The sequence below is a fragment of the Choloepus didactylus genome, chromosome 23 (assembly GCF_015220235.1).
Source record: "Choloepus didactylus isolate mChoDid1 chromosome 23, mChoDid1.pri, whole genome shotgun sequence".
Classification (NCBI taxonomy): domain Eukaryota; kingdom Metazoa; phylum Chordata; class Mammalia; order Pilosa; family Megalonychidae; genus Choloepus; species Choloepus didactylus.
In genome coordinates this window covers 19414946-19486692 of record NC_051329.1, presented here as the reverse complement: position 1 = coordinate 19486692, position 71747 = coordinate 19414946, and the positions used below count along the sequence as shown (strand labels likewise).

The 71747-nt window shown below is 45.6% G+C and overlaps 2 protein-coding genes across 5 annotated transcripts in view; both read right to left on the bottom strand.

Annotated features, from left to right (window-relative positions):
- Positions 1-12667: 12667 nt before the first annotated feature.
- On the bottom strand, positions 12668-51752 carry UNC119B (unc-119 lipid binding chaperone B). 4 transcript variants are annotated; one of them, XM_037816793.1, is made up of 13 exons: positions 51476-51752; positions 48855-48968; positions 46505-46616; positions 46201-46373; positions 33020-33183; positions 15854-16003; positions 15480-15591; positions 14898-15049; positions 14398-14568; positions 14189-14326; positions 13951-14046; positions 13675-13731; positions 12668-13536 (listed from the first exon to the last, which is right to left on the bottom strand). In XM_037816793.1, exons 1-13 carry the CDS (start codon positions 51717-51719, stop codon positions 13384-13386), a joined length of 1836 nt encoding a protein of 611 aa, XP_037672721.1. In that variant the 5' UTR covers positions 51720-51752; the 3' UTR covers positions 12668-13383. The 4 variants fall into 4 exon arrangements, with proteins under 4 accessions (XP_037672721.1, XP_037672723.1, XP_037672722.1 ...); XM_037816794.1 differs by having other exon boundaries at positions 13456-13572; XM_037816795.1 differs by lacking the exons at positions 46201-46373; positions 46505-46616; positions 48855-48968; positions 51476-51752 and adding an exon at positions 34215-34373.
- A 5596-nt stretch (positions 51753-57348) lies between these two features.
- Positions 57349-71747, bottom strand: part of MLEC (malectin) — a 14594-nt gene continuing 195 nt past the window's right edge. The window contains exons 1-5 of the mRNA XM_037817080.1: positions 71551-71747; positions 64918-65096; positions 64153-64329; positions 63989-64046; positions 57349-62892 (exon numbers count right to left, since the gene is read on the bottom strand). The exon at positions 71551-71747 is cut by the window's right edge and continues 195 nt beyond it. Coding sequence (XP_037673008.1) covers positions 62663-62892; positions 63989-64046; positions 64153-64329; positions 64918-65096; positions 71551-71747 — 841 coding nt within the window. The 3' untranslated portion in view covers positions 57349-62662. The remainder of the gene's footprint in view (positions 62893-63988; positions 64047-64152; positions 64330-64917; positions 65097-71550) is intronic.

Below are 71747 nucleotides of genomic sequence, written 5' to 3'. Positions count from 1 at the left end.
CCAGATCTATAGTTGACTGATTTTTGATAAGACCCCCAAATCCACTGAACTGGGACAGAACAGTCTCTTTAACAAGTGGGGTTGGGATAACTGGATATCCATATCCAAAAGAATGAAAGAGGACCCCTACTCACACCCTATACAAAAAATAACTCAAAGTGGATCAAACACCTCAATATAAGAGAGAGTATCATAAAACTACTAGAAGATAATGTAGGGAAACATCTTCAAGACCTAGTATTAGGTATTCTTACACCTTACACCCAAAGCACAAGCAATGAAAGAAAAAAATAGATAAATGGGAACTCCTCAAAATCAAAAGCTTCTGTACTCAAAGAAATTTATCAAAACGGTGAAGTGGCAGCCAACACAGTGGGAGAAAATATTTGGAAACCATGTGTGTCAGTTTGGATGTATTATGTCCCCCCAAATGCCATATTCTTTAATGAAATCTTGTGGGGGCAGACATATTAGTGTTGATTAGGGTGGAATCCTTTGATTGTTTCCATGGAGGACTCAATCAACTGTGGGCGAGACCTTTGATTAGATAATTCCCATGAAGGTGTTACCCCACTTATTCAGGGTGGGTCTTAATTAAATCACTGGAGTCCTATAAAAGAGTTCACAGACTGAAGGAGCAAAGAGCAGCTGCAGCTAAGAGACATTTTGAAGACAGCCATTGAAAGCTGATGCTAACATTTTGGAGATGCAACCATTTTGAAATGCAACCTGGGAGAAAGCAGATGCCAGCCACATGCCTTCCCAGCTAACAGAGGTTTCTGGGATGCCAATGGCCTTCTATAGTGAATTTAGCCTATTGTTGATGACTTACCTTGGACACTTTACGGCCTTAAGACTGTAACTTTGTAACCAAACAAACCTGCTTTATAAAAGCAAATCCATTTCTGATGTTTTGCAAAATGGCAGCATTAGCAAACTGGAACACCATGTATCTGACAAGAGACTGATACTTGCACATATAAAGAAATCCTACAACTCAATGACAATAGTACAAACATCCCAATTACAAAATGGGCAAAAGATATGAAAAGACATTTATTTGAGGAGGAAATACAAATGGCTAAAAAATACATGAAAAAATGTTCATCTTCACTAGCTATTAGGGAGATGCAAATCAAGACCACAATGAGATATCATCTCACACCAATAAGAATGGCTGCCATTAAACAACAGGAAACTACAAATACTGGTGTGCTGGTTCGAATGTATTATGTCCCCCAGAAAAAGCCATATTCTTTGATGCAATTTTGTGGGGCAGACATATTAGTGGGGATTAAGTTGGAACATTTGGATTAGGTTGTTTGCAAGGAAATGTGCCCCACCCAACTGTGGGTGATGACTCTAATTGGATAATTTCCATGGAGGTGCTGGCCTGCCCATTCAGGGTGGGTCTGAATTAAATTACTGGAGCACTATATAAGATCAGACAGAAGGAACTCAGTGCACCTGAGAGTGACATTCTGAAAAGGAACTACAGCCAAGAGGGACACTTTGAAGACACACAGCTGAGAGAGGAGCTGCAGATGAAGACGGCTGTTGAAAGCAGACTCTTGCTCCAGAGAAGCTAAGAGAGGATGCCCCAAGAGCAACCAAGAGTGACATTTTGAAGAGGAGCTGTGGCCTAGAGAGAAATGTCCTGGGAGAAAGCCTTTCTGAAACCAGAACTTGGAGCAGATGCCAGCCACGTGCCTTCCCAGCTAACAGAGGTTTTCTGGACGCCATTGGCCATCCTCCAGTGAAGGGACCTGATTGTTGATGACTTACCTTGGATACTTTATGGCCTTAAGACAGTAATTGTGTAACCAAATAAACACCCTTTATAAAAAGGGAACATAATACATTCAAACTGGCACACTAGAGTACTTTAAAAAGAGCCACAGAGCCCAGATGCTGGAGCAGCTGTGAGTGACATTTTGGAGAGCAACTGAGAGTGACATTTTGAAGAGGAGCTGCAGCTGAGAGGACAAAACGCCCCAAGAGCAACATTTTGGAGAACACCATTTTGAAACACAACCTGGGAACAAGCGGACGCCAGCCACGTGCCCTCTGAGCTAACAGAGGTTTTCCAGACGCCAATGGCCATTCTTCAGTGAAGGTACCCTATGGTTGACAGCTTAGCTTGCATACTTTTATAGCCTTAAGACTATAACTCTGTAACCAAACAAACCCCCTTTATAAAAGCCAACCCATTTCTGGTATTTTGCATTCTGGCAGCATTAGAAAACCGGAACACTCAGAAAACTAGATATCCAGTTACCCTATAATCCGGCAATTTCATTTCTTGGTATATGCCCAGAAGATCTGAAACCAGTGACACAAACAGATATTTGTACATCGGTGTTCACAGCAGCATTGTTCACAATTGCCAAGAGATGGAAACAAATGTCCTTCAACAGATGAGAGGACAAAAAAAATGTGGTACATACATATGATAGAATACTACACAGCAGTAAGAAGGAACAAGGTTGTGAAACATACGACAACATGGATGAACCCTGAAGACATAATTCTGAGTGAAATAAGCCAGACACAAAAGGAGAGATATTGTATGTTACCACTAATGTGAATTCCATGAAAAATATAAAATAAGTGTCTTAAGACGTAGAATATAGGGGATCTAGAGATAGAAGTTAGTGAAGGGGGAATGATAATCTAATACGTACTGATATGATAATGAGGGTGATCTTAATGGCATGGGAATAGTCAGGTGTGACTATGGTTCATTAATGGGATTATAAGTATCAGAGATGCACTGATGGCGAACATGTGTGTAAACTGCTGTTTAAAGGCATGTAACCCATAGAGTAGCACCACAAGCCTAAATAAGTTTTAGCATGACATACTTACAAGGTACGACACTGGTGCAGAGGGTTAACAACAGAGTAATATATGGAACAACTATCCATTACATACTAAAGACTATATTTAATAGGAATATCTTACCAACACTACACTAATACTAGGGATGAATAATTAGCAGCTGATAAGAGCTGTGGGATGTATTGTTATGATAACTGTTTAAAGTTGAGAGTGATGATGATTATACAACTAAATGAAGATAATGTAAGAAACTGAATTTTAATCTGTTTTTAATAGTTTTCTTGAGATATAGTCACATACCATACAAACATCCAGAGTGTACAATTATTCACAGTACCATTATACAGTTGTACATTCATCACCAGAATCAATTTTAGAACATTTTCCTCACTCCAAAAAAAATAAAAATAAAAAAGAACACCTAAAACATTCCATCCCCCCCATCCCACCCTATTTTTCATTTAATTTTTGTCCCCAATTTTCTATTCATCTGTCCATACACTGGATGAAGGGAATGTGAGCTGCAAGGTTTTCATAATCACAGTCACACCCTGTAAGCTACATAATCATACAATCATCTTCAAGAATCGAGGTTACTGGATTGCAGTTCAACAGCTTCAGCTATTTCCCTCTAGACATTCCAACCCACGAGAAACTAAAAAGGAATATCTATATAGTGCATAAGAATACCCTCCTGAGTGACCTCTCAACTCCACTTGAAATCTCTCAGCCACTGCAACCTTATTTTTGTCCTCTGTCTTTCCGCTTTTAGTCAAGAAGATTTTCTCAATCCAATGATGCTGGGTCCAGACTCATCCCCAGAAGTCATGTGCCACATTGCCAGGGAGATTTACACCCCTGGAGTCAGGTCCCACTTAGGTGGGGGCGGGGGAAGGCAGGGAGTTTACCTGCTGAGTGGGCTTAGAGAGAGAGAGGTCACATCTGAGCAACAAAGAGGTTCTCTAGGGGAGACTTAGCACAATTATAAGTAGGCTTAGCCTCTCCCTTGCAGTAACAAGCCTCATGAGGGAAAGCCCCCAGATTGAGGGTTTGGCCTATTAAGTGGTAGTCCTCAATGTGTGTGAGAATATCAGTAATAAACCCAGGTGAGGCAGTCCAACATTTCTGCATTTTTCCCCATTTCCTCAGGGAGGTCACACAAATACATTTTTATTCTCTGCCCAAATGACTTTGGCATGTATTGGGATTTCACCCCAACCTGTACAAATCTACAAGATCTCACTTCCCATTCAAAGCTCCATACACTTAACAGTGTTCCAACAAACTCACTGTACAAGTTACATTGTTCAGTTGCTACAGAAAGTATAGATCCTGCACCAAATAAACATCTCTTCCCTCAGACTCACACAGATGTTGAAGTTCTAAAACACAGTCAGTATTGTCCTTTACCCTTTGGCCTGATCTGCCTTAGTCCTACCAGATCTGCTTCATTCATATCTCTAATTGAAGGCTGAACTCTTTTTCAACTTTTTAAAAAGTTGCCATACAAGGTAATGCAGACATTCATAAATGCTGAGCTCTAGCTCTGAGTTTCAGGTGTTGCACAGATACCCAAAGTTCCACAGACCGACCAGGTTATACACAAAGAGCTTGGTATCTCAGAATTTAAAGATAACTGTTACAACTCAGGAATAGATGTGACTGCTATAAGAGCTTACAATCTAGGGACTTGTACATTAAACCTTCCCTTGATAACCCATGCTCTAAGATTCAATTCTCAGAGTTTGTACAATATAGTTAGTCCATATTAGATGAGGCATTATAATATTTGTCTTTTTGTTTCTGGCATACTTCACTCGAAATCTATTCACTTAGTTGCATCACTCACAACTTCATTCCTTCTTGCAGTTTCTCAATTATCTATTGTATGCACACACCACACAGTTTACCATTCTGTTCATCAGTCGATGTACCCTTAGGCCACCTCCATCCATTGCAAATCTTGAATACTGCTGCCATAGACACCAGTGTGCAAACGTCTATTCATGAACCTGCTGCCATATCTTCCAAGTATATACTCCATAATGAGGTTGCAGGACCTTATGGCACCCACATACATAGCTTCTTGTGGAACCACCACACTGTCCTCCAGATAGGCTACAGTATTTTACTTTCCCATCAACAGTGAATAGGAACATCCCTCTCTCCACATTTTCTTCAGCACCTGTATCCCTCTATTTTTTTCCCCTGCAATTTTATATATATATTCACATACCATACGATCATCCATGGTGTACAATCAATTGTTCACAGTATCATCATACAGTTGTGCATTCATCACTACAATCAGCACCTGAACATATTCATTACTCAAAAAAAAATTTAAGAATATAAAAGAAAAAACAAAGATAAAATAAAATACAAGGTCAGACAACACCACCACTACCAAGAATCCCATACCCCTCCCTTGTATCTCCCTCTCATAGATATTTAGCTTTGGTATATTGCCTTTGTTACATTTAATGGAAGCATATTACAATGTTACTGTTAACCATAGACTTCAGTTTGCACTGATTATATTTTTCCCCAATACCATCCCCTTTTTCAACACCTTGCAAGGTTGACATTCATTTGTTCTCCCACATGTAAAAACATTTTTATATTTGTACATTTAGTCACCATCATTGACCAGTCTAGGTTTCACTTAGTTGTACAGTCCCAGTCTTTATTGTCTATCTTTCCTCCTGGTACTGACCATTTATCTCAGGATAGAATGTATATTAAATGAAATTAAGTACCCACTACTTAGTAAATCAAGCCCTCGACTTGAGGCTTAAAAAAATGTATACACTAAAATATTATAAATATTTGGACAAATATGCATGTGCAAAAATGCTTTCAAAGTTTCATTTGTATAGTTTCAATATGTTACTTAGAACAAAGAATATTAATTAAAAACTTCAAGCCAAGGATAACACAATTATGTTCTCTGTTCTGTTTCATGTTAATTTTAATTGGGCCTGGATAGATGCAGCAATAGAATTGGTGCTATTAAACTTTAATAACTGTTGAACCAGACAACACTATTTTAAAGAAAAAAAAGAAAAGAAAAACACTGGCCACTTTGGTAAGCCTGCATTTAAATCATGGTTTGGCCCTAACAGCAAGCCCTCCCTACTTATCTCCAGGAAACAAAATCAGAAATTTATCCTTGTAAATGTTGCATAATATATCTCACTGAAATTCTGATAAAATAGTAAACTGAAGAAAGCAAATATTTCTAAAAACCACCCTTACGAGCCATCAATATTAAACGCAATACAAGCATGCAGTGGTGTTCTACCTAAATACGTTCTCCTAAATATATACAGATTTACTGATCAAATGAGCTAGTATTATATCAACTAAGTATTTAAAATGAACAAAAAATTATGTTTTCATTTAACCAAATTGAGTCATTACTCTAACATTTGATTTTTTTAATCATCATTTTATTGAGATATATTCACATACCACGCAGTCATACAAAACAAATTGTACTTTTGATTGTTTACAGTACCATTACATAGTTGTACATTCATCACCAAAATCAATCCCTGACACCTTCATTAGCACACACACAAAAATAACAAGAATAATAATTAGAGTGAAAAAGAGCAATTGAAGTAAAAAAGAACACTGGGTACCTTTGTCTGTTTGTTTCCTTCCCCTATTTTTCTACACATCCATCCATAAACTAGACAAAGTGGAGTGTGGTCCTTATGGCTTTCCCAATCCCATTGTCACCCCTCATAAGCTACATTTTTATACAACTGTCTTCGAGATTCATGGGTTCTGGGTTGTAGTTTGATAGTTTCAGGTATCCACCACCAGCTACCCCAATTCTTTAGAACCTAAAAAAGGTTGTCTAAAGTGTGCGTAAGAGTGCCCACCAGAGTGACCTCTCGGCTCCTTTTGGAATCTCTCTGCCACTGAAGCTTATTTCATTTCCTTTCACATCCCCCTTTTGGTCAAGAAGATGTTCTCCATCCCACGATGCCGGGTCTACATTCCTCCCCGGGAGTCATATTCCACGTTGCCAGGGAGATTCACTCCCCTGGGTGTCTGATCCCACGTAGGGGGGAGGGCAGTGATTTCACCTTTCAAGTTGGCTTAGCCAGAGAGAGAGGGCCACATCTGAGCAACAAAGAGGCATTCAGGAGGAGACTCTTAGGCACAAATCTAGGGAGGCCTAGCCTCTCCTTTGCAGCAACCGTCTTCCCAAGGGTAAAACTTATGGTAGAGGGCTCAACCCATCAAACCACCAGTCCCCTATGTCTGTGGTCACTAACATTTGATTTTGACAGTAATTATATGCTGTAAGATGTTTGCTTGAAAACAGTTTCCAAAATAATTTTGGTAACTTAATTATGTAAGGTACACAGGATGTATTTTTATTAAAAGAAAGAGAGTAATTTTGTTCTAAATGGTTGCTTTACAGAATAAGAAGGAAGAAAATGTAGGACAAAATCTGAATAGATATAAAAAGTTGCAGAAGGTTTGCGGAAAAAGAAATTGATTTCTTGTGGTCAAAGTTGGGTAAAATTTGTTGGGTCTATCTTTAAAATTGTTTAAAGACTTAGTATCAAATAATATACTGATGCAAAACTAAAATTCAATTCACTTTCTATTGAAGTAACGTTTTCTTGGATTGTTGGTCTGTTTTTAATAAGAAGTTATAAAAGATTTTTTTTTCTGAATAATCAATGTAAAAGAAAACCTTAGCTGAAATTTGCCAAGAAACAAACTTACTTTGGGACAAAGCCTTGCCAGTTGCCCTGCTTAGGGTGACAGAAGCCCCCAGAAGTAGACTTGGATTAAGTCCCTAAAAATGATGACCACAATAATGCTTACAGAGCCTTGGAAATAGAAACTATTAAATACACTCGGTCTCTCGGGGCTACACTGTCAGGTATTGCTAAGTATGCTCCTGACCGTCTCTTGTTTCCCACAGATGTTCCTTTATATATACATCCCCAGAGCTAGGGTATGGCTTAAGACCTGGAAAATTCAACATCTTGATAGCCAATTAACTCCTAACCAGGAAGGGTAATATTTAGTCTTATTTGTTACTCACTGATCTGTTAAATTGCAGGGAATCAAGCCCTGGCTCCATTACTCCAGGGTGAAATTCCAGGCCTTCCAGAAAGGAGATGCCCCTCCTATTAGAACGAACAGCTCAACTTTACCTGAATACACCTGCAAGCCAAGCTCCGACCTCAAATTTCTCTTCAAAACAGAACCACCAGCCAAGTGGTGAGCAGCACTGATTACTCCACTTGGCCTTGTACTTATTATTATTTCTTGTTGCTGCAATAACTTGCATATTCTTTTTTACAGCTCAGCCAGAGGATTGGAATTTCTTCTTCGATTGTCGGAACAATAATGTCTCTCTCTGCCCATATTATTAGCCTACTCTTATTTCCCCTCTCTATAAGCCTTATCTCTGCAGAATGGGAAAGCAACTCTATCATACAATTATCCCAAGCTCTAGCTGGGGAGGGCAACTGAAAGGCTATTGGATGTGCCACTCAAACCCTTATGTTGAGCACCATCCTCATACTGCTATTTCTGTTGGCAACTTAACAATTTTCAAAGGATCATTAATTGCCATAAAATCCTCTGAAAAAGTAAATTCTGAATTAGAAGTACCCATAGAAGGGAAACTAATAGCATCCAAATCCTTTCCATGTTTCAGTCTCACTCCAGTCTATAACCAAATAACTATAGCTAAAAAAAATTTACCATGGATTGCTATACACCAACCCTTCCAGATGGGCCAAATGGTTTACCTATTGTAAAGGTCATTCAGAAATTGTGGGAGGATGCCACTTATGGGAACCATTTATAATGGGTCCATGTCCCCTTTCTGCACCACAGTTATACCTGCACAAGATCAGTAATCTTACAGCTAATTGTTAAGTTTGTATCTCAAAGGCGCAAAGCCACAGGCCTATTTTTATTCCTCCAAATGCAAATACCAACTTATACTGACCTGATGTCACCACTAAAGTCAGCAGCCCTGGAAACCAAGGAGTTCTTTCAGCAACAAGCCAAGACGTTCCACACCAATTCCATCCCCCCAACTATGCCCTAAATCAGCAGGAAGTAGCTTAAATGGTCATTGCCCCATTTCCCTCAAGATTGAGGAAAGGAACAAAATTGTAGGGGACCCTGATCTGTTTTTCATACACCTTACCATGACCATTTTCAGAAGCAGCTACCTCCCTGAATAGGTTGCAAATTTTCCATTTCTCTTTTTCTCTGCTCTCCAAAATCCCCACCTACCCACCTCCTAGATAAATTCTTGTTTTTAACGGCTCCAGCTAGATCAGTCTTAATTGGCTTTAACCACCAAGATATGCACAATTAGCAAGGTTAACCTAGGAGAAAACTTTGCCTAATTATAACACCAAAAATCACACTCACTGAACTATAACCCAGATGCCTTGTTTTGTCGATGCTGTTTTGAAAATGCACCCTGTAACTGCACAATAACAAGACAACTCATGACTGATCCTGGTTGTATCCCCTTATCTTGTTTTGCAACCTTGAAGTTGGGTGCCTTTGCACATAGCACCTTATTAATATTAGTCAGCCCAGAACTAAACACCCCAAATTCCTAAACTATATTGCTGAACCAAGCCAGTTCGAATCAAGGTTAGCACACCTGACAGGCACAGCAGCCTAAGAATGTAATCACTCTACACACTCCACAGCTGCTGTACCATCTTACACTGCCACCAGCAGTGAATAAGTTAAAGTTTTTTAAAAGCTATAGTAGACACTAAAATGGAAAGCCATTTTTAAAAGTGAAAAGCCACAGACTGTACGAATTTATGTGCAACTATCCAGCTGGCAAATGATTAATCTCCAGAATATACACAGGGGACAATTATGAATCAATAAGGAATTAAATAACTCATGGAGGAAACAAACAACATGAAGGATAACTCAGGGTAGAACCAGAATGGCCAAAAAACATGAAAAGATGTGTAACCTCTAGGAACCAGGGAAATGCAAACTGAAATCACAACCAGTTGGAAAAAAAAAAAACAAACCTGTGAAGTCTGATGGTACCAAAGGATGGCAGAAACGTGGCCTAATTGAGGCACTCACGCACTCCTAGGGGGGTCATTGATACAACTGCTTTGGAGAGCAATTTGGCAACAAATGGAAAAGTTGAAGAAACCAATAGCCTAATGCTCAGGATTCTCACTTCTCATTAAATGTTCATTACATGCTCAGAAGTCCTCACAGGAACAAGTAGACACATTCCAGAATGCTCACTATGGCATCATTTATAAAAGCAATAAACTGGAATCCACCCAAATGCCATTCTCAGGAAGAGGAATAAACAAAATACAGTATACTTACACAATGGAACACCATGTAACAATCAAATAAAAGAACTAGAACTACACGTGTCAACATGGGGGAAAAAAATCTCAAAAAAAAACGTTCAATTTTTACATAAAGTAACTTTTGGGGCCATAAAGCAAATCTCAACAAATTTCAAAGAATGTAAATATTGCAGAGAACAATCTGAGACCACAATACATTTAAAATAAAAACCCATAACCATGGGTACAGCATGAAAGACATACTGAGACAGTCAGCAAAATTTGAATGTTGTCTGTAGATCAGACTGTATCATGATCACATTTCCCAACTTTGATAACTGTTGTTATGTAAATGAATACCCTTGTTAGGAAACATACAATGAAGTATTTGGGTGCAAAAGGGCATGATGTCTGCAACCCCCTCTTGAATAGTTCAAATCAACAGGACCCAGGGGTGAAGTTCAGAATTGACTTCCAGGCCAGGAGGACGTTCAATCAACAGAGGCCTGTTCCCTATCAAAGCCAAGTTGGTGCATGGATGCTCGGGAGCCCGCGATGGCCCCGGGAAGCACCTGAGTGTGGGGGTGGCCCTTGGCTCAGAGCCTTGGGTTCTCCGCCTACGGGGCACCATATGGCCTGGAAGACCTGCCCCATGGCCCTGGGGCTCTGGGGTTCTTGGAAGCGAGACCCAGGCAATTCTGAGAAGCAGAAACGAAGCTCCGACTGGCACTTGGAAACCCACAGTCCTGTTCACTCGGCTCAGGCTGGGTGCTGCTGGCCCTTTGGGGCCCGATGCTTCTCGGCAGGCCAAGTGAGAGGACTTCAGGCCTTCTGGGCTAGGTCACGAGGGAGGAGAGCGGGGTTTGGCCTAGCCATTCCTGCCTGGGACTGAGGCATTCTCTCTGGAAGCCTCTCCCTTGATCCTCCACATGCAACTCACCGCCTCCACCTGGAAAAACAACTTCTGCCAGGCTCTCTGCTCCCTAGCCCTGGGTGGAGCGGTGCCGGGCCCACCGAAACCCCCAGTCCCACCCGCCATTCCTGGGCTCAGGGGAACCCTGCCTTGACTCAGGGAGCGAGACCCTCATGTGCCGCCCACCTACGGGCAGTCCCACTTGGCTGCTCCTGCGGAGAAGCCCTGAATCCCGCTTTTTGTTTGCACCTGAGCCCAGGGCGGAGGCGGAGACAGATCCTGGAGTCCCAGAGAGGGTGCGAGCCAGACACCGAGACCCTCCGGACACTTACCTGGAGCCCGGAGGGAGGCACAAGATTGCCAACCTTCTGAGGGCTGCCGCGCCCCGGCGCCGGCCCTGGGGCGCACGGTGAAGGCTGCCTCCGCGGGCCGCGCAGGGGCCTTTTACCCGGGAGCCCCCACCTGTGCGCCCTGCCCGGCCCCGCCCCCGCCCGCGCACCGGGGGCAAAGCAGGAACTGAACTCACACCTGGGAGCTCATCTCCGCCCTCCAGGATCCCGGACCGCCGCGTGCCCCGCCCCCAGCCCAGCTGCTGCTCCCTGGCCGCCCCTCCCCCCGCCATACAAGGGCAGTCCCGGAGGGTGGGCGTCTTGGGGGCGGCCGCTGGCGCTGGAGCCGTCCCGGGTCTCCCCGCGGGGCCCCCGCGATGACGGGGTAGGCGGCTGGAGGCTGGCTCCTCAGCTGCGGGGCTCTGGCCTCTGGTACAAGAACCCACACTCGGCGATGGCTCCTGGCTCGGGGCCGCTGAGCGGGCTCCATTAGGGGTTTCAGCCAGGTCTCCCCACCCCCTCCTTCTTCCAGAGACCGGTGCAGCGGTCCAGTGCAGCGATTCCAGCGGCCTCCCCATCCCCTAGCCACCTCCTTTGCAATCCTTCTTAGCTCCTTTTCTCTTCTTGCCACTTCACTTAGTATATTGGACCACAGAGGCTGAGGGCTCTGGCTCTGGCTTCAGATCCCTGGGCCCAAAGGGCAGCCCCGCAGGGTACTATGGGGGCCTGGGCAAGTCACCCTCTCACCAGCAGGCTCAGTGCCGGCCCACTGGGAGCATCCAAATATTATACAAAAAGGATGCCTTTAAATCTTCATTTCCTCCTGGCCTGGGTTTCAGGGCTCTCTGCAGCTCTGCTCCTGCCTCCTGCCCCTCTCCAGCCAATCCGGTACCATCCTCTCCACCCTGCTGGGAGGCTGGGCCTGCCCAGAGCACCCCCTTTTAGCCGAGGGGCCCTCACTTAGACTGCTTCCCCACTCCCCGGACTCTTCCTAAACACTCACCAAGGCCCACCAGGCCCTGGTACTTGTTTTCCTGAACTGCTTCATTGGCCAATCCTGCCTAGAGCTGGAGCTCTCCCAGGGTAGAGATGGGACCCTCCCAAGCAGCCGCACAAACTCACCCCAATACACACCACACACACACAAACACACACACACGGTGGGCCTGACAGAGAGTAAGGCTCTGTGCAGACTAAAGGGCCCATTTCCCTCCCCGGCAGCACCCAGGAGAGGGTGAGGAGACGTGGCCAGGGATGCTTTATTCCGGACAATCAGTTCCCACACTCTTGTCCCAGAAACCAACCACCCCCGCCCTGCACTTGTGCACATTACACAGAACAGGTTAACGGGCAGTTTCCAGGATGAGGTTAGACACCCAGCCTTCCCAAGACTGAGAGAACGGCTGACAGCGGCCCCTTCTTGCCTCTGCTACTTGGAAGCCTGGTCTCCTGGCCCTTGGCCCACTTCTCCTCCTGACCCCTGAACTAGGGGAGAGAGCAGAGGCTGCCAAGAAACTATCCCGCCCAGGGCCTCAGGCTGAGCACCAGGGCTCACGGGAGAAGGACTGTGGAGAGTCCCAGAGGGGCCCTGAGCCCTCCCCAGGCTCCTTCTCTGGGAGGCCATGTCCACTCAGATGAAGAAAATGAGGCATGGTTGTGATGAAGAGGTAGCAAAGCCAAGAAACTGAGCTTGGTCTCTCCTCAGATGCAGGTCACAGCCCCCATCACCGCTCCTTCCTCCAGGAGACATTCCCAGGCAGTTCTCCCCTGGGGTGGGAAAGGGTGAGGGGAAGGCCGCTGGACAGGAGGGAGCTGGAGAGGAAAGGCCAGCTGCTCTCTGTTTGCTGCAGCCTCCAGGCCCTGGCACCAACCATGGTCTACCTAAGAGACAGTACAAGGTCCCGGTCCCCAGGCCGGCCCGGCTCCCGGTGGGGGTGCTGGCTGGCCTGCAGAAGGCTCAGTTCCGGTAACTCTTGAGCAGGTGCCCGGCGATCACCAGCCTCTGAATCTCACTGGTACCTTCGTAGATCTCGGTGATGCGGGCGTCTCGGTAGTGCCGCTCGGCCGGCATCTCGGACACATAGCCCATGCCCCCTAGGATCTGGATGGCCTATGACGGAAACCAGGGGCTCGGGCGGAGAAGACCCTGACCCACAGGGAAAGATGGGCAGGGGCAGGTGCAGCCAGGGAGGGAGCAGCTGGCACACGCCTCTGACATGCACCTGCGTCCACGTGCCCGGAAACTCACCTGGTGGCTGATGGCAGTCGCAGCCTCCGATGCAGCCAGCTTGGCCATTGCTGCCTCCTACCCACAGGGGACAGCAGAGTCAGAAGGGCCCCAGCTTGGGGGTCCCACAGCAGGGGTGGGCCTGGGCAGCTTCTCCTTGAAGCAACAAACCCGCAGACCCGCATCTCTGACCCACAGAAGCCCAAGGAACTGGGATGCCACTGGGGACATCCCCCTGAATCTCTTGGCCACCAGGGCTCAGGGCCAGGCCTCGGGAGACCCTTTCCCCACAGGCACCTTGATGAAGGGCTTCTTGTTGTCCTTGAGCATGGCGGCACGCCAGGTCAGCAGCCGGGCACTCTCCAGGGCCAGGGCCATGTCCGCCAGCTTGAACTGCAACAGGCAGCCCCCACCGCCGGTCAGTGGCTGCCCCCAGCCCTCCCTCGGGGACAGGAGGGAGGCGGAGAGGAAAGGCCACCTGTTCCTCGTTCACTCCAGCGTCCACACCCGGGGCCTGAAGTCTCCCCGCCCTTACCTGGATGCCCTGCAGCTTGGTGAGGGGTGCCCCGAAGGCCCTGCGGTTCTCAGCGTAGTTCACCGCACAATCGAGGGCAGCCTGGGCGATGCCAAGGGCCTGGGCAGCGATGCCGATGCGGCCCATGTCCAGGGTTTGCTGCGGGGACCACCAGGTCAACGGCTGCCAGGGCCCCCACCCCAGGGCCCCTGCCCTATGTCCCGGCTCACCATGGCAATCTTGAAGCCCATCCCGGGCTCCCCCAGCAGGTTTTCCTTGGGGATGCGACAGTCCTCAAAGATGAGGTTGGCCGTGGAAGAGGCGCGGATGCCCAGCTTGTCTTCCTTCTTCCCCAGCGTGAGCCCGGGCGTCGGCATGGGGACCAGGAAAGCACCGATGCCCTGAAAGGCCCCAACAGGCCGAGAGGGTTCCCTCCAGGTTGCCCCGGGCCATCCAGCTCCGCCTCCAGCCACACAGCACACCCCAGAGACCTACTCCAGCCCCTTCCCCAGCTCCCTCGGAGCCTCAGGCCCTGACGCCCACTGCCCGCTCCTCTGGGGAGGGTGCAGGTGCCAGGGAGGGAGGGGAAGGGCCGGCCCCTCTGGCCTGGCAGCAGAAGCAGCTCCAGGGGGGCCGAAGTCCAGGGAAGGAGCCGAAGAGACGCGGATCTAGACAGCACGAGACACCTGAAGCCCGGGGGTCAGACCGATCCACTCTCTGGAATCCCCACCTTGTTCTGCAAAGCTCTGTCCAGGCTGGCAAAGACCACAGTGGCCGAGGCCTCCCAGGCATTGGTGATCCAGGCTTTGGTGCCGTTCAGGACCCACGAGTCACCCTCTGCCCGGGCCATGGTGGATGCGGCTCCCGCGTCGCTGCCATTCCCTGCCCCACACACAGACTCAGCATCCAGCACTGCCACCACCCCACCGGGCTCCTGTGGCCAGCTCACCACACAGGCCCCTGACCCTGGGCTGGCGAGAACGGAAGACCCCGCCGACTGGGCTCCCGAGAGAAATTCCAGGGCCTCGCCAGCTCTCAAAGCTCAAGCCTAGTCCAAGGGTTCGGGATTGGGGGGTCCTGTGGGAGCTGGGCCTGTAGTGATGAAGAGACCCCAGAGCAAGACCCCCCTCCCAGCTCAGCTGCGGCCATGGCGATGCTCTTGGCAGGCCCTGGGCAGGCAGGGCCCACTCCCCATCCTCTGGCCTCAGGATGAACAAGCAGCCCCCGGGCGACCGAGCTCCGACCTGAGTCTGTCACCCTGATTCCGAGGGAGGCGAGGGGGCAGCTGGGGCCCACCGCCCGGCCACAGTACCTGGTTCACTGAGGGCAAAGCAGCCCAGCTTGTCACCACTGGTGAAGGGGGTGACCCACTGCCGCTTCTGCTCCTGGGAGCCAAACTTCAGGATGGGCCCCAAATAGAGAGACTGGGGGCCACGGGGGGTGGGGGGTGGGCTGTCAGAGGCCTTCCAGCCCAGACACACGGCCCCACCCCAGGCCTGTTCCCTGCAGAGGCCCACCCGGCCCGACCAGGTCCAGAGAAGTTTCCGGGGAGAACAGGGGCTGGGAGCCAAGACCCGCTGTGCCCGGGTGACCCCTGGGTGCCCTCCACAGGCCTCGCCACGTGGCCAGAGTGCTTGCCCATGGGGCCCCTCCACCCAGCGTCCCGGGGGCCCGGGGGGCACTCACGTTGTTCACACTCATGATGACCCCGGTGGAGGCGCAGCCCTTGCTGATCTCCTCCATGGCAATGGCGTAGGCCAGGTAATCGAGGCCGGCGCCACCGAGCTCCTCGGGCACATCCATGGCCAGGAGCCCCAGCTCGCCCATCTTCTTCACCTGGCCCCAGGGAAGGATGTCACAGCGAGGGGCAGCTGCTGGGGGCTAGGGCCACCCTCCCCACCCCAAAGGCCCTCAGGAGCCCCGTCCCGAGCCAGTGCCTGCAGATCACCCACGCTGTGATCCCCAAGTCCACATGAGCCCCTCAGGACCAGCTCCTGAGCCTGCACTGCAGGCCGGCCCAGCTCTCGGTCCTCACCCTCGGCCGGGGAGCAGAGACAAGGCCCAGGAGGTCTCCATGGGCCTCTGAGGTAAGGGGGAAGCACAGCACAGTGCCTCCGACCCTCCTTCAGTCCCTGACTCACGCCACACACGCCCCACCCTGCCCACCCCTGGGCCTGTGCACCTGCTGGTTCCTTTATCACCTAGTTATCATCTCAGCTCAAGCACCATTTATCAGGGCTGCCATCTCCCGGCCTCAGGAAGTCAAATCTTTTCATTACATCCTCTTACAGTTCCTTGGGCCTCTCCTTTCTGGTGCTCTGCAGCTGGAATTTCACACCCATTAATGTGTTTGTTTTGACTGTATCTTTGTCCCCAGGCTGTGGTTCTGCTCACAGCTCTATCCCCAAGGCCAGCACCCACCGTGGAGCACTGCTCGCCACAGTGGTGAGTGACTGGATGGTAAGAGCTTGAGACTTTTTACTTGGGAGAACAACAATAGTAACAATTTAATAACAGTAATGGCTAACAGCTATCAAGTGCTTGCTATATGCCCAGCTCCGTACTGAGTGCTTTCATCTGAGTCTCGCCAAAGCTCCGCTAGAAAACCACGTTGTGCATTAATAGCGAGTTAGAGACGGGGCAGCCCGGGGTGTAGGAGGTGACAGGACGTGCTCGAGGTCACTGGGCTGCCAGGACTGGAATCCAGGCAATGATTCCAGAATTGACTCAACCCCTTTCCCACATGCCTAGCTCGGCCCCTTCCGACCTGCACAGATTCCTTCCCTCTCTGAGCCTGCTCCTGTCTGAGCAATGCCGATCACACTGCCCTCCCTAACTTCAAGAAGAAACAACTTGAAGCCTCGGGTGGGGGCAGAGGGGCACCACTGCTTTTCATGAGCCCTTTTATACAATTTGATTCTTTCCACCATGTTCTTGTTCTACTTTGATTTAAAGGAGGCAAACTAATAAGGATGTTTACTAATATTTTTTTATTTTCCTATATTACTTCAGGGATTATATAAAAAATTGGGGAAAACAAAAAAAAACAAAAAAAACCCCGAACAGTCCCTACCTCCTAGGACCGTCTGGAGGATGCAGGGAGACGTGTGTGAAATGTGGGGCCCATGCCTGGCACGAGTGGAGAACTCCATGGACGGCACCTGTTGCCATTGGAAGTGGCTGGTGGGTTTGGGGGGGCATGGGGTGGGAGCCTGTGGCTCTGCTGCCCCTCTGTACCCGCCTGGGTGACGCTCTGTGGAGTCACTTATTTGATTCTGCCTTGGACTGTACCCACAGGAATCTCTCTTGAAGACTCTTAAAAGCTTGGGGTGTGCCTAACTCATGTCGGGGTCCCCTGTGCTTAACACAAGTGGGTGTGTGAACATGTCTGTGGCATGGACTTGAGCTCTGCAGCCCCCAAGGCAGACGGAGTTCTGCAGTTACAAGGGAAACAACACACAGGACAGGGACGAACCCAGGTGTGGGGCAGAACGGTGGCCCCCAGGGCTCCCACAGCCCCCCACGCCGAGCCTCTGAACAGGTCACCTGACATGGCAAAGGGGCTCTGCAGATGTGATTGAGTGAAGGATTTTAAGATGGGGGGGTCATCCTGGATTACCAGGTGGGCCGGATGCCATCACAAGGGTCCTGATGAGGGACAGTGGCCCCCTGCCCTGGAATGCAGGCCACCTACAAAAGCTGGAAGAGGCAGAGACAGACTCTCCCCTAGAACCTCTGGGAGGAACCAGCCCAGCTAGGTGCATTTTAGACTCTGAGCTCTAGAACTGTAGGATGATAAATGTATATTGTTCTGGGCCACTAAGCCTGTGGTCGTTTATAGCAGGAGCCACAGGGACAGTGCAGTTTATCATGGGGAGTGTCATTTTGAGACCCATTAAAAGGACAATCCTCTTCTCACCACACATCTGGGCAGGGAGAGGGAAGGAGTGGTCCTGTTCAGAAACGCGTTATCATCCAGGCAGGCAGGAGGCAACCTGGGAGTGCAGGAAAGTTCCAAGTTGAAAGCCGAGGGCTTTAAGCAGCACTGAGACTCTAAACAGGACCTGAGGACCCGTTTTTGGGTTTTGCCAACCCAAAAACGGCCCAGCCCTCACCTAGGCATCCAAGCGACCTCAGCCAGAGTGAAAATAGCATTTTATTGGGGAACACCTGTGTCAGATTAGGAGTCCAGACCATTCTACCAAGTGCTAGAAACCTGCAGGCTTCCAAGACCCACACTAGGGTCTACACAAGAACCTCGCCAAGAGGCTCTCTCTGTGGCCTACCAGTAAAGCAGGTGGAAGCTACAAAAGTGCAAATCTCCTCACCCTACAAGCAGCTCCCTGGACACTGAGACCCATCGTCCTCTTCACCCCAGAGCTCTTCTGTATGTAACCCTTGTACATGAAGGATTAGTCACGTGCCCCAGGACCCTGCTTCATCCCAAGAAACAAAGAGGAAACCAAGTTCCCAGGAAGAGTATAAAATACAAGCTCCCTTAGATGCATTTAGTTCCTCAGACTTAACCAAAATGCTCTGTGGTAGGTCCGGAAAAGTAAGCAGAGCGAGGAGTACATCTCCTTTTATGGGTGGGGGGAGCCAACAGACAGGGCAATGAGTTCAAGGACACACACACACACACACACACACACACACACACACACACACACACACGGAACCAGCCGCTTGCATCCTCCTCTCTACTCAAGACCACCTCCCTCTTGATAGTTCTCACTGGGCTAGAGTCGGAAGTTGGAGGATTTCACATTTATGGCACCCAAATGACTTCGCCAGCAAGCAGCATTCGCCCATGCCCTTCTGTTCCCTCTTGTCACTGTCAGGGTTTTCTTTTAAAACATCTACCTCCATCGGTGAAAGGGACAGCATTTTTACTCACTAGCACCCCAGGTTGAGAAAAAGCAAATTCCAAAACTGACAGAACTGTCCTCCTGGAATAAATGGCTGTTCTCCTTCAGAGTATGAACTCCTGTATCCATGATACCAGAACCCAGATACATGCCACCTCGCCCGCACCCCTCTGAGTCAGTGACGACTGGGCTGTGTTTTCCAGCCTTTCTAGTTCTGAAATGTCCCTCTAGATTCCTGGCGCCAAGCCACGAGCAGTAGCAGGAATAGTCGGGAAAAAAAAAACTGGGACAGAAGCAAGAATGGTGATAACGTACACTCACTGAAGAGTAACCTGAAAAGAAAGAGGTAGGGAAACAGCAGCGAGGGGAAAAAAAAGGGGGTGGAGGAGAGAAAAGAGGCAATATAATCAAAAAGAACAAAAACACAAAATGAAAAGCAGGGGCTATATTCTAGGTTGCATATAAGTTACCAGAATTAAATTTAAAAGATGAATAAATAAAAATAAATTTAAAGAAAAATTTTTTTAAAAAGAACATGTATTCAGTTTTGTAAGTTGCTTCTGACCTAAGTGAGTTGACGGTGATCAGCTAAGAGCAGCCAGGCTCCCACGGAATTTTAGCATTTTCTACAGAGAAGCCACCTTAGAGCCACCTCGACAGAGACCCTTCTAGAGCTCCCCACCACGGCTACCCTTGGTCCTTTGTGTGTGTGAGCAGGAAGCTGTGCCTGCATCAGGAAAAAGGCAACATCACCAACTAGGCCAAGGCTAGTAGTCTCCAAAGAAAATGTGAGAAAGGGCTGCACCCTGCCCAAGCAACCACAAATAAAGCCAGCCTTCAGCACCTTCTCCACTCCTATCCGGGAAACGTTCAGTGGGTATTTCACATAAAAGCAATGCTTTAAGCCCCTTCTAAAGTGCAAAATTTTTTTTTCATTAAATTTATCTTGAGGATGCCCATGTTCACTGTAGTAGAGACTAAGTCCCTTTGAGGAATATAATTTCCTAACTTGTTGAAGATTTGCTGCTTATTCCAGAGAAAACCACCCGTCGAGAAAGACCCCATTAGCCACCGCCTCTAGTTCCCACTGCGTGTGTGAGCCGTGTGCTGGGACGATAAGGAATCCCAGGGTCTGGGGTTTGCTTAACAGGTGTACATTTCACTGAAACGCAACAAGCATTTGTTGAATGTTGAGTACTTGCTAAGTACAAAGGGTTGTCACAGACAGGGAGATACAAGTATGAATGAGACCCAACCCCTGCCTCATGGAAGCCTGCTGTTTGAAATAACAATGACAGAAGACACACACGATAATGCGGGAGGTGCAACTCGAGAATTGTGAAATATAAATGGAATGTTCCAGGAATAGAGAGATGGATTCTGATTGGGAGCAAAGAGGGAGAGGAGGTGGCCTTCCAGATACAGTTACATGGAAAACTAACAAACATTAGTGGGCACCAGGGAGAAGGAGAGCAGGTATATGACACTGGAGGCTTCTATGTCATTAATGAGCTTAGTATTCACCTTGTTATCTGAGATAAGGAAAAAGGAGTGTGTCAGTTTGAATGTATTATGTCCCCCCAAATGCCATTATCTTTGATGTAATCTTGTGTGGGCAGACCTATCAGTGTTAATTAGACTGTAATTCTTTGAGTGTTTCCATGGAGATGCACCCCACCCAACTGTGGGTGATGACTCTGACTGGATAATTTCCGTGGAGGTGTTGGCCCACCCATTGGGTGGGTCTGAATTAAATTACTGGCGCACTCACTATGTGGGATCAGACAGAAGGAGTGAGCTGCTACAGCCAAGAGGGACATTTGAAGAGAGCACAGGAGCTGCAGATGAGAGACAGTTTGAAGATGGCCGTTGAAAGCAGACTCTTGCTCCGGAGAAGCTAAGAAAGGACAAATACCCTAAGTGCAATTAAGAGTGACATTTTTGAGGAACTGCAGCCTAGAGAGGAACATCCTGGGAGAAAGCCATTCTGAAACCAGAACTTTGGAGCAGACCCCAGCCACATGCCTTCCCAGCTAACAGGTTTTCCGGACACCATTGGCCATCCTCCAGTGAAGGTGCCTGATTGCTGATGTGTTACCTTGGACACTATATGGCCTTAAGACTGTAACTGTGTAACCAAATAAACCTCCTTTTATAAAAGCCAATCCATCTCTGGTGTTTTGCATTCTGGCAGCATTAGCAAACTAGAAAAAGGAGGAAGAACAGGTTTTGTGCCTGGCCTGTAAAAGTGACTCAACAAAGGAAAGGTGGAAGATGGCAGAGTGGTGAGGTGTGAAATCTAGTTACTCCTCTAGGGCAGCTGGTAAATAGCCAGGCACTGGCTAGAAGAGCTGTGTTTTGGGGGATTTCTGTGACCAGTCACACATCGTACACCAACGTGGAATGGGTGGAACAGCTGACATCACAGCAAAAAACTGTAAGTTTCCCTGGCCAGTAGTGTCCCTCCCCCTGAGGCAAGGTAGACTGTCTTGGAGCTGGTTCCCTGAGGGAAAAAGAAACAATCTGTGCAGAGAGCAAGGAGTGGGGCTCAACCTGGCCCCAACTGCAGAATTAACAAATTTGGACTGCTCAATAATAGCTCCAAGCACAGATACACCAGGAGGGGCACAAAAGGAGCCAGGAGGAATCTGTCCAGCAGAGAGGAGGTGGGGCTGACAACAACAACAACAAACAAACAAACAAACAAAAAAAAAAAACAGAGACTTTTAGAGTTGGAGGTGTTCAGAATCCTGGAAAAGGTCTGGGCTCCAAGCAAAAAGGGCACATAGAAATGGGTGCCAATTCAGAATCCAGCTCCCAAACCCAGGGAGCTAGAGTCCGGCTCTGAAAAGGGTATTTTTCTTTTCTTTTTTTTCCCTCTTTTCCTTTCTTGCTCTCATACTCTTTATCTCTTTTATTTTTCAATAGTCCATCAGAGCTCCTGCTTCAGCACTGCCGCGGGCAAGGAAGGAATTAAGAATTAAAGTTGTCTGAGAGTAACTATTCATGTGAAAGAGATAATAGCCTAAAGGGCTTATTTTTAAATAGTCCATACCAGGGCTGACAAAACCTGTGGGCTGAGGGAAGGCCTTGAAAATGGATTTTTTTTTTTTTTTTTTTTTTAAATAACTATTGCAAGTAGCTCACTACAGAAAGCCTCAGATATCTGCAATTGGCCGCTGGACCCAGGCAAGAGCAGAGCTAAAACAGGTCTGAGAGACAAAGCAATGAGTCTAGTAGGGGAGACAATTTCCTAAAGGGCATAACATCCCCAAGACAGGGGGGGAGGGCAGGTCAAGTGGGAGCCCTCCCTCAGAGAATTCAGACCCCAGAGACTGGAAAACAGAAACCAGCTTGAGTCAGCCACGCCCCTGGCAGGGACAGGGTCTGCAGAGAATTACAGGCATCTGTGGCACCTTTTTATGCTGGTGGGGAGCTGCGGGCTGACAAGCACCACATGCTGGAGGGGATGGGAAAAACACAGAGTCTAGAGGCTTCACAGGAGAGTCTCTTTCTCAGGGAAACTCCATACCCTCCTCCTGAGACCTGGGCCCGTCTGGACTAGGTATACTGATTGGAGTTGACCCAACTGAGGAGATCCTCTCACTAAAAGCAGGACAAGAACCAGAAAAACAAGAGGTGAAAAATTCTGATCAACTGAACAGAAGTTATGTAAGAGGTCTACAATAAGTTGAAATGAATGCCAAAGGATACAAAACAATGCCAACCAACAAAAAAACCTTAGATAAAAGAAAGAAAATGAGCTCCAGAATAAACTAAACAAGAAAATCAGAAGCCTAGACAGCCAAAAATAACAAGCCATACTAGGAAACAGGAAAATATGGACCAGCAAAAGGAACAAACTAACACTTTAACTGAGATACAGGAACTGAAACAAATAATTAATAATCAAACAAATCTTCTAAATAAATTCAAAATCAAATCAACGAACTGAGGGAAGATATGGCAAAAGAGATGAAGGACATAAAGAAGACACTGGGCAAACATAAGAAGGAACTCAAAAGTATGGAAAAACAAATGGCAGAACTTATAGGAATGAAAGGCACAAAAGAAGAGATGAAAAACACAATGGAGACTTAGAACACCAGATTTGAAGAGGCAGAAAAAAGCATAAGTGAACTAGAAGACAGGACATCTGAAATCCTACACACAAAGGAACAGATAGGGAAAAGAAAGGAAAAATATGAGCAGGGCCCTAGGGAACTGAATGACAAAATGAAGAACACAAATATGTGTGTTATGGGTGTCTGAAAAGAAGAAGAGAAGGGAAAAGGGGCAGAAAGAATAATAGAAGAAATAAGCACTGAAAATTTCCCAATTCTTATAAAAGGCATAAAATTAGTGATTCAAGAAGTGCAGTGTATCCCAAACAGAACAGATCCCCTACTCTAAGATACTTACTGATCAGACTGCACAATGTCAAAGACAAAGAGAGAATTCTATCTCACACCTTATACAAAAATTAACTCAAAATGGATAAAAGACTTAAACATTAGCACTAAGACTATAAAACTTTTAGAAGAAAATATAGGGAAATATCTGAAACATCTTATGATAGGAGGTGGTTTCCTAGACCTTTCACCCAAAGCACAAGCAATGAAAGAAGAATTAGATAAATGGGATCTCCTCAAAATCAAACACTTCTGAACATCAAAGGACTTTGTCAGAAAAGTAAAAAGGCTGCCTACACAATGGGAGACAATATTTGGAAACCACATATCAGATAAGGGTTTAATATCCAGCATATATAAAGAGCTCCTACAATTCAACAAGAAAAAAGACAGACAACCCAATTAAAAAATAGGCAAAAGACATGGATAGAAATTTCTTTGAAGAGGAAATACAAATGGCTCACAAACATATGAAAAGATGCTCAACTTCACTGACTATTAGGGAAATGCAAATCAAAACCACAATGAGATATCATCTCACACCTACTAGAATAGCCATTATCAAAAACACAGAAAATTACAAGTGCTGGAGAGGATGTAGAGAAAGAGGCACACTTTTTGACTGTTGGTGGGAATGCAGAATGGTGCAGCCACTCCGGAAGGCAGTGTGGTAGTTCCTCAGGAAGCTAAGTATAGATTTGCCATATGACCCAGCTATTCCATTACTAGGTATATACTCAGAGGAACGGAAAGCTAAAACACAAATGGACATTTGTAAACCAATGTTTATAGCAGCATTATTCACGATTGCCAAGAGATGGAAACAGCCCAAACAACCATCAATGGATGAGTAGATAAACAAACTATGGTATATACACACAATGGAATATTATGCAGCTGTAAGACAGAACAAAGTCACAGAACATATAATAACATGGATGAACAATGAGGACGTTATGTTGAGCCAAGTTATCCAGAAACAAAAGCACAAATACTGTATGGTCTCACTTATATGAACTAACAGTAATGAGCAAACTTTGAGATTCTGTGAGTAAAGCTGAAATAGGAGGTCTAGGGGCATGTATGACACCAGAAGGAAAGACAGACGATAAAGACTGGGACTGTATAACTTAGTGAAACCTAGAGTGGTTAATGATGGTGACTAAATGTACAAATATAAAAATGTTGTTACATGTGGGAGAACAAATGAATGTCAACCTTGCCAGGTGTTGAAAAAGGGATGGTATTGGGAAAAAATATAGTCAAAGTAAACTGGAGTCTATGGTTAACAGTAACATCATAAAATGCTTCCATTTAATGTGACAAAGGCAATATAGCAAAGCTAAATGCCTATGAGAGGGGGATACAAGGAAGGGGTATGGGATTCTTGGTAGTGGTGGTGTTGTCTGGCCTTATTATTATATTGTATTGAATGGTATTTTAATTTTTTTTATCTTTTTTTATTATTCTTTAAAAAAATTTTTTTGAAGTAATGAATATGTTGAAGGACTTACTGTGGTGATGAATGTATAACTATATGATGATACTGTGAACAACTGACTGTACACTGTGGATGACTGTATGGTATGTGAATATATCTCTATAAAATTGCAGGGAAATATAAACAGAGGGATACAAGTGTTGGATAAAACACGGAAAGAGGGATGTACCTATTCACTGTTGGTAGGGAAGTAGCCTATCTGGGGGACAGTGTGGTGGTTCCACAAGCAGCTATGTATGTGGGTGCCGTAAGGTCCTGCAATCTCATTATGGGGTATATACTTGGAAGGTATGAGAGCAGAGACACAAATGAACATTTGCACACTGCTGTGTAAGGCAGCAGTATTTACAATTTGCAATGGATGGAGGTGGCCTAAGGGTACATCGACTGATGAACAGAATGGTGAACTGTGATGTATGCATACAATAGAATATTGAGCACCTGCAAGAAGGAATGAAGCTGTGAGACATGCAACTAGGTGAATGAATATTGACGACAACATTTTGAGTGAAGTACACCAGAAACGAAAGACAAACCTTACAATGCCTCACTAATATGGAGTAAATATAATGTGCAAACTCTGAGAACTAAATCTTAAGAGCACACCTTATCAGGGGAATGCTTATTGTAACGGTCCCTAGACTGTAAGCTCTTATAGCAGTCACATCTATTCCTGAGTTGTAATGGCTATCTCTAAATTCTGAGATGCTGAACTCTTTGTGTATAACCTGCTCAGTCTCTGGAACTTTGGGTATCTGTGTGACACCTGAGACTCAGAGCTAGAGTCTGGCAGCTATGAATGTCAGTATTATCTCATGCAACAACTGTTAAGCTGAAAAAGAGTTCAGACTTCAAAAAGAGATATGAATGAAGCAGATCTGGTTAGACTAAGGCAAATCAGGCCAAAGGGTAAAGGACAATATTGACTGTGTTTTAAAACTTCAACTTCTGTGTGAGACCAAGGGAAGAGATGTTTATTTGGTGGAGGATCTATATTTTCTGCAGCACACTAAATAATTTAATTTGTACAGTTTATTCAAACACAATAAAATTACATGGAACTTGAATAGGGGAAGTGAAATCTGGTAGATCTGTAAAGGTTAGTGTGAAATCTCGATACATCCCAAAGTAATTTCGGCAGAGAAAAAAATACATTTGCAGGGACCCCCTGAGGAACTGGGGAAAAATGCAGAAATACTGGACTTCCCCACCTGGGATATTACTGATATTCTCACAAACTTCGAGGCCTAACAATTTAGTAAGATGAGCCCTCAATCTTGGAGCGTGCCCTTATGAAGCTTGTTACTGCAAAGGAGAGTCTAAGTCTACTTATAAGTGTGCCTAAAAGTCTCCCTCAGAGAACCTCTTTGTTGCTCAGATGTGCCCCCCTGCCCCCCCGCTCTAAACCCACACGGCTGATGAACTCACTGCCCTCCCCCACCACCACATGGGACATGACTCCCAGGGGTATAAAGCTCCCTGGCAACACAGCACATGACTCCTGGGGATGAGCCTGGACCCGGCATCATGGGATTGAGAACAGCTTCTTGACCAAAAGGGGGATGAAAAATGAAACAAAATAAAATTTCAGTGGCTGAGTGATTTCTAACGGAGTCAAGAGGTCACTCTGGAGGGCATCCGTATGCGCTATATAGATAACCCTCTTTAGTTTCTAGTGTACTGAAATGGCTAGAAGGAAATACCTGAAACTGTCAAACTGCACCTCAGTAGCCTTGATTCTTGAAGATGACTGTGTAACTATATAGCTTATATGGTGTGATTGTGTGATCGTGTGATTGTGAAAACCTGGTGGCTCATACTCCCCTTACCAGTATACGGACAGATGAGTAGAAAAATGAGACAAAAAATAAATGAAAAATAGGGTGGGATGGGGGGATGGAATGTTTTAGTTGTTCTTTTTTACTTTTATTTTTATTTCTTTTGGAATAAGGAAAATGTTCAAAAATTAAAAAAAAAAAAAAAGACAACCCGCGGCTTAGAATAAGGAGGTGGAATGAGGGTGGAGAAAAGTAGACAAACTTGAGACATTTTAAGAGGCGTAATAGCAGCTCTTGGAGACTGTGAAGATATGAGATCGAGATGGACGAAGAAGTCAAAGATGACTTCCGCTTCCTGAACAAGTTTTTGAGCAACCGGGTGAATAATGATACCATTTCTTAAGAACTGGAATAGAGCAGATTTTGAGGAAACTTGGTAAATTCAATTTGGGGACATGTTTAGTTGGAGGAATTTAAGAGGCCTCTAAAGAAATGACCTGCAGGCTACTGGAAAGAAGTCAGGAGATAGCAACGTGAGTGGACCTGCTTGAAAACTGAAGACTTGGGAAGGGATGAGATTGCCTAGGGAGAGAGTACACAGTGAGAAGAGTTTAATGGCTGCTTATTCGAAGAGAGAAAGTGACAAAGGAATATGGGAATGAGAAGTTTTCCGAGGACACCTGAGATTTGAGGATTAGCAGATATGTATTAAAATAAGAGTAAAATGCTAAAAACTTTCAAAATTAAATAGGATGTTCCTGAGGGAAATTAAACTACTGACTTATATTTATAATACCCAGGACTCCATTCATGGTTATAAATAATGATATGCTAAGCGAACAAAGCAGATGATAAAATAATATGTACATTATGATTCTGGAACTTTTGTTGTTAAAAAAAATATACCCATGCAATTAAAAAATAATAATAAATAAACCCTAAAAAAAAAAAAATCTGGCTGTCAGGCCATCAGGAAGTGTGGGCTGGAACACTCAGGCACTGGCTGAAGCTGCTATCCCAGGTGAAATTTTTTCTTCATAAGAGAATCCTCAGTTCTGCTCTTAAGGTCTATCAACTTATTGAATCAGACCACCCCAGACTATCTAGGATAATAAAAGTCAAATGATTATGTTCTTTATCACATGGACAAAATACCTTCACAACAATATCAAGATTAGTTTTTGATTAACAACTAAGGACTGTAGGCTAACCAATCTGACATATCAATAGGCCATCACAGACTGTTTTAGCAAACGTTAAAATAAACATAATGATTAAATAACACTGTCATCCCAGGTGGGGGAAAAGTGACTCAATAAATACGAGCTGAATTAAAGAGAAGAAAACTGAGTTCAGTTTTATACATATAAATATAGATTCCCAGCTTGAGGAGTCCAAAATTGGTTGGCAACATCACTCTATTTCCTATTTCCCTTTATGACAAAATGTCATTGTCAATTTGTAGCCTGTTTTCATTTTTCAGTCTGGACACAGGATGACCAAAGTTCAATTAAGGTGGACACACCAGCCAAGTAAACAGAAATTGGCACTAGCCGTCCACCCAACTCCTGGCCTCGTCTCAATTCTTCTCCCCTGACACGCTCTCCACAAAACCACTATTTTTGGGGGGTGAGTGGGTGGGAATCTTCAGGAACAAACATTAGAAATCTCTAACTAAGCGCCACTAACTAAGTATGGGCCAGGGCTCCTCGTGGCCTGGCAGTTACCAGCTCTGAGGCCACGGAGCAAGTGACAACCTCTCACTTCAGCTGCCTCATCTGGAAAACGCAGATAATTAAATAACTGCCTCATAGAATTGTCTGTAAGATTCAGAGTTAAATATATGTGTAAGTACCTGGAATATCGTAACCCCCAGAGGTTAGCTGTTGGTGTTATTATTACTGTTATTATTTAAAACACTAATTGTATTATTTTGAATTTTGCAGACCCGCCTTCTTATCTACATGTGTCTAGTTCTTTAGCCCTGTCCTCCCCTCTGTAAGTGGGAGCTTAGCACCAAACACAGTAACCGTGATCGCCATAAAAGCAAAAAGCCAAGAGGCTTGGTGTTCACTAGCGAAAGGAAGCAAATATTGAGAAGTCGGCTGTGCACCCCATCAGCCACCAAAACCAGAGCCCAGGTATGGGGGCTCAGTGGGAAGGTCAAAGGACTTGGCCCTACCACTCCCTAGCTCTCTAACCTTAGGCAGTTCACGGAACAGTAGGACTCTTGTGATAGTTACATGAGTTTATAGATGACAAAACACCTTATAAACAAATAAACCCAATGCAGAGGCTCTCGCTGTTCTCAGCTACAAGGTCATTCATTCAACAAATATTTATTGAGGGTCTCAAAGCAATGGCAGAGTCTGGATATTAGTCAAGGTTTCCTGGGAAACCATTTAAGGATTTTGTTTCTTTCTTTCTTTCAAAAATAGTTATTAAAACAACTTCTCTAATAAAATAATAACAACAATAATAATAAATATATATTTATTATGTATTTACTGAATGGCAGGCACTGCTAATATACCAGTGAAGGAGGCAGACAGGGTCTCTCATCCCGCTGGAGCTGCTGTTCAAGTAAGATCTGTCCCCTGACCACTGAATCAACCAGATTCACTTAAGGATTTTAAGCCACAATTACATTTATGTGTTTTTTTAACTTCATATTTTGAAATAATTTCAAACTTACAGGACCATTACAAAAATAATACAAAACTCATACAGAGAACTCCAGCATCGCCCCCACCCAGATCTACCATTTTTAACATATTGCTACATTGGCTGTATGTTCTATCCATCCATCCATCTGTCCATCTGTCCATTTTCTAAACATGTGAGAGCTGGTGGTAATACACCATGCTCCTCGAACACATAATACTTCCTTGTACGCTTCCTAAGTAAGAACAAAGGCGCTTATTCATGTAACCATCTTAAGTACAATTATCAAGTTCAACAACTTTAACATTGATATAAAACTTTCAGTCTATATTCCACTTTTTTTTCACATGTCCCAATAATGTCCCTTTGGGCCTCTTATCCTCCATTATTAGATCCAGTACAGGCTCATGGATTCTACTTAATTGTCATTTCTCTTTTTTAAACTATGGAAACATATATACACATAAAATTTCCCACTTCAATCATTCCCAAGCGTGTCATTCAGGGGATTCGCCACACTCACAATGTGGAGCTACCCCCACCACCATCCATTACCAGAACTTTCTCATTGCCCCAAACAGAAACCCCACATCCAATATGCATTAACTCCCTATTCTCCCTTCCCTACCCCCTGCCCCTGGTAACATGTACTCTCCTTTCTGATCTATGAATTTGCTTATTCTAGGTATTTCATATAAGTGGAATCATATCTGTCCCCTTGTGTCTGACTTATTTCACTCAACACAATGTCTTCAAGGTTCATCCATTTTGTTACATACCAGAACTTCATCCCTTTTAAGGGTAAACAGTATTCCATTATATGGATATACCATATTTCGTTTATCCATCCCTTTGCTGATGGACACTTGCGTTGTTTCCACCTTCTGGAAATAACGAATAATGCTGTTATGAATACTGGCGTGCAAATATCTGTCCAAGTCCCTGCTTTCAATTCTCTGGAATGTATACCTAAAAGCAGGATTGCCGGGTCATCTGGTAGTTCCATGTTTAACTTTCTGAGTAAGTGCCAAACTGTTTTCCACAGCAGCTGCACCACTTTACATCCCCACCAACAATGCACTAAGGTCCCTGTTTCTCCACATCCTCCCCAGTACTTGTTATTTTCCATTTTTTAACAAGCAATCATTCTAGCAGGTGTGAGGTGGTATCTCTTGTGGTTTTGATTCTCATTTCTTTAATGGCTAATGTTGAGCATCTTTTCCTGTGCTTACTGGCCATTTGTATATCTTCCTTAGAGAAGTGTCTATTCAAGTCCTTTGTCCATTTTTTAACTGGGAGTATTTGTCTTTTTGTTGTTGAGTTGTAGGAGTTCTTTATATATTATGAATATAAACCCTTATCAGATATATGGTTTCCAAATATTTCCTCCCTTTCTTTCGGTTGTCTTTGATATGTCCTTTGATGGACAAAAGTTTTTAATTTTGATGAAGTCCCATTTATCTATTTTTAATTTTGCTGCTCATGCTTTTGGTGTAAAGTATATTTATATAGTTTTTAACACATCATTCTGGCTGCAAGGCAGAGTACGGACTAAAGGCAGGCAAAAGCCTGACTCTCTCTACTTTGTGAAAATGTTATTTCCAAAGTTCCTACACAATATGGTTCCTTGGAACTTAGAACACATTCACTTGATGGTTAGGTTCCCAGGATAGCCCAAAACAGCTATTTCTTTCCTGAAGCAGCTGAACTCCAGAACTAACTGCTGAGACTAGCCTACACTCTGGAAGTGGGCCTAACGGTAGGAGAACAGCAGGAAGAAACGAAGCTTATTTTAGGAATTCTGCCCTTCGGTTAATTCAGCAAGGCACTCACCGAGCCCCTCCCGAGGGCCAGGCCTTGTCTTGGGCACTGGAGAGACACGGGGAAAAGATACAGCTCCTGCCCTGAGGAAGCCTGTCCTCCTTGAGCCCCTCTCCTTAAACACCTCCTATCCCTGGGTGGCCTGCAATGCCTCCATCCAGGCCTATTCTACTCCCTTTAAATTGCTCCCTGCTCCAAAATCACCTACCCTCTCTCCCAAATTCCTCAGGGTAGTCTAACTCATCCCACTGGGCAGGGTTAAAGAGTCACACTCATTTATTAACCCCAGTGGCTCTCCAAAGGGCATAATGTGAAGAAGCACCAAAAAAACCCAGGAAAATAAATCAGACCGTCTGTCACTGGGCAGGAAAAGCCTCAACACACAGCTGTGTCTACACTGTTCCTGTGTCTACACTGTTCCTATGTCTACACTGTTCCTGTTTAAGGGCCTCCTTGCTTATCCTCTTCCTCTAGTCACCGAGGGTTTGAGTTTTTTCACTTCTCCACTAAAGGCACTGAAAGATGGAGGGGAAGAGCCAGGAAGAGTTGTAGAGAGTAACATGTATGGGAGGGTGGAGTGGCAGTTTTTACTCTTGAAAATAATATTCCCAACAAGTACAGGACTTTCCTGCCTGCCGGGTGAGCTTCTGAAACACCCATGTGGATAGTGGATGGAAAAGGGTTTTGGGGCCAGCCACATTTGGGGTGTGAATTCTAGCTCCATAGAAGGCAAACCTTGGAAAGTCAACCTCTCGGTGCCTCAATTTTCTCAACTGTAATAAAAGTAACATTAACAGTATTAAGAGCTGTCATTTTTCTAGTACCAGTCACCATGAATTTGACACCCATTATCTCGCTTAGTCCTCGCGATCATCCTAGGAGGCAAAATGGAAATGAGACTCGCAAGTGGGGATGTCCTTCGGGCTAAAGGAGATGACGCGTGTTAAATGTTCAATGCCTAAAAGTTGCCCAACTAGTTTTGGCTCCCCAGAATGCCACACGCTTCTTCGTTCTGAGCCCCTTGTGTATCCTCCACAGTCCAAGCACAGTACCCAACACCTTGTGAGCCCACAACAAATATTCACTAAACTAAAAAAGTGGCTCCAGAGCCTAGAAGACACATAGAAGAGAACCATAACTCTTGAATTCCTCAGACTGAAAGACTCAGGCAAAGCGAACAGGAAAGAAAGGCTACCCTTTCGCAAATAAATTTATTTATTCAACAAATATTTCTTGAGTGTTGATATCATGTGACAGATACCTCATCAGGTGCAGAGGACGCAGCAGTAATGGAGACGGATCTTAAACATGGAATTAGAGATGTGCTGACTGCAAGCAGAGGAACACAATGGGTTCAGACCCGAGCCCTGCACATTACTGAACCCTAGCCCAAGTTTGTATTTGGTCAGCTGCACTGCACAGTGGGGGTATATAATAACAGTAACTTCATCTCAAAGGACTGTTGCAAGAAACAAACAACACAGCACATGCCAAATGGTCAGAACAATGCTAGCACATCACAAGCCTTCTGAAAGCGATAACTATCCCTATTTGCCCAATGTCTGGCACACAGTAAGCGGAGCTAACACCCACCATCATTATGCCAGAAGTCAAATCCTGGCTATGGGCTTTGCGTTGGGAAAGGGAAACCCGCAAGCATTTTCTGGATCCCAGGACCCGTCTTAGGATTCCCTGGCTGGGGGGTGGTGATGGTGGGGTCTCTCAGCGCATCTGCTTGTCACTGTCACCACTCATCCAAGAGCTGAGGGGAGACTGCCATCATGGGTTCCTGAGGCCCATGCTCTCACCTGAGCTGCTGGGAAGCGATGTTCCTTGTCCAACTGGGCAGCAATGGGAACCAGCTCCTTCTCCGCAAAGTCCCGGCACGTCTGACGCAACATCTGGTGTGTCTCGGGCAGTTCCACAGACTGGTAGATAGTATGCAACTGCCGCAGGTCCCGAGGCCGGAAAGCTGCCAGCAAGAAGGGAAGGTGTCAGGGGAAGGGGAATGCAAGAGGCCTTCCATCATCTTCTTCTTCATCATCACCCTAATAGCTATCCACCAACTCAGTGGTTCTCAACAGGGGATGATTTTGACCCCCAAGTACAGCTGGCAATGTCTGGAGACATCATTGGTTGTCGTAACTGGAGGGGGATGCCACTGGCGCCTAGTGGCTAGAGGCCAAATATGCTGCTAAACGTCCCACAAAGATCAGGACAAAGAATTATCCTACCCAAAATGTGACTTGTGCCTTGGGTGAGAAATTCTGCCCTAACTGAATGCTTCTGCTGCTTGCCAAATGCTTTACATAGGCCATCTCATCAAATCCTGGGTGTGACACCCATAGCGCTGTGACTTCAGGCAATGGTCTTAACTCCACTGAGACTCAGTTTCTAGAAAATGTAAAGGACAACAGTATTCAGCTGCATATGGGGGGGGGGTAGAGATACTAAATGCACCACTTAGCAGAGTGCCTGCACCTCCAGCTCTCAGCGGCGGTTCCCCCTTACTGTTACTGCTAAATCCAGAGCTGGTGAACAAAGGAAGCCTGGCATGCCACTGCTGCTCCAGGTAGAGAGAACCGATGAAATGGGAAAGAACGACCGCTAACATTTACTGAGCACCTGTTGGACACCAGGCGTCGTACTACGCGTTTATATATCTTGTTATTTAATCCTTACAACTCTCTGAGAATAGCAGCCATTTGACACAAGGGCCAACTGAGGCTAAGAGGCATTAAGCGCCACGTCCAAAGTCAGAGACTGGGTTCAATCCCAGGTCCCGCACCTCCGCTGTGGGTGAAATGAAGGGAGGGGGTGTGTGGACGCAGCCGTAGGAACTGGGCTAGGGGTGGAAGTCACTTTGGGAGCTGAGGGTCACTATAGGGGCCGGGAGTCGAGCCGGACTGGGGAGCAGCCGCACTGGGGCAAAGGTCGCGCGCGCCCCCGGCTCGGCTAGGCCCCGGGCCGCGGCCCCGCTGTGCGGAGCCCGAGCGCACTCACCTCCGCGGACGGGGCCCCAGACCCGGGACAGCAGTGCGGTAGCCATGGCCGACGCAGACTGAGAGTGGCCTCTCCCCGACGACCACCGCCTGCGAGCGCGCGCGCCGGCTCTGGCTGCCGGGGGCAGGGCCTCGGAACGCGCCAGCCCCTAGGCCCTTACGTGCTCGCGCCGGGGGGCGGGGCCGTCGCGTGCTCGTGCCAGGGCAGGAACGTCGCGTGCTCGTGCCGGGGGGCGGGGCCGTCGCGTGCTCGCGCCCGGGGGCGGGGCCGCCCGCGCATTCCTGCTCAGCCCCGCCTCCTTCCCCAGAGGCAAACGGGTTGGCCTCCTGCCTGCGTGAAGTCTCCCGCGTCCTTCAGCTTGTCCTCCACGCCCTCATCCGTAAATAAAATGATTGAACAGGGCAAAGCCCAGGTAGAGCCTCGGAGAAGATATCTATAGAGATCTTTGGGAAGTATAATAAGACAGCAGTCCTCTACTTAAAATCCTTGGACGTGGAAAACAGTTTGGTGGGTTCTCAGAAAGTTAATCAAAGAATTACTTTATGGAGCCCTCAATCTTGGGGCATGCCCTTGTGAAGCTTGCTACTGCAAAGGAGAGACTGAGCCTACTTATAATTGTGCCTAAGACCCCCAGAGAACCTCTTTGTTGTTCAGATGTGGCCTAAGACCACGTGGCAGGTGAGCTCGCTGCCAGCCTCCCTACGTGGGACCTGACTTGCAGGGGTGTAAATCTCCCTGACATGTGGGACATGACTCCCGGGGATGAGCCTGGACATGGCATCATGGGATTGAGAAAATCTTCTTGACCAAAATGGGGAAGTGAAATGAAACAAAGTAATCTGTTGAGAAATTTCAAATGGAGTGAGAGGTCACTTTAGAGGGCATTCTTATGCACTATATAGATACCCCTTTTTAGGTTTTAGTGTATTGGGATAGCTAGAAAGAAATACCTGAAACTGCCACACTGCAATCCACCCAGTACCCTTGATTCTTGAAGACAATTGCTTCACTATGTAGTTGACATGGTATGACTACATGGTGTGAAAACCTTGTGGCTTACACTCCCTTTCTCCAGTGTATGGACAGGTGAGTAGAAAAATGGGGACAAAAACGAAATGAAAAATAGGGGGGGATGGGGGGTGAAATGTTTTGGGTGTCTTTTTTACTTTTATTTTTATTTATTTAATTTTTTTTTTTTTGGAGCAAAAAATGTTAAAAAGTTGATTCTGGTGATGACTGCATAGCTGTATGTTGGTACTGTGAATAGTTGATTATACACTGTAGATGACTGTAGGGTATGTGAATATATCTCAATAAAACTGTTTAAAAAAAAATAATTACCATATAACCCAGCAATTCCACTCCTAGGTGTATACCCCAAAAGAATTAACAGCAGGGATTCAAACAGAAACCTGAACACCAGTGTTCATAGCAGCTTAAGTCTCTAGAGCCAAAAGGTAGAAACAACCCAACTATGAATGTGTGTGATAGAGTATTATTCAGTCATAAAAAGGAATGAAATACTGAGATAAACCTTGAAGACATTATGCTAAGAGAAATAAGCCAGACATAGAAGGACAAATATTATATGACTCCACTTACATGGCATACCTAAAATGAGCAAATTAACAGAGACAGAAGGTAGATTCGAGGTTACCAGGGGCTAGGGGAGGGAGAATAGGAAGTTATTGCTTACAGGCTACAGAGTTTCTGTACTGGGTGATGAGGTTTTGATACCGAACAAAAGTGGTGGGTTCTCTGCCCAATGCACATTAACAGCCAGTCCATGACACCAGGGTTTCAAAGAGAGAAAGACTAATGCCACCCACAAAGCAGGTGATCAGATGGCCTATCGGCCCAAAAATCTGTCTCCCTGAGCTAAGGAGTTCAGGGTTTTTATGGATTCAAAGAAGGGGGGCATGGAGTTGTTACCATTACAATAGTAAGTGTAGAAAGGGATGAGACCAGGCTAGAATGACCATTATAATAGTAAGTATAAACAAGGGTGGGACTTGTTGAGTTTCAGTAATTTCAGGTATTTTCTGCCTATTCTACAATATAAAAAGAAAAACATCTAATAAGGATTCAGTACTCATAACCATTTGTTAATCCTTAATTTCTTGGTTACAGTTTTGGTGGTAGAAAGTGATGGATGGTATCACAACATTGTAAAAGTAATTAATGCCACTAAATTGTATATTTAAAAATAGTTAAAATGACAAATTTTATGTTATATGTATGTTAACACACAAACACAGAAAAAGAAAAAAAAAAACCCTTGGACTGTAGGCCCATCCCACTTAAAATCAAACTCCCTGGGCTACAAAGCTCTCTGATCTGCCCCTGTGCCAGTTTGAATATATTATGTCCCCCCAAACGCCATTATCTTTAATGCAATCTTGTGTGGGCAGACGTGTTAGTGTTGATTAGATTGTAATTCTTTGATTGAGTGTTTCCATGGAGATGCAATCCACCGAACTGTAGGTGATAACTCTGATTAGATAATTTCCATGGAGGTGTGGGCCGTGATTAGTTTACTAGAGCACTATATAAGTTCAGACACAAGGAGGGAGCTTGCTACAGCCAAGAGGGACACTTTGAAGAACGCACAGGAGCTGAGAGAGGAGCTGCAGCTTACAGAGCAACATTTTGGAGATGGCCTTTGAAAGCAGACTTTTGCTCCGGAGAAGCTGAGAGAGGACAAACGCCTCAAGAACAACTGAGAGTGACATTTTTGAGGAACTGCAGCCTAGAGAGGAATGTCCTGGGAGAAAGCCATTTTGAAATCAGAACTATGGAGCAGTCACCAGCCACGTGCCATCCCAGCTAACAGAGGTTTTCCAGACGCCAATGGCCATCCTCCAGTGAAGGTACCCAATTGTTGATGACTTACCTTGGACACTTTATGGCCTTAAGACTGTAACTTTGTAACCAAATAAACAGCCTTTATAAAAGCCGATCCATTTCTGGTGTTTTGCAAAAAGGCAGCATTAGCAAACCAGAGCAGCCCCCTACCTGCCTCTCCCACTCCAGTTCTTTGCTGTCTTTGCTCTAGACACAGATAGCTTTTCTGTTCTTCTAATGTTGCCAGGCTCACTGCCTGATGTGCATAATGACCAATCTATGCCATTGGGTTTCAGAGACAGAACGAGCTTTTATTGCAGAGCACAATGCAAGGAGAACAGGAGGCTTGCAGGCCTCAGATCTGTCTCCCTGAACTGGAGAGCTTCTGAGAGTTTTATAGCATCTTGGCAAAGGCAGACTTATGATAATGAGTACAGTGGTTTTTGACGACAAGTTTAGAGAGTCTAATTACAGAGCATGCGCCGACAGTTTACGTACTTGGTCATAGGACATATGTAAGGAAAATGGTGACGTGATTATGGCTGTGATTTTTAGTATTACAATGAAGTATAGGTTACTGTAGGTTAAAGTGCTGTGCTACTGTGCATGTCAGGCAGGCAGACTCCAGTTAGAACTGGCCCTATCCAGCACAATAAGGTAGGAATTGGGGTGGGGTGGCTCAGGTTTCTTCATTGATAAACATTAAGAGGGCTGTTAAAGGAATAACAAGACTTTCACATTACAAAACATGGTAAGTACAGGATCACTAGATTATTATGAGGCTACTCAGTTACAGCTACAAAGCAAACATCAAGGCATCTGGGTTATTGTTCAGTAAATTATAACAGTTACAAGTATTTGCCCTTTGGCTACATTACAATATGTATCAGAAAGTTAGTAAACATCTGAGTAAAGTTCAGTAAGCTTTAATTGTTTGTTAATTCTCGATTACATATAAAACCCCAGTAGCTTGTTCCTGCCGCTCAGCCTTTGTAATCACTGTTCCCTCTGCCTGGAACACACCTCTTACTTCAGGTCTCACAGAGGCGGACCTGACCACCCAGGCCAGTGTTTCTCTCCCCTCCCACACTCTCCTCCCCATCTGTGTTTGATTTTATTCGTATCTCTTGGCATCGGAAATTATCTTCTTGTCTCCCCCACTAGGCCAGAAGCTCCAGGAGAGGCAAGGGCTGTGTCTTGATCTATTGCTCTGATGCCCAATATTTAGGCTGATGGAATTGGGTTGCCCAGGAGGGAGATTCCCTTCCCCTGGAGGGTGGGAAGGCAGTGGAGTGGGGCTGCTGCTTCTCTGTTTCACCACAGTCCTGGCTGTTTCACTCCTAATTGTGGAGCAGGGCCCAGTTGAGAGCAGGGTATGGATCTCCAATGCCATACATTCGATCCTAGTGAAACAGGATGGAACAAGGCATCAAGGCTGTGGTCCCTGGTCTTCTATTACAGCTTCAAAAGTTAATGCAGACTAAGAGTCTCCCCCCAAGTACCTCTTTGTTGCTCAGATGTGGCCCTCTCTCTCTCTCTAACTGAGCCACATCAGCAGGTGAACTCACTGCCCGCCCCCCTACGTGGGACCCGACTACCAAGGGTGTAAATCTTACTGGCAATGCGGGATATGACTCCCGGGGATGAATCTGGACCCAGCATTGTGGGATTGAGAATATCTTCTTGACCAAAAGGGGGATGCAAAATGAGACGAAATACTTTCAGTGGCTGAGAGATTTCAAATGGAGTCAAAAGGTCACTCGGTGGACATTCTTATGCACTATATAGATAACACCGCTTAGGTTTTAATGTATTGAAATAGCTAGAAGTAAATACCTGAAACTACCAAACTCCAACCCAGTAGTCTGGACTCCTGAAGACGATTGTATAATAATGTAGATTACAAGGGGTGACAGTGTGATTGTGAATGCCATAAGGATCACACTCCCTTTATCTAGTGTATGGATGGATGAGTAGAAAAATGGGGACAAAAACTAAATGAAAAATAGGTTGGGAGGGGGAAATGATTTGGGTGTCCTTTTTTTTATTTTTTATTCTTATTTTTACTTTTTCTGGTATAAGGAAAATGTTAAATAAAATAGACTGGGGTGATGAATGTACAACTATACAATGGTACTGTGAACAGTTGAATGTATACCATGGATGACTGTATAATATGTGAATATATCTCAATAAAACTGAATTTTAAAAAAAATTTTTAAATTAAAAATAAAAAAAAGTTAATGCAGAGCTGTGAACTTCTCATGGGACAAGAATTTCCCCTAAAGCTCTATGGGCCCAAAGCAAATTCTTAGTTAATGACAGAAAGCATGGGGCCATAAAGATTGTTAAACATCTGCCCAAAGACAAATTTTAGATATGCAAGGGCAGGTCACAAGTTCTGATAACTGTGATAACTATCTCCTCCTACAACAAAGAAGACAGAAGATCACTGTAAAATTTCTTTAACAAGCCAACCCTCTCCCACTCAAGGCATGCTTCTCCCTTGAACATGCCCACATTATTTCTTTAACGTGTATCTTTCTTTCTTTAATAAGCTTTACTATTTCCTATTGGCCCCTCTTGTCTCTGAATTGCTTCTGCGACGAGAGCCCCAAACCTGGAATGGGGTTCTGCCTGGCACTGTTGCCAGCAGGGCGCCAGTTACACTAGCATCCTCGTCAGGATTGCCTTCACCTTACCCAAGAAACTATGGAGAATCCACTTGCCTGACAAGGATGTGCCCTCAGCACCAGGGGACAGCTGACCTTTACCCCCTCCTGGGCACCACCCATCCCCTTCCAGGCAGGCCAACCCCTTCCACTGCCATTTTTGCCCCTCAGAACTCAACCAGACATCTGTCCCCCAGCCCAAAATTCTGTCTTCCTCCAAGACCTTATTCTACTTCCTAGGGGAGAACAATCAAGAGATTCAGCAAAAACCCTTAGTATGTTACCTTTCCCAGAGAGCCTCTAAACGCATGGTACTTTAAAGTGGAACAAATGACAAAGGCTCTGAGATGGTCCTCACCTCTCATTCATTCCATGTAGGCACCAGCCCTGAGTGGAAGAAAAGAGCAAAAAGCAGGAGAAAAGAAGGAAAGAAAAGGGAGTCATGCATGTGGACAGAGGCCAGTAATAATTGTTTCTGTTTATATTAAATCTACAAGTTTTCCAATAGCAACTCGTTGCAAGGGGGTGAGCCATGGCGTGGTGAGAGGAAGACAACAGGACTTTCTGAGGTGATGGAAATGTCCTGTATCATGATTGTTGTAATAAAAATCTGTAAAAATTCATCAAACTGTCCTCTTACGAGAGGTGAGTTTTAATGTAGTTAAAGTATACCTTAATAAACCTAACTTCAAAACATATCTGTAAATTTCCAATTCTCAAAGCCTCACAGCAAAATGTAAACCAAAAATACTAAGCTTAAAACGTAATACTTTTCCTCAATCACCTTAGAAACCAGCTACATTCATTAAACTATTTATAGAAATGCCACATAATAGCCAAGAACAGGAGAAATTCAGAGCCATCCCCACCCTGCACCTGCTCTCCACCAGAAATACAAGGGGCCCAGCCAGTCAAGAGAAAAGAGAGGGCACACACCTTGTGAAAATCATTCTTTTATTACTGTCTCTTGTGGCAAAATAACATTTTATACAAATAAGTCACCCAGTGGACTTTGGACATAAAGACAATACAAACTGGAATGGGAATCTGGGGTGAAGTGGGAAAGAGCAGGAAAAGACAGATCAGGTCACTGATGTCTCTTCTATTCTGTGAAAAATAGATTTACAAGAAAAAAAAAATAGAATTTCACAACTTCAATGACTTCACATGATCTTTTATAAAACAAGGGGTAGATCCACTTCCACTAGATCCTTCTTATGGCTGAGATGTTCTGTGACATGGAATGCAAGTAGCATGAGGGTGACAGATAAGAGTTCAACAATTAGGCTTACAGGCTAAGTACAGCAGGCACCTCTGTATCAAGGAATCCTCATGCATTGGCAAGGAGTCTGTGCTGTGAATTTTAAGACAGTCCCCATCCCCAAACCCTAATGATGTCATGGGGAAGAAAGTGACATTACAGAGAAAAAAGAGTACCCTGGGTGCCTATTAGGGGTGGCTGGACACACAAAGGCAGGACTCACCCTGTCTGTACATCAGACACAAACTATTAAATCCTTTCCAGAAATGAGTTCTGCCTCAACTGACAAAAGAGTAAGCTGAAGATTTCCCAGTCACTCCCATGTCAAGAATCACCAGTCTGTGGTTAGCCCCAAATACCCGCAAATCATTGCCAACATGAACTGGGAATCATGTTGATGTCTTCAGGAGGTGCATGCTCCTGAAAACTACTTTCTCTGCAAGACAGCTATGAGCTAACACATAAGGAGAAGTCAACCTCCTTTAGCCCAGAACTCCTTTCAGTTGTTTCCTCTGCTTACCCTTTAGAACATATAATGAAGTAAAGCAGGATCTTCTTTGGAGAAGCTAGAAGGGCATCATAGCCCAAAGGCTCTATAGGAAAAGAGAGGCTCTCTTCTGGGAGATGCAAAGGCAGAGAGACAAGAGCAAGACGGACGTGGAGGGGGGCAGTCAGCAGGGCCCCGCTGCACCAGGTGGGCCTGCCGGGCTGCTGGCATGTGCTCCCTACAGGAACTGCCTCTCAGGTGTCAGCTCTTAACAGAGGGCATGGGCTTCCCATGCAGGTAGTTTTTTTACTGCTATCAAGAGTCCAGATTCCTTAAAACCATGGCCTCCTGAAGCAACCTCTGACTGGTTCAGAGAAAGTATGATTTCCAATTCTCTTCACAATTCAGGTACAAAAACTTTAATTTCAAACTCATTCTGGTAACATACCAGAGTGGCAGTGCTTCTCAAGAGTTCCTGAGTAGCCAGACACAGGAATCCAGAGTCCCAGACACCAGTCCTGCTGGGCACAGATTGGGTACTTGGCCTCAAAGTGGTCTCCAGTGAGACTAAGGCAAGCTACCAGGAAAGAGGATACAGCAGCACTATTCAAGCCAGAGTGCCTGCCTCCTCCATTCTCCTCCTTCCTCTTCCTAGCAAGAGCTAACACTGCAGATAGAAGAGACAATCTACTAATATATGAGATCCAGTCTGCCCTGGGACACATTTCCAACGCATGCTCTATGGAGGAGAGCTCCGGGCTGCTCCCAAAACCACATCCTAGATAATACTTCTCTATCAAATAGTAGAACCTCTCCAGATTGGGTTTCTGTTAGGGAGAGGAGGGATCGTTCTGAAGCCTGATAGGAACAAACAAATCCCACAGTGAGAAACAGGTTAGGAGACAGTGCTAATGTCTGTCCACAAATGAGGAGGGAATGATGGCTACGCAGCTTTCCCCAGCAGCATATGGGACAGAGCCACACTTAAGGCACCTGGATTTGTGGTTGATTCCAGTTCTGAGATTCACCCAGCAGCCCATTCTGCAGGGTGCATGGTCTTTCCCCTCCCTCCGTGGTTGGATCCAGTGCCAGGACACAGGAGTAATCTAGCACTTTCTCAACGAGAAAGCTGCTAGCCTATATGGCATAGTCCAGACCTAGCACAAAGCACTAGGGCAAGGTTCAAGGCCACCCACACTCTAGAATCCAAACATCGAACACTGGTCAGTGAATGCACAGGAGCTTTTGTGGCAAAGTGCTGGCCCTTCTTCCTCTAGCCAAATGTGGCCTTTCTTCTAAGCATCTTGGAACACAGCTGTCCTGTCATAATCACTGTGACACCTTGCAGTGATTACCACACACCAGGGTCCTTTCTACTGATTCCTATCAATGCGAAACAGACCCTAGCCATAGCAGCTCACTTATCAGAGGATCATAGAGTATTGGCTGAGCACCTAAAGCCACCCACAAAGACAATCAAAGAGAGCTAAGCAGGGAGAGTCTATCCATTACAGGTCTGAGGACAAAAGTAGCTCACAGGCTGTGCAAGGTGGCTTTTTGAGAACACTTTTCACTGATGGCCACCTCAGCCTATTTCACCCTTCCTCCACACATAAAACAATTCCAACTAGCAGTCTGGAGGATCAAAATATGCAATACGCAGGTCTGACCTCCAGGATGGTTCCAGAAATTACTTCAGTAGAAAGACAAGATAGGAGAACCTTCCTAAATAAGAAACATACAAAGAGTTTCAGGGGCAAATCCCCATCAAAAGCCAATCCTCCAGGCTATGCTGTGTAGAGAAAATAAAATCCTTCCCTTAGAGGAGCTCTGGGCCCTCACTGCTCTGCCTCACCATGAGCCAGACGGGCACCTGGAGCCTGAGTAATACTATCCAGGAGTCTGACCATACACATCACACATGCTGGGAACACTACTGACCACTTAGAAAACCTCCAAAGAGAAGTCTGGAATTAAAATAAAAAAAAAGCAAACAAGGCCTGCTCTGGCCTCAAATGATACTATTGGTCCATGAGCAAAACTGACACATTCTGTATCAGGAGATACTCAAATGTGAGGAGCCAGATGAAGCAGAGCAAGCTCATCTTCCCTCCAAAATGAGAACAGGAAGGCATTACCAGGCTGAACCCCTGATCCAGTCCCAGGAGGCCTGGCTGAGGAGGAGCCCAGAAGTCAGACAGATAATCAGGCCACGCCACAAATGGATCTCTCATTTCGGCAGCATTGCTTCTCCCTGGGATAAAACCTCAACGTCCTGGCACCACCCCTCCCCTGCTCTCCTGTTTCTGCTATGGGTTTAGGACTGTGCACCAGCTGAGGACAGACTGTGCTGATGGCAATGCCAGCAGTGAGGAGAGGAGTTGCCTGGAGAGAGGCCTATCTGTCAGCTTCCCACGGCCTTCTCTCTGAGCACAGCTATGCCTGCAGAGACTGAGGCTCATCGGTACAAGCAGTAGACAGCTATACCTATGTGGAAATAAGCTTGCTTTTTTATCTGGATTCCAGGGGTCTTATCCTAATCTTTTACTTTACTACAGTACCTCTGCGACCTAAGGGGCAGGGGAAAAAGGGGAACAAAAAATACTGGGGAAGAAAACACAGCACTGCTTGGCACCTCCCTTGGAACACAGACAACTGCCACCCCTGGGCAGCTTTGGCTCCCTGGGGCCAGGTTCCAGATGTGTGTTGACAAACAGCAGCTTCGGTCACCTCCTGTGCCAGGACTTTGTAGCTGCAGCAAAGCACCTCCCCCGTACACTCCTGCAACAGTTACTGGCCTCCATTATAGGCATAATCAGCCTTGTTGTGCATTATCAGCTTGTTGTCTACAAAGTAGAAGCTGTCAGAGCGGGTCTCATACGGATTTTCAATCATCAGACGAACTGCAAGTCAGGGAAAGGGGGAAAAAAAGGAGTATATGTGAGTCTGCCCCATGGACTAGGTGGGAATAAACTTAGTATCCCCTCTAAAATTCATCAGCGCTTCTGGCAAATATAAGTACATTCTGCCAAAATAATGAAGTCAGAATAGAAAAAGCCAACCCTTGAAAACTGGAGAGCACTGCTGACTACAGAGGCCCCTAAACTGAATGTGATATCAATTTCAACATACAGATGCCATCGACTCTCTGACATGCCTTCTTTAGTCATCTCCAGCCTGGATTCTTACAATCTGTCCCCCAAGGAAATGTGTTGGCACCTTTTGCTAAAATGGACCACAGAAACTTATTTAGTCTGTGCTCTTGGTGGACAAAGCAGGCCATGGCTGCCGGCCTGTTTCCTCACCTCTAGGCATTCCAGTTCCAATTCAGAACGCTGTGCCTCATTGTGCTCACTTCCCATGGGCACCTCGACAACAAAAGGAATCCTGGCTGAAAATTCCTAGGTGTGCATGAGTGGGGGGTGGGGGGAAGAGGCAAAGGGCAAGGAACCTTCTCCAGAGAGGCTTGGGTATTAACTTGCAAATGACCCAGCAATAGGTCTGATTATCTTGAGATCTGAATTTCAGTCTTCTGTTTGTTCAGGCAATCTCCCAGAACTCTTTAATCATTCTAGGGAGTAAAGACGATTAAGTCAGATCAGTTTTGAGTTAATGATTACTCCCTATTTTGAGTCCTCTGGAGAATAATGCTGTTGTTCACCAACATCCTCATAAGGTGAAACTGATTATTTAAAGTTCTTTGAATCCATCCAGGTCAAAGCTATTTTATTTATATCCAGCATACCAGCATCTAAACTCTTTTATTTTATTTGGCAACAAGAAGAAAAGTTATAATTCCTAAGTAAAAACTTGTAATGCTATACATAAACTTTTCTTGCAAGTCTTTATGTATTCCTGTCTAATTTGTGGAACGGGGTTCAAGCCAGGACCAGATGCTATCATAAACACCCTGCCCCACATCAGCAATCCTCATTCTACTTGAGAACAGCACCGCCACGGAGTAAAAAGTACCAGGTTTTCAGAATATGACAATTTGTAAGGACCTGGGACTCTGAGAAAACTCTAGGTAATCCTTCCCAACAACCCAACTAAGCCCCACCACTATTCACAGGATCCCACTCTCGTCGCATAAATGTCCTGAAGCAATTTTCCCTAACTGGTGCCAGTAAAGCCTGTTCTTCATCTCTAGTTCAAGCCCCATCTTCCCTTGCTGAGGCAAGGTAGCAGCCTTCTCCCTCTGACACCCCCTAGCTCTAACTCCAAATAATTACAGATTACTCCGAAACACAGCTTCCATCATGTCACTCCTGCTCTAAAATTTAAACAGCTGCCTATTTCCTGCCTATTAATAGTATATCTAACCAACTCGCTACTTCAAAGAATGGGAAAGAGGAGGAGGTCCTCAGACCTTTGATTCTATTTAGCCTACAGGTTCATATCTAGCTCTGATTACGGGTAAAAAGTGAAGGACTAAGGGAAAAGTGACTAAAGCAGTGGAAAACCATGACTAACAGTGAACAGGAGAGGGGCTTTATCTAACCGGAGTCCCAGGGATTGTCAAGGACCTCTTCTAGTCTCCCTCAGCCACTCCCTTTCCCAAAACAAGCATCTAAAATGGGTGGCTGTGTCACTAAAACCATCGATGCCCCCAAACAGGCAATCAGAGTTTGCCATAGAAGATGGGAGCAACATACGTTTCACATCATTATTTCCTTCTAGCTCCAAGAATCTAGGATGTTGTAGTTGTCAGGGGATACATACTGACATCCTCAGAAAGCTGGGGAAACTCGTAGATATGTTCACAAGTGTTCCTACTGCTGGGAATGCAGAAGCCAAAATCAAAGTCAAAGTTTTTCAGCAAGCGTTCCCGGAAATAGTGCCGTTCGATCATCCGGAAGTTTGACACAGGTTTGTCTCCCACTGTGAACTCCACTCTGCAAAATAAATCTCCGTGAACCTTATTTTGCCTTCCTCCCTCCTCTAAAGCCAACCCAAAACCCAACCAAGAGCATTCTTCTCTGTGAACAAGCAGAATGCTCTCCCCTTGGGAAATACTTGTACTCACGTAGCCCCGACTGTCCGGAGGCGGAGAAAGGCTGGTGTGAACTGATAGCGGACAAAACGCCCCGCACTGATATCTACGTCTCCACCTTCCTCCTCCTCCTCCTCCTCCTGGTCTGAAAGAGATACAGAACCTTCAGTGCCCCATCCTGGCACCGCCAGGAAGCCCAAGCAGCACAATGACCACCAATGAACAGTACTAACACCGATAGAAGAAGGCCAGTATTTACTGCATTTGCTAAATGCTGGGCCTTGTGCAAAACACTTCAAAGAATCCTCACAGCAACCCTATGAGGTGTTATTATTATCTCCATTTTACAGATAAGGAAAGTGAAGTTCAGGGAGGTTGAGTAACGTGTCCAGAGGCATCCAAATAGAAAATGGAGGGAGCTGGAATTTAAATCAAGGTTCACCTGATTCAGAGCCTGTTCTTAAATATTAAGCCATCTGCCTTTTATATGATTTAGGGCTTGGACCTTACCCTGAGGGTGAAGCCTGGAGCAGAGCTTGGGTACTGGGCCCTTGACATGGTCCTTATTATACAGACTAGGTCTGCTGTTGACCAAGTTGTAGTGTTAATCACTGAACAAACGAACAAGACTACAAAAGGTAAAACTAGTCAAAAGGCTCCTTTTCAAGAATGTGAAACTTTCTGACAGACAATGACCTAAAAAGCCTTGAGATACTGTACTTCCTTGGAGTGATGACTATTACAGGCCATACCAGGCCCAAAGCTCTGACCACTTGGGAAAGAGTGAAGCAAATGGGCAGTGGACCAACCATACGGCACCTGAGGGACCACAAGGTTGATGATGTTCTCTAGTCTAGCCCATCCCTGAACCCAGGAGATGAAAGATTGTAAGGTGAATTAGAGAATCATTCTAATGTGGACAAGGAGTTAGTTTCCTCTGTAGCCATCCAGGGTCTAGCAAGGGTGTTTTCTCCAGTTCTAAGCTGAAGCTGGGTACAGAGTAAGAGAAATAGTCTTCAGCATCCAGTCATCACTGCCTCTGTGACGAGCCCTAAAAGCAACTGGGCAACCAGGCCAAGTGTGGGTTCATCCAAGGGACTCCAGAGACTTTGCCCCTGTGATGTGATTCAAAGGAAGTCAGATCAATTCTCTCAGGGATTCAAACTCATCAGAACATGGAGCAGGGTACAGGTTCATTGTGAGGTTATTCTGAGTGAATCAAGATCCTTATGAATAAAGCCTGTAGAGGAGAAAATCAAGGTCACTTATAGAATCTATAGCTGACCCTCTTGAGACAGTTCAATTTTGTACTTAAATGACTAGACTGAGCCCCGACTGATCCAAGTCCACACACTTGTGGTAGCCCCGGGTCCCCTGAAATATCCTAGGTACTGGGTGGGACATGTGACTTAGGAACATGACCACCACTGGCCCAGAAAACTAACTGGGTCTTTATGTATTCTTTAGGATAGCAAAAAAAAAATATTGGGTGGGGGTGAGACCAGGGCCCTAGCCTTATTATTCTGAGCTGAGACTATAGAGGTCTTTAGACTTATCGGGGATAATACCTACCTTACCAAATTTACAGGCTCTTTCTGAGTAGCAAATCAGATAAGAAAAGCTTTGCAAATAAAGCTATAAAGCTATTATTACAGAACATGATTGATGATCCATGCTGGTTTACTAATAACTGCTCTCCAGGGGGCGCTAAATCCCCAGTAATGTGATCCAAAACTTAATGTGTTCCTCAAGCCAGAAATGAATCACCCTGGAACTAGATCACAAGCACGGGAAGAGTCTATTCAAAGCTAACTTAAGGAATCCAAGCTCTTGGCTTTCTGCTCCAGAAAATGGTAGAGATTAAATCAAAACTAGGACTTACTGGGAAATCAAAAGCACTATATAAAGAAAAGTGAATGAGAAGACCAGGGTGAAACTGCCTCATGTCTGGACTGGAATCTCTCGTATCACCCTTCCAGAGCGGCCCCAGGATGCAAAGCTCAGGTGAGCTTTCTTCACTACACTTTAATTTCAAGGATTCCTTTTGTAATTGGAGGCAATATAAGATGAAAGAGCAGAAGACCCTGGGAAAGTCACTTGGAAATTCTGTGCCTCCGTTTCCTTACCTGGAAAATGGGGATAAAAACAAGTTGATGTGCATAAAGATGTGTAACAGTCACTAGCACAGAGTAGATACTCAGAAAACATCAACCTTGCAACACAACTTCAAACCAGCATGCCTGGCAGGACAGGCTATGGGAGGAGGCCATGGAAATGGAATACGCTGGAGACCAGGACACGGCATGCAGTGGCACCTAAACATTAGACCTCTGAAGGCCTTTTGCTCCAACTGTCAAGTGATCGTTACAGTATTGAGGCCTACCTGCAACACAGGGTTTGGCAATCTCAAAAAGCACTGTCCCTGTCTCCAAATCTCGAATTTTGAAGCGTGTGAAATCAATACTGTAGATGTTGTCTTCAGGTTTACATAAATAGTCTGCAAATGAGAAAGGGACCAACACTGTTAAACAATTCTCCAAAACTCCCATTTATTTAATTCTCAAATTTTGATGCAAACTCAAGCACTTTCTTATATAATTTGTCTTTTGCCCCAAAAGTTCCTCTTATGTTGTCACAAGCAAAAGCTGTATGGAGAGAATTAGGAGATCCACGAAAGAAAAAAGAGCACCCTGGGCTTGGATAAAAGATCATCGTAAAACTTTTAGAAAAAGGGGATTTCTTTGGACACACCTCAAAATGGCCTACAAGCTTTTCACAATCTGTCAACTTGGATGTTACAACAGGATAGACTTTTTTTTAACCCATTTAAAAACATTAGTACTGATCTAATGGGTAATATAGCGCTTGCTTGCCAACCACAAATATTATAAAGCAGGGGTCAGCAAACGTTTTCTGTAAAGGGCCAGAATGTAAATATCTGCAGGCCATGTGGTCTCTGTCACAACCACTCAATTCTGTCATTGTGGTGCAAAAGGAGCCTTAGATAATATGGAATCAAATGAGCTGCATTCCAATAAAACTCTATTTATGGATATGGAAATTTGAATCATATAATAATTATATGTCATAAGATATCATTCTGGGTTTTTTTTTTCAGCCATTTAAAAATCTGAAAACCATTCTTAGCTTGTGGGCCATACATACCCAGTCCAGATTTGCCTGGAAGGACATTTGTAAGGGACAAAGCCAAGAAGGCCTATAACCTGAGCACCTTGCCAGAAAAGCACCCATCACAGCAAACTGCACCGTGAAGCTACAGGTTGAACTCTTCCTCCTTCGTTGCTTTCTTCCTGCAATGACTCCTGACAGCATCTCTGCACAACTCATTTTGGCCCTTTTTCTTATGTTTCCTGCTTATGTTAGCTATTTCATGTTTTACAAGCTGTCTCTCTCGTAAGATGGCAAACTTGGTACCTACTGATTATTGTTACTCTAAAAAAAAGAAAAGGCTAAGATTTGTTCTATGTGTCTAGAAAGTACTCAAAAAACAACTTGCTGAACAGGAAGACAAAAAAAACCTCTGACCTGTGGCCTGGGTAACAGCACCACTCCTAAGTTTCAAAATAGGACCTGAGTGCCCACCTAGAATAATGCTTAAGTCCAGGTATTCAAATGGCTTAGTATCAAGAGAAAGCATGAGGTTAGAGAAGTCGGGTGCTGAGCAAACTCTGAGTCCCAAATGAAAAGTGGGTCAGAACAGCAGCAGTTTTCACATTGTTTCAACGAAACTGAACAGCAAGAACCCTTTAAACATACACTCCAGCATGCAAAGAGCAGCCCCAACCCAAACAGTAAGGGAAAATGAGGACCATCAATATATCCAGAATCAAATCAAATCCACTTTAGGAGACGGGAACTCTTTTCAACCCAGGCTGGACCAAGGCTCACTCCTACAAGCCCCCATCCCCAAGTCACCAGAGCTGCCACCAGTTCCCTGTGGTACACCCGAGCAACCCTGGGCTGCTAACACTAAGACAGCCTTGGATCCACGAGGAGAGTGCTGGCCTTTAGAAGTCTGGACCTTAGGGGGGAAATGGGCAGGGCAACCCAGGTTTAACTAGGTGACTGCAAACTCTTGGGGACAATAGCAGCAAAAGAAAGGGCACGCAGTCAGGGCACGGCTTGGAAAATAACAGAAAAAGGGAGGAGATCCAGGACAGGGGGCGGGCAACACATTCCTTCCCACCCTCCCTGTATCAATGAACAGGTGCAAGAAACACATTCCTGAAACTCGGACGTAACTCCTCATTCACTAGAACCAATGTTAAAAGCAGGATTCACATTTCAAATTTTATACACAAACTGAAAACTTTAATATTTCTGATGTGGCACTGTTATAAATTTGCATAAAATGCCACGGCAATGTGTTTGAGGAAGGAAGAGTCCACCTGCACACAAAGGGGCAAGGCTTGGGACAAAAGGGGGGAGGGGGTCACCGGAGGCTGGGGTGGGGGAAGGGCTGTCAGGGGCCGGAGAGGAGGGAAAAGCCGAGGGAGAAAGCAGGTAGAGGTTCTGGCCTGGTACAGGGCTGCGGAAGCTGGGGTGGTCGGGTTGAGTGCGGCCTGGCTGAGCGGAAGCCTTAGTTACGGCTGGGGAGGCTCAAGGCTGAGGGGATAAGGGGCCCACTTACTGAGGGACGGCGGCCCCGGGGCAGGCTGCAGGGGCCCCCGACACAGCAGGTCCAGCTGAGGTGCGGAACCGCCCGGCCGGAGGGGCCCTGCTGGGGCCGGCCACGGGGTGGCTGGCGTGGCCGGACTCGGGGGGATTCGGCTAAGCTTCAGCGGACCCTCTACCCCATAGGGTCTAGGTGAGGGGTGGGGAGGGCGGACCCGGCCGGGCGGAGCAGCGGGAAGCGCGGCCTGGCCCACCAGGACGCCTGGGTGGACCCCCGGCCGGCCGAGCGGAGAGCGGCCGGGGCTGTTGAAGGCTACGGGGGTCCCGGGGCCCGGCGCGAGGGGAGGGCGCGCGCGGCCCGGCACTCACTCTCGGTGACCCGGCTGAGGCGCAGGACGTGCTCCGGCCGGATGGTGTCCAGCGCCAGCAGCTCCTGCTCCGTGACCGCTGTCCCGCTGCCGTCATCGGTCGCGTGATGGGGCGCCTGCCGCCGCGCCTTGAGCCGGTTCAGGACGCCGCCGCCCGCCTTCTTCTTCTCCTCCTTGCCAGCCACCAGCGCCCCGGGCCCAGCGGCGGACCCCGCGGCCGCAGCCTTCGGGTTCGACCCGTTCATCGCTCCGCCGCCAAGATGGCCGCCGCCTCCACAGCGCCGTAACTATGGAGAGGCGGGGGCGGGGCCGGGGGGACACCTGGGCGGGGCGGGGCGGGGGGCGGGGCCGGGGCGGGGCCTGCGGGGAGCAGGGCGGAAGCCCTTTCAACCTCGGTCCAGCCCTATGGAGAAGGCTGGGTTAGGGGTCCAGCCTTATGGAGAGGAGTGGCTGGGGCCTTAGAATCCCCGAGACTCTCCACCAGGTCCCCAAAGTCACCCCAAGTATTTTAACAATGTCTCATAAGGTCAACTGACATTGTCATATAAACGGTGGACAAAGATCTTAAGAAAATATTTTTTATTAATCTTTGGTATAGAATCTAAGTTTAAAACAGTGCTTGCAGCAAAAGTAGCTTCTTTAAGACAAGCCTTCCAATTAGATTGCCAACCCCAAACCCTACTCTGCTAGGCATTGGACTGGGCTATATGGAATTTAAGAATATGAGGGCAAGGATTGGGTCTGATTCATTCACCACTGTATTCCCAGCAGTCTAACTAATTAATGCTTCACACAGGGTAGGTGCCCAATAATGATTGAATGAAAAAAATGAATACATGAATGAATGTTGTGAATGAAAGCCTGAACAGTCCCTGCCCTGGAGGAGCTCCCACTTTTGTTGGGGTAGACTGTGCAGAACACAATTCATTATGTCATGTGGCCCTTCTCCTTGACCAAGTATGAATGAACTAGAAGACAAACCAGACTCTGCTAAAGTCTATAAAACAGGTGGAGCAAAAGTGCTATGAGAGCACACACGAGTAGTTTGTTTTGACCAGGGTGTGAGGGTTTGGGGGACCAAGAGGAGGCTTCGTAGGGGTGCACCGAACCTTGTAGGTGTACCATGATTTCACCAAATGGAGAATGCAGGTAGAGGAAAGGCTACTTACACCCCAGATAGAGTCATGAAGGCATCTGGGCCTGGTCCTTCTCTAGGGATTCTGGATCCATACTCTTCTGTATTGGAGACCCAAGCTTGGCTGATGGAGTGTGTCTGCTAGGTCTCAGCCACACTTAGACCAGAGTGAAGCTCCACTGCTTCCTCATGGTCAGTCTTGTGACCTGACTTATCCCAAGCCTTGCCTGGTCCCTCTCACCTCGTGTGAGGGGCTTGGGTGGGGCTGAAAGCCCCAGTCGTCTGGTTTCTGGATAAAGCCCAAACCTGACTCTGCCCCAGAAGCTGGCTGGGTGGAACAGTATGTTGTCAAGTTCCTATCTAAATGCTGCTCTGTCTTTGTGAGATTAAAAACTGCCCACCAAATCTTTCAGGGAGATTTTAACAAATGTGTAGAAAGAATAAAATTCTTTCCCTTTGCAAATAAACTCTTAAAACCACTCAACAGTGAGTAGTTCCTTAAAAATTTCTGGAACGTTTAATATGCTACTGGATTGTGAATTGCCAAGAGTGGGTTTAGCATGCAGGCATTTCCCACTCACTTGCTCACCAAACCTTTGTTCTCAGAGCACCAAGACTAGAATTACCAGGATCCCATCTTTTTTCTTTCTGGGGATGATGGCAAATTTATTAACCCCTTTACCTACAATTCCACATCTAGGAATTAAACTGACATGTAAGCACAAAGATATTCACTGCAAGATCATTTGTAATGTTGAAAAATTACAAATAAATTACAGTTGCAACCATTCATACTATGCAGCTGTTAAAAAGAATGAGACTGATCTACATGTACTAATATGGAAAGCTCTCAAAGATGTATTAAGTGAAAAAGAACAAATCCCAGAATCCCATCTTGTTTGAAATAAAAAGTATATGAATATATACATGTGTATTTGTAACTGTAAAGGAAGAAGTCTAGATATACACTAAAGTGTTAACTGTGGTTTCCTCTGGGAAGGAGAATATTGGAAGGGGCTAAAAGGAGATATATTCACCTTTTACACTATTTAGCACTACTTCTGTACTACTTTATCACAGCAAGCATACGATCATGGACTGCTTGTACACTTTTTAAAAATGAAAGTATCTTGGGATGTGTATGTGGAAGGCAGACTTTAGGCCACAGTAGGCTTATTTTCTCTTAAAATTTAAAAGCAACCTTAAACTTTATTCACCCTTGTCTGCTCAAAAAAATACTGTGAAATGCAGAAGTCATATGAGTTGTGGTTAAAAGAAGTACACTATGTCTTTAGGAGACTAGAAAACACCAAAAAAGAGAGAGAGAGAGAAAATATTTGTATATTAAATTTTTTAAAAGGGTAGGAAGGAAAAACTGGGACTGTAACCTTCAACTGCTCACCAAATCTTCCTAAGGAACATCAGAAGACACTTTTAAAAACGCTTTTTGAAAATTACATATACTAACACCCTGGGTTGGGGGAGAAAAATAGAAAATTACTTAATTAAATAAATAACCCCAAAGTTTTCCTGGTCTAGATGGGGGAAGATTGGAGTAGAAAGGCTGGCTTCCCCGTCACCCCAGTTTAGTGCTCTGCAGTCCCTCTCCAGCTGGTTGTCTTCCTCGCTCTAAGAGGTGTGGCAATAGCTGTTTTCCAGTGCAGTACCAAAGTAGTTAGGCAGTTCACCTCAAATCAGGCCAGACAGGTGGGACTCAGAGCTGATGCAGCCAAAGTAAGCAAATCATCAGAGGGCTTTTTTTCTGCCCGGACTAGGAAGTTCAGTCCTCCTGCACGCCCTAAAGATGGCATGCAGAGAATCAGCAAGTCATGGCTGGGTTTGTAGGCATGCCTTGTGGTCTGGGACTGAGAGAGGTAGTAATTTCCCTTGCACTCAAGTCACTTCGCTCCCTGACTGAGAGCTATTTTAAAAAGCATTAATTTATTATTTATACCCCACCTGTTTCTAAAAGGGATTCTGGCATGTTCCAAAGTCATATAGCAAAAGACTGGTGAATGAAAATTCATAGTCTTGTTGAAGGCAGTATTTTCATAATTTTGAATGCACCTCCTCTTTGATCTAGCAATTCCTTAAAAGAATTCTAAAGAAACACTTGTACATGTGCATAAAGATGTATATATGAACATATTCACTGCAGCAGTTTGTACTGGCAAAAATTAGCACTATCTTAATATCCACCAACAGCGGATTGGTAACAGAGATAACATTCTAACCATAGAACACTGTGCAGCTCTTGAGATTGAGGAAAATCTACAAGGGCTGACATATCTTTATGCACTGACACCCCAAGACATATCAAGTAAAAAAGAGAGCTGCACAATGGTATGTACATATATATGTATAATATGTAAATATCTATTATGTATAATATGTAAATATCTATAACAGGATATACACCAGGCAGTCACCTGCATTATCCTCTAGAGATTAAGGGGTCTGGATGGGAACGATGACCTTTCACATTTTGTGCGTGCACATGCACTCTCTCTCTCTCTCTCTCTCTCTATATATATATATATGTATGTGCTTTTTAAAAATACATTTCTTGTTCAAAAATTAATTTTGGTGATGAACACACAAGTATATAATGGTACTGTGAACTGAATGTACGCTTTCTATGACTGCGTGGTATGAATATAACTCAATAAAAGTGAATTAAAAAAATACATTTCCGCATTTCTTATACCACTGAAAGTCTTAGAAAGTTACTTTTTTTTAGAGAGAAAAAAATAATAAACCCCAGGTAACCATCACCCAGGTTCAAAAGTTATCAACATTGAAAAGGTTCCTTTTTAAAAATAGACTATAATGGCATTAACAGCACAAGTTTCGTAGTCAAACAGGGCTGGGTTCCAGTCCTAGCCCTGCCACTTCTCAGTGATAGGACTTTCTCTCTGAGCCTTTGTTTCCTCATTTTTAAGTCAAGCTAGTAATAAGTTTTTCCTAGGGTGGTTGTGAAGAGAAAATGAAAAACAGCAAGAAAAAGCACTGTGCATGGTGCCAGGGAGAGCGTTCCATGAATAGTCACAATGGCAATATATTTAAATGGCCTCTTTCTCCAGGACCCCTCTGCTGAGGGCAGGCACACTAAGTGGGCAGGGAGAAGCCATAGAGGGCAGGACTGAAAAGAACACTCAAGTCGGAGCTGAGAGGAAATGAGCTAGAGATCAGGCCTTGAGGCAACAGATTAAAGTAAAAGCAGTGAGAAAAACTCTGGAAAGCAAGTCTTGGTACCAGGCTTGAGCAAAAAAGCAAGTGGGGACATTTTTGGTAATAAACAAACCTAAGACTCAAGCCCACTCTAGGAACTCTGTACTCTGTTCCCTTTCTGCCTTAATCCTTTACCACTGCTACAGCCAACAAGCTTTCCAGTAAGTGTTGGAAAAACTCTTCTCTTCCTCTATGGGGGATGGGGAGAGCTAAGTATGGAGAAAGGTCTGACACGCACACAGGCTCCAGCCAACTAGGAGCCTGATTTCCTTAGCAAGATTAAGATCTGGACCCAGAGTGGTCCAACCCAACCCGGTACTTGGCCCAAGATCTTCTGTCAGACAATTTTCCTCCCTGCAATTCCCCAGAGCAGGGCTTCTTCAGGTCTCTTCCCCATTTGGCAGCTCAAGCAAAACTACTTGAAATAGTAACAGCAGAGTCTGAATTAGTAAAGAACTCCAGTTATGGGTAGGCTCAATCTAAGAAAGAGGCTCTGTGGGCCTCCTGGCTTGTCTGGGCCCTGAGAACAGACTCCATCAACACTGGCCTCATTCTTGGAGCTGAGCACTGAATTCTACCCTTCAAGGGATAAAGTAACCAACAGACTCCTGCTTGGAGAAATACAGCAGGTAGGCTTTGGGAGCCAGCTTCATGGGGAAAATGGAAGGCAGTAGTGAATAAAGGTTAAAAACGAGAGTGCCGATTTAAAATTCTAGTTCTGTCTTTTGCTGGCTGTTTGACCTTGGGCAAGTCACTTCACCTTTTTAAAAGGGAATACCAACCAGTTTGTTGAAGATTGAACAAGGAGAACATTTGTGGAGTGCTTGACACTGTGCCCAGCCAATTTCAAGGGCTCAAAAAAGGAGAGGTATAATTACTATTCTTGCAGCCGTAGAAAGAGCTTGCGCTTTGGAAGCAGACAGACTAGGTTGGATCCTGACTTGACCATTTACTGGGCGGTCAGAGGTAAGTAAATTACTGAACTTTTTTGAGCTTCATGTTCCTCAGCTATAAAACAGGGCTGATAAATTACAGGAAAAAATCCTTCCTGCTCATTCTGCCCCTTCCCAATGTAGACTCAAAACTGACAACATGCTAGAAAAGGAGAAAGCAGAGAAAAATGTTCCATGGCTTAGTTTGTCCATAAGCTGCCGTAGAGGCTAAGTTTGATGAGAGGAGAGGCAGGTACTTACTGACTGTGCCTTGGAAGTGAGGGCAGCAGTGGCCTGGTGTGCCAGTTAAAGTGGAAACAGAAGACAAATTAACTTTATTTTCCTTGAATGTGCTACTAGTTGAAATGTCCAAGCAGGGTTTTACAGAGTAACATTTCCTTAACCAGACATTCTGCAGAAAAGGACAGCAGAAGACACATGGCTAAATGGACAAAAGTTCCTGGCCTCATCACAGGAGAATCCTTCACAGCCAAGTGAATCCCTGGATCTCCCCTTTCCCACTCCCTCACTTGGCACCTCTTTCCAATCAAGTTCAAACTCAATCCCAACACAGAGTGTCACTGCAAATTGTTTATTAAAACACAAAGCAATGGACAGTGAAAAAACAACCTGATTTTTTACTTTTTGGTGGGAGTAGGTTGGGAGCATGGAAGGGATAGGGAAAGATGGAGACAGCTCAGAAGGAAAGACAGATCTATCCACCCTACTATTTTCCCCACCCTGCCAGGTTCAAAGCCCTCAAGCACACCTCATTGTGCTGCTGTAAATGCACATTGTGACTACAGACAGTTGGTTTGGTCTAGGCAGGGAGAAGATGGGACACTAGAGTAGGAACTACTAAGAACCTGACACTTTTTCTCTAGTACTTGGTACAGAATAGAGCAGCCAGGCCCAGTTTGGAGGGCCAGGTTGGTTTCCTGACAAGCCAGGTTAGGCCTAAAATGGTTGAAGAGGCTGTCCTAAGCTCAGAATGGGCAGCTGGTTCTAGCTTGGGAGAAATCTAGTAGAAGAAAAGGTAATATTCCTTAAATCCAAAGGAACGAATCCAGGGTCAAATTCCTTTTCATTCCCTGGATCATGGCATACCAGGGAACAGAGACGTGAAGAATGTCTCTTTCCTGGTTTTGCCAGAATGTCTCTCCCTGCCAATTCTCCCCACCCACCTGGCAACTCGGTTTTTCATTCCTGACGGTTGTCCTTTAAAAGGACAGAAAGCACTTCAGTTTGTTGTTGTTGTTTCTCATACTGAAATAAAAGCACTGGTGCTCAAAATAGAGGTGAGAATAGAGTTTTGCTTTTCCTGGTGCTATATGCCCCCATCTCACAAGACTGCCTGGATGCAAGCGGTGCCAAGGCCCTCTCTGCCAACTCTAACAGGCACTACTACTTCCCTGGCTGCCAGCAATCCTGGCTCCTTGTTCTTATACTTCTGGGGGAAACCCGTCCCAAGAGATCCATCCTGCTCTCTTCCTGCCAACCCAGCCAGTTCCCAAATCACCTGCTCTTATCAAAATGATCTGGTCACTTAAAGCAGACCAACCAAAAGGCAGCTAGGAAAGGACAAACCAGATTGGCAGCAAGCCACACATGGGCAAAGAAGAAACCTACCCTCTCTGGGAAGCTGACCCATTGGTACCAACCTAGTCTTGTATCAAAATGAGGAACTCTAACCCTCTTGCCCCAGGAGAGTAGAAATACAGAAAGAATCCTAGCTTGGACTGAAAGGGAAAAATTCCTCTGATTCTCTGAAGCTTGAACACTAAGGCTTCTTTGCAATGTTCTTAGAGCTCTTTGATCCCTATTTCTATCTTTCCATAGAAGAGAAGCAGATTTCTTCTGCGACTTCTGAATAGATCCTGGGTGTTCTGGTTCTTTTTCAGTGCACTACCACTTAGCCTTGCCCCAGTCTCCCTCCTAAGGGGCCCTGGCAGAAGGAAGACCAAAGCGCATCCACCACCACCTCCTTCTCTATTTTTGCATCTATCAGTCTCTCATTTTGGAAAGCTCATATGCTCTCCTGGACCCTTTTGGATCTCGGCAAAAGAGAGGCATGGATGGCAATCTTACGTGTTGCCACTTGATGCCATTAAGGCTCCTCAAGGCAAGAAGACACTTAATTGTGTCAGAGCAGGCCAGCAAGGGGGGGGGGGGGGGGTTAGGGAAGCAGCCCCATAGTGGGGACTAAAAGATCCCTGCCCAGACCTGAATCTAGAGGGAATGCCCACCCTGGCTCAGAGCAGGAGAGGAAAAGGCACTGTGCTGACCAGAATGGGTCCTTCCTCATTCCCTAGGGAGGGTAGAGAATCTGCTGGATCTTTCCCTGGGCTTCCCAAGGCAAGCTGATTTCTAGGGAAAGGATTATAAGTGCTAGGAAAGGGAAAACACTGCTGCTGTTTTCTGAAGTTTGGCTAAAAGTCCAGACGCCATGGCCAGGCTTTCCCAGGAGAGTCTAGAGGCAGGGTAAGAAGAGAAATTCCTTAGAACAGAAGCTTCTCCAAACAGATAAAGAAGTCAAACCACAATTCTAAAACTGGATCAAACAGTTCCCAGGCATAGAAAGTGGGAGGGAAAACAACTCAAAATTCAACCCATCTTACCAAAGCCCAAGGAACCTCTAATGTGATCTCCGAATTTCAGGCCAGTATATTTCAGGCACACGGTAGGAACGAGAGAACAAGATCATACTCTCAAACCAACAGGTAGCCCTGAAGATCTGGGGCAAGTCCTCCTGGAAGCCTATTGCCATTAGGACAAACTTGAAGATAACTGAGCAGCTTCTCCTAAAGAATGGAGATTTTTCAGAAAAATGGTTTAGAGGGCATGGGTCCCACAGATAGTTTTTCCTGGCATGGTGTTTCAGTCAGCATGAGTGAGGCCCAAAAAAAATCCAGTTAGAGGCTGCCTGGCCCCTAACACGAATGAGAGCTAGTTGCACTTAGCCCATATCCAGCAGAAGTCTTTGCATGATCCACCCAGAAAGTGAACTGAAGCCATACTTCTGTCAAAAGGAGTTTCAACCTAGCAGTCTGCTCTTGTCTTCAGATGGCTAGGCTCAAAAACCTGGGACAGAACAGGGATCTGGTACAAAAGCCCAGGCCTTTCCTCCTCCTCCTCCTAACTGGCATCACTCATCACCTCCCCAGGGCCAGTCAGTCTCCCCATAGTGCAGCCTCTCAGTCCTAGCACTAAGCTCAAATACAGTTTTGGGAACAAACAGTGCAAAAAGCAACAGATGGCTAAGAGAGTAATTCATCACACACACAATACAAAAATAAAAATAAAGAATGCCCCATCCCACCCCTTTATAACCTAAACTTCATGTACCTTTATCATTTGGAGGAGAAAAAAAAAAAAGAAAAGGTTTCAAGTTCAGCATCACAAGCCAGCTGTAGCCAGCCCTGGGCAGCTCTTATTAGCTGGGTGGGCTTGGCTCTGGGGGACTCTGCCCCAGCCCCCACCATACTTCTTCCTGTTTCCTCACTTCCCTTTAGTTTTTGTTAACTATAGATGATGTTCCTTCCTTTCGGACACAACCAGAGAGGAAAGCGCCCAACCCTATCCCTGAGCTCAGGGGAAAGGGGTGGGCTTGGAAACAGAGGCAGAAGCAAAGCTGCTTGGCTTACAGTACCATTAGGAAATGGCCCCAGGAGCCAGTTTCCTTCTGAGACTCTGAGTCACTAACGGGATGGGCTGAGGTGAGGAGGCAGGGCCCCTCCTTCCTCAGAGAGACCCAGCCAAACTAATCCACAAGGCAAAACGGGGGCAGCAGGTACTCCTTCCTCATCTTGTCTATTCCATTGGCAGTGGCCCCATGACTTTGGGGAATTGTGATAGAATGGAAACTACTAAAGTCACTGCCAAAGCTCAATTTATAGTCAGGCTGTCCACCTCCTCAGCAGGTGGTCCAGGTCCAAGGCTATGACTTCACCTTTCAGAAGCCAGAAAGCTTCATGAAGCACCCCAGGAAGTGTTCCTCTGATTGCAGCCTCAGGGCACAGCGGCTCAGCTGTCTGACTCCACACCCTAGTCCTGCGGCTCAAGTCCCAGGTAAAATAATGGGCTACAACTCTCAAAGTACCAATGCTAGCCTCGAGTAACTCATTAAGAGCCAAAACCCAGACATGAGCCTAAGAGCTACTTACTTTGTCACACAAAGAGCAGCTGAAATACATGGAACTCTTAACCATATCCAATAAAGCAAACTCAAAATTAAACATATTCTAGAAAGATGGGCCTGGCCTGAGAATCTATGCTGATTCCAACCCAGGTTGAAGCTAATCCTACTGCCTTCCATCCACAAAATTCCTTGGACCTTGGCTGGGTCCTCCCTCATTATTGCCTTAACTGGGAAATGGATGATGGTGACAACAAAGGAGGGAACAGGGGAATTTCATTTCCTGCAGAAAATTTCCCAGAGAATTAAAGACAGATACTTTGATGCAAAGGTTGACTTCAGAGCTGCCAGGACTATAGCTGATGAGAAATCTCTCAGACCCATCACACCAAGAACCTGACTGCTCCTTGGGTAGAGAAATGAAAGGACAGAGGGGTATACCATTAAGATTAGTGAGAAGCTTCATTGGGCCTTGAATAAGTTAAGGATATAGCCAATCTAATTCACTGGGGACAGCTCTGGACATAAACCAAAACAGGTCGAACTGTGACAGAGGTGTCTATAACATAGAAAGACACGGTAGCAAATGAACATCAGGTATCAGACACTTCCAAACAGTGGTCAGTCACTTAGTAGGGTTCAAGTCTCTAAGGTTGCTCTTAAGTTATACTAACATAAGCCTTTTCTAATCCAAAGACCAGAAGAGACTTTTAAGGTCAAGTGTTCTGTTGCTGCAGGCTAGAAAGCATCCCTGCTCCCTGGCAGCAAGACCCTACAGAGGGGCCAGTTAAAGAACTGCTGGGTCACGTCCTCCTGGCTGCTGGCTCAGAGATCCAGGGAGGGAGGTACCAACAAGGTGAGGTGGTGGAGGATAAGACATTCAAGCAGAGGGAACCTAAAATCCCCATGTCTCCTTCCCTTCTAGACAATAAGTTAGTGGGATGGTTGAGAGGGAGAGAGATTTCAAATGAGTCAGATTATGAAAAAAATGAGATGAAATCAAGTCCCCAACAGGCACTGAAATCAAAATGATTTGCTGTGGTAACAAGTCAAGAGGCAACTTGAGGACCTGACATAAACTAACTGTCTTGGATACCAGATAGTAGTCTAAATGGCACACATCAGGGAGATGAGCAATGACAAAGCTCAAACACTTCAGGTGGAACCATCATTGGACTAAAACCAGAAAAACTTCCAAGTAAGGAAGTATCTACTTTTCTTTTTTTTTTTCCTCCCCCTTCCTTTTTCTTTTTGTCTTTTCCATACAAGGTATATACCTCCACACACATGCTCTCAATCCCAGGACATCTCCAAACTTTTCTGGACATAAATTCAGAACTGGTCTCCTCCCAGCACTGGTCTCCTCGGAAAATAAGATGGCATTTCCCTGCTATTAATTTCTAACCTAAAAAAGGGGAACCGTTTCTACTCTGAGTTCAAAGTCCTCTCCACCAGGTATTACAGACTAGGATCCTTGAAGAGGAAGGATCCAGTTGTACCCTAGAGTACCCTAGAGAGGAAAGAGACAGCTGGAGGCCAGCCACAAAGAGAGGACGAGGACTGAAGCAGGTCTGGGACCAGGTGGTGGATGAGGGCTGCTCTCTACTCACTCTGCCTCTTTTATCTCCTTTAATTTTTTTGAGTATTTTGTTTGTTTGTTTTTTGTTTTTTTTTGTGAAAAATACAGAAACCAAAACCACCATCTTTGGTTTCTCTCCCGCACCCCTCTACCCTGTTCAGGATGGTAATTTGTTCTCACAACCGACAGAGGCAGAAGAGGGTTGGAATGAAGACTCCGAAGGCCACCAGGATGGGAAACATGAGGCTGCTGTTGTCCGAGGCATAGGGGTTGGGTGTGCGGGGGCCCGATTGAACCCGGTTCTTATTGGTCTGTCTTTTCAGATTAGACCCTTCATCATATTCCTCTTCTTCTTCTTCCTCTTCTTTCTTTTCCAATCCTGGATGTGGCTGCAGCTTTGGTACATCTGACACAAGAAAGAAAACACCGTTTAAGTAAGACTCACAGCATTTAAGTGAGACCCTTAAGTGCAGCAAATAAGCCACAATAAGGAGACCCTACGACCTAACTAGGGTCCACAGGAAGGAATAAAAAACAGCCTCTGGTCCACAGAGCAGCAGCCTGCCAGGACCACTGGTGTTTAGATCTAGCTGAACAGTTGTAAATGCAGCCTTGCCCAAAAGGAAAGTTCAGTATCTCCCCTTTCTGTCCTACTTCTCCTTCAGAGCCCTGAGAGAAACGGACTGGACAGGGACAGTGACCCAACACCCAAAATGACCTTTCTAAATCCCCCTTATCTCTCCCACAATCCTACTCCCCTTTGATTCATACAGCAACTAAAGCTAATCCAGAATTCTGTGTCCTCAAAAGACGCAACCCCTCTGCCCTCCCTCATCCTTAGGGACTCAAGCAGAAATCTGTTTGATGGCAAATCCTCCTAGATGTCATTTTGGGGGACAACAAGACAACAGGATGAGATCCTCAGTGCATCAGGAGGAGATGGAATGGAGGGGAGTCATGGGAAACTGGCAGCCAGGATAATCTAAACCCTGAGAAAGAATCAGAGATATACTCTAAGGCTAGATCCCAGGGACAAAGGAGACATTAATATGTGAACTTTTGTCCCAGTGTGGTCCAGCAATGCAGGAATCTTTAACAGTCTACAAAAACCTTAAAGAACCCCCCCATACCTTTTTGCCCTTTTGCCCCCAGGAAGGATATGTCAAACAAACAGAATAAGGACAAATTTTAGATGATTTCTAATGACTACAAAGGTCAGAGCACACCAATAAATACGATTTAGTCCCATTTTACAGTGAAGGAGTTTGTCCAAGACCAAAAAGTTGATTAAATGACAGCAGCAAGGTTTGAACACAGATCTTACTCCAAAGCTTGTAGCTACCATCACGTTACACTTAGTCCCCGTCTATCTGACTCTGTATTCCCCATAGTCTGGCTTTAAGTAGGTGGTTTCCAAAATACTAACCAGCTAAATTACCCTCCTCAAGGGTTTCCTCAACCATATCCTTCAGGCCAAAAAGGAGGTCAAAAGCAGGACTTACCATCCACTGTCCCAGCCATGATGTAGAGTGCACAAACTTTGGGATTGTCATAGTACCCCTAGGAAATGGCAAAAAGTGATCAACCTCACACAGCAACAAATGTTTTTCCCTACACCCACTCTTTGAGCCTTTTCTCAGCCGTGAGGGCAGGGCAGGGGTGTTACCTTGACAAACTCAATGTAGAGTCTCCCTGTGAAGGTGGACACCTCCCCTTGGACGCTCAGCTTCCCCTTTCTGATGCTCATAGGGATGATCTCATCATGAGCTGTGCTGTGCCCAACACGGTCAAAGATATCCAAGTCCTTCACTACAACATGGCCATTCAATCGCACATCAAACACCTTTCGGAATCAGAAAAGGAGACAATGTCAAGACCATCAGCTTCACATCCCTTCTGGATTCGGACATAGTGCAACTGCTTGGGCTTCAAGTTCAAAAACAATGTAAGAAAGGATGGGGCTGGATATACCCCCCAGAGTGGCAACAGTCCTTTACCTGGACCAAATCAAAATCATGTTTTCTTTACTGCAAGGATCTCACCCTGGCCTTAAAAGACCAAAGAATAAAACAAAAAGCTCAGCATGCAAAGAAGATAATTCACAGTAAGGAACAGAGGAAAAGAATGAGGCTAAAAACAACAAGGTACTGAAAACTAAGGATGGCGAGGTAACAAGGAGGGCCCTACCAGAACTGGCTGGCTGCCAGGGACTAGGATTCTTGCACTGCCTTCTGTCACCAACACCCAAACAAGTGCAGCCTCATGGGTAATGGGACATAGCTTCTCTGGGAGCAGAAGAAATCCAGCTTTTCCTCAGAGCTCATCTGCCTCCCCCTTTTGAAGAGGCTCTTACACACTCTGGCCCAAAGCACGAAACTTTCCAAAAGTGGCAATGTCCCACTGGCCATGCAGGGGACAGACTAGACCTTACCTTCTGCTGGGACTGTGCAAAATAGACCTCAGCAAATTTCAACACCAGCACATAGTCCCCCTCCTCCTTGATGGGCACTTCATAGCCAAAGGTTTCCTCATTGTACCTCTCTGTTTGATACAGGATCTGGTCCTCGGGGTTCGAGCGCAGGATTGGCAGTTTCATGCCATAGTCTGAGGCTGGGGACAGAAGTAAAAGAAAAAACCACATCAGAAGCAGGACATGAAAGAAAAGCAGAGACTCCAGAACTGCCAGAGGCATTTCCAGTGCAATGTCAACAACCCTCCCAGTGAAAGGGGCCATCCCTTTGCACCTGGCTCCAAACACACCAGACACAAAGGCAGAAATCTGATAGACATTACCAAGGAAGAGTAAAATAAAAGAAAACTCACACCAACTGCCCTACTAGCCCCCATAACCCTCATAGTGGTACTTTTTGAAAGCATATTAAAATAACTTTCCCAAGAGTGTATGGAGAATGATGGGAATAAAACAAGTGTAACTCATAATCAGAAGAAAGAGTATGCTGCAGCTGCCTGGATGCCTGAGAAGGAAAGCTTAGGAGAAATCTCATAAAACAAGGGGGATGGCCAGGAACTCTATACAAGGCAATTAAGTTCAAAGAATGTGTTTTCTCACTCAGAAAAGCCCAGAGTCTAAAACAAACAGGATATCTGGTTAGGAAAGTTATTCTTTATTGTCTTTACTACAAATACATTACCAGCTTTAGTTGTTTTATGTAATTTTCATTCAAAAAGCCCCAAGGTTGGTAAAGAGAAATGTGGCAATAAAAACAAGGGAGTGATGCTCTCTAATTTCCTTTAGATCCATGAACCTTAGTTCTTAAAGACTCACAAAACTACCTCACCTACAAATGGAGTCGAGAGGTCACTCTGGTGGACATTCTTATGCACTATATAGATAACACCTTTTAGGCTTTACTGTATTGGAATAGCTAGAAGTAAATACCTGAAACTACCAAACTCCAACCCAGCAGTCTGGACTCCTGAAGACAATTATATAATAATGTAGATTACAAGGGGTGACAGTGTGATTGTGAAGACCTTGTGGATCACACCCCCTTTATCTAGTGTATGGATGAGTAGAAAAATGAGGATAAAAACTAAAGGACAAATGGGGTGGGATGGGGGGATGATTTGGGTGTTCTTTTTTCACTTTTATTTTTTATTCTTGTTCTGGTTCTTTCTGATGTAAGGAAAATGTTCAGAGATAGATTGTGGTGATGAACGCATAACTATGTTATACTGTGGACAGTGGATTGTATATCATGGATGATTGTATGGTGTGTGAATGTATTTCAATAAAACTTAATTTAACAAAAAATAAAAATAATAAAAATAATAAAAAAAATATAAGTAAATTAAAAAAAAAAAACTACCTCACCTACTCTTCCAAACATTCCTCCAGTTAAACCAAAAGAAAAAAAAAATAAGTTCCTACTGAATCCCCAGTACCTAGCTGGTCCCTGGCATATAACATACAATATTATTTGCAAAACAAATGGCAACAAAGGAGGTGGCTGCAAAGCAGCGAAGTCGTGCTGGTTCTCCCCACAGGGCAAGAGCCATCCAAGCAGGGAAAGAAAATCTGCCAAAGCCCTCGTGGTACCTCTGGCTTAAGAGGCCCAAGCTCCTGTGGAGGGGGGTGGGACGCCTTTCCCATTTCACAGGCTGACAAGGAGTAAAGCAATGTAAAAGTAAACAGTTACTTACCCTTGAGTCAGAATCAGAAGAGCCAAAAACCTGTATTGTCCCCCGCCCTCCCCCCATCTTGGTAGAAAACAAACAAGTGTATATTTATCTCACCCCACAACAAACTAAACTGGGGTATTTTCCCAAATGTAAGATATTACATTCCAGCCCCAGAGATGAATAGTTATGCTTCCTCCTTAGGAGAGTAGCTCTCTTACTTCTTTGTCCTATGAACTCAATGAGGCTTTCCTGGGCTCCATAAATCTACTTTCCAAACTACAGACTAAGATCAGTGACTTCTGTGCACAGGCTTAGTGCCTACCCTATGCTGGAATTAAGATTTCAAGAACCCTTCAAATCCAGCATGGTGACTCTGAGGACATTTGGCATCTAGATCATTTAGGAGACACCTAAAAGCAGTCATCCCTAGAGCTTTTAACCTTCTGAATCACCAAAACTCCAAGCGATAAGACATGGCAAAAGGTAAGATGTTAACTAAAAGACCCAGTGGCTGAGGGCAAGCTCTCAAAAAAATAAACCTAACTGTTCACAGTTCCTGTAAGCCAACAGTAGCCTGAGATCAGATGGACCGATGAGACAATGCAACAGGAAACTCACTGCACTTTTGTCTTCAGACTTTTTTCTTCCAATTTCTCCTCAAAAGAACAAATCAAAGAAGGGTACTTGAGTAGCACTACAAAGGATGCATTACTAGCAAGCTCCAGCTCTTTCCCAGGCTCAAAAAACCATTACCCTGGGGCACAAACCTGTAAAGCCTAAAAGACTGCTACTCCTCTTCCAACTTAGCTCTAAGAATTTCCTTCTTCCATGAGAACCATGACCCTTACAAATTTGGAACATTAACTAGATTTGATTTATAGATACACAGAAAGCTTTGTGCATGTGTGTGGAAACTTTTTTTTTTCCTGCCGAGTGGAAAAAGTGAGAAAATAACAATAATCTGTGGCAGTCTCAGTTTCACAGTTAAGAAAACTCAGCCATGTGAACAAAAATTGCTTAACAACCTTGGAATTACCTTTAAATATTTTTCCTTTAAAACCCAAGTGGCTTTCCCAAGAGATTTGCCATAGGCAAAGTTGAATTTGCCCAAGTCCCAAGGGATGCAGCAGTAAAAAAGATCCCCCCCACCCTTAGCCTTTATGCATTCAGATTTCTCTAAAATCTCTAAACAGATATCTCTAAAATACAGTGAAATAGTTTAGCACACTGCTGAAGTTGGCTCAAGACAGTTAACCAAAAGGGAAGGGGACCAAAGGGCTTACATTATTTCTGCTGCTTCTTAAGTTCTGGACAACGGGGTAGTAAGCCAAGCTACTTGAAAAATGCAGCCCAGGTTTTAGAGTAAGACAGGCCTGGATTTGAAACCTGGCTCTGCCACCCACTGTGTAATGTTTCTCTAGGTCTGATTTCTCACCTGTAAAATGGGGAGATCACCTATCCCACAGAGTTGGGTGAGGTTTAAAAGACATCCACAAAGAGCTTAACACAATGCCTCACACGGGAGACCCAGACAGGCACAAAGGCATGCTAGCTCAGCAAGCATACGCTCACAATACACACTAAATAAATGCCTCTGCCCCAGGGAGCTTAGGGGATAGACAAAGCGGAAATGGAAGCAATAAGACTAATTGGAATTAGTTTTGAGAGGGAAAGTCAGAATGAGCAGGAACTTGTCCTACGTGAGACCACCACTGTAAAGCTCTCTGTGGCTCCAATACCCACCCACCACCCCAACGTGGGGCTTCTCAATCACTAGATTATTCTTCTGAATCGCTTCTTTCTCAAGCAAGGCTAGTTCTTAAAAGAATCATTCTGCATGGATTGAGGTAGGGATCCCAGAGATTTCAGGGACCCAAATTCTCTACCTGTGAACGTCTGCTACTTGGAGGGCCTGCAGGTGAAGGCTGCCTCTTAGATCACAGTAGGGGGAAAGAATTTTAAACAAATCCATTGTCTTTAAGCAAATCAGAGGCAGCAGGGACAGCTCGCATCCCATCTTTGAAGCTCTTATCACCCAAGGCCAAATCCTTCCCCAGCCGCAAGGTAGGCTATGCCGGAAAGGGTCTTCCTTGTGGCTACAGAATTAGTAATCCCATAGGCCTAGAACCCCAGCCAGCTTTCTTCTCCTCTGAAGCCATTTTCTGATCTACTTTTAATTCCATGTAAAGGTCATCGAGTGAAAAAAGATACTTCATCCCACTCTGATAAGAGTTTTACTGAGAAGGAAAACAAGGCTCAGAGAGGTTAAGCAGAATCCCTTTCTGTGAAGAGGAAATAACCTCCCCCTAAAATCCAGCCAAGTGTTATGCCCTTCGACAAAATAACCAGGTCTTTTCCTGGTCAGAGTCAAGGAGAACCCAGAATAGGCAAGTCCAGAGGAACCTGGAATGTGTGTTAAACCAAAATCCCAAAGTGAGCACCTCTGAACTACTTTCTGTAGTGGCACAGCTCTCTGTTGAAGTACACAGGCTGAAAAAGCCGTTTCATGGTAGTCAGCATCTCCTAAGGACACCAGCTATCCCCAAGGCAGATATGAACTTCAACAGACATTATGAAAGCATATGCCACCAGGTGCCCTGGGCTACCCCACAGTTACAAGAATGCTGAACTACAAAGAAACTAGAGAAGCAGTGAATTCGAACGCAAGCCAAAACCTTATCTGGACTAACTTGGCAACAAATACCTTCAACATAAAATTAACTTCTCTTGGTGTGCTAGAAACAATATCATAGGCATGTGGGGGAAAATTAGACATACATCACCTATTTGCAATTAGTGTAAATAGGTGCATAAAAGGCAAGAGTCTCCAAATAACTGGCATACCCTTTATACAAACAGGGCTGAGAAGGCAAAGCACTTCACTTGGTGGGCTGCCCCACCCTTAGCACAGAAACTCGAAAGCTGCCTCCCGTGAGTGGAACACATCTCAGCTCCAGACATAATTCCAGCAAAATGTTACTTTCAGGAACCTGGTAAGTGCAGTGTTTCAACAGACTGGTCCAAGGTGCAACTGACAACCACCTAACCAACACCACCATTCATACCCAGACTGGACGTCAGAGTGGAGCAGAGAACCTCCACTTAGACAATGTCCGAGGCTGAAGCCTGCGTCTGAGATAGGACTCCAATACACACAAGTTTTGGGAGGTCTCATGCAATTTTACCTGCTACAATAAACTCTTACGAAGGAACTGCAACCATGAGCCAGTGACCCAAGAACAGAAAGCAGGGCTGATTGCTGATCAACCCCTTTCCCCCATTCCCGACACCAAACAAATGACCACCCACACTAGCAAATTAAAACCAGAATTTCTAAACATGGGCAATATCTGTAACCTAAACCTGTGTGGTCTTAGCTTTATTCTCTGCACAAAGGACCTAATAGGACAATGTAACCATTGTAAAGCCTTCTGTTTAGTGACATCTGCACACTGTCCCCACAACAGCTATCTCAAGAGGCAAAGTCCACAAACTGCCTCTGGTTTCCTCAAGGAAAACCACACCCATGAAGAAAGAGGAAGGGTCCAAGATGGAGAGAGTGATGACCTCCTGCTGTAAAGTCTGACTTTGGCTGCTATTACAGCCACTAAAGACCAGGGCCCTGACTCAGCTTAACCCAGGCAACTGTGACCTACATGCCAGGGCTAAACAAATTCCAGGACACAGAACTTCAGAAAACAGCCCTGTGTCCCAAGACCTTTACATGTACGAAGGGAGTAAATTCCCTACTATAACAAACTCCAGAGCACTGCAAGTTATTCACTTGGAATAACTAAGTTAAGCCCTTCAGTAAAGGACAAAAGCCAAATCTGGGCATTATGGAAAAAGAGAGTCTGTCTCTAAGTTGTCTGGAGAAGGCATATTGCCAATTTGGCAGCCTCCAAGCCCAACATACAGCATAAATCTCCTGCCAACACATGAAGGGACTTCCTTCTTAAACCTGTTATCTATCTAGAACAGATTTTCCCAAAGAGTAGTCTGGGGACAACCTGCATCAGAAGCCCCTGGTGCAAAAACCTGGGTCCCACGGAGAGAACTAACAGATCTGGAGTGGGGACCAGGAATCTGCATTTTTAACCAGCTCCCCTGGCAATGCGTACACACACACTAACTTTGAGAACAGTGCATCCCTGTAAAACTACTGGTGCTCAACCAGTTAACTCAGAATCATTTCCCAATAAGCTAGAATCTTCTGTCTCAGGACCACATGGGGCTGATTCTCCCCATTCTTACAGAATATTCAGATCTTACACTTGTTGACCAGTATGACACACCACCAGCCTTAGGTGCCGGATGGCTTCAACAGAACCACCCGGGGTGGGGAGGTGGGGTGGGGGGAACCTGCAGCTTCTACTTTTAAGCACATGTATATAGTCCTCGCTCAGAGAGTGGGAGGCGAGGGAAGGAACTACAACCAAACTTTCCCGGCCCATCCTCTTCGAAAATTCCTTTGTATTCTGGCTAAGAATCATGCCGTGCTCCTGCAGAAGGGGTAAGGAAAGCGGATGATTTCTGGGTCGTCAGGAATCTGACCAGGAACTGTCTTGAAAGGAGCCACCCGGGCCAGGAACATCGATCCTACAACCAGTGAGGCCTCGTGGTGGTAACAGGCCGCCCTCGTTTTTACTTTCCCAGCTTGGGTGGGGGCGAAGGACTAAGAAAAAGTAGGATGCGAGGTCCAAAAATAACTTATCGCCAACTCTCTGCCTCTATGGCTCTTGGTAGGTTCGAGCCAGTGCCAGGGCCCTGAGCCTTGACGGAGTCCCCGAGGAAAAGTGCACAGAGAAACTTCGCTCCAGAGACGTGGCCGCAGGGTGAGGAAGGGGCTCGGGGCCCAGGCCGGCGGCGCCCAGCCTCCCGGCAGGCCCCGGATCCCGCGGCTCGACTGAGGGGCTCTCACCTCGGCCCACCCGGCCTTCCAAAGGGTCCTTGCGAAAGTGGATGCCGTGCACGTCCACATGCGCTTCACCGCCCGCGTTGACCGCCCAAATGACGCTCTCCGCCAGCCCGGCCCCCGCTGCGCCCGCCACGCCGAGCCCCGGCCTCCGGAGAGCCGGCAGCAGCAGTAGCAGCAGCAGTCGCCTGAGCGCCACGGCT

What these genes read in the sequence shown, in the direction of transcription:
- UNC119B (XM_037816793.1), bottom strand. Translation starts at nt 51,719, where the DNA reads ATGAACGGGTCGAACCCGAAGGCTGCGGCCGCGGGGTCCGCCGCTGGG. An exon ending in TGGGCTTCAAGATTGCCATG is followed by an intron (nt 14,327 to 14,397) that starts GTGAGCCGGGAC and finishes TGGTCCCCGCAG; the next exon opens with CAAACCCTGGACATGGGCCG. An exon ending in CGACTGCCATCAGCCACCAG is followed by an intron (nt 13,537 to 13,674) that starts GTGAGTTTCCGG and finishes TTTCCGTCATAG; the next exon opens with GCCATCCAGATCCTAGGGGG.